Raw genomic sequence first — 60948 nt, forward strand, 5'->3', positions numbered from 1 at the left:
CTTGATATGTTTTAGATAAAATAAAGTGAAGAACACAAACATGCATTGTTCATGATTTTTCTCGAAAACTATTTATAACACTTTTCAAAAACTCTAATTTTGAATGAGAATTTTTTTGAACAAGATAACTCATGTCAAAGATAATTTTATGACCATTCCTTACATAAATGAAATTTGAGGTTTTTCCTCTTGAACACTTTAATAAAGAATTTGTTTGAAACGATTTTAAGAAATCATCCTTGAGCTTTTAAAAATAAATTCAAAAGTTTTTTTTTTTGTTGGATAATACTTATCTATTACAAAGCCATAAGACTTGTAGTTTTTGATAAGATTCCAAATAAATCTAAGAGAGTTTCTTTGAAAAGAGAATTACTCTTGACTTATTTTTCTAGAACACAAACTTCGCATATTTAGTTATTTTTATAACAAAATTTTGAGAGACTTTTTCTTAAATCAAATAGAATTATTTTGTACTTTGACATAGAAGTAATAAAGATCATAGAGATGATATTTGGATCAAAATTATATCCTAATCTTGCAAATTCTTTTGAATGAAATTTAAGTGTGCGGTGAGGGTTGTGCTTGTACTTACAATGTGCACAAACGAGTGTAGTTAAACTGCATGGTTAGTGATATAGATATACTTTTCTTGTACAAAAGAAATACAAAGATATCCTAATTACACAATTTCACACATAAGATTTGTTTTATGAAAAACTCTAGAGGGTGAGTGCATTGTCAATTAGTACTTAGTGGTTTAAAAAGTACACATACAATACAAAACCTATATCAAAAATTATTTTTAAAAGAATGACATAGATTTGAAAATACATAGGTTTTCACATGTGTAATTTGATTTTAAGATATTTTTTAGCTATCTCAAAATAAACTTGAATACATGACATAAAATAAGTAAATTCCATTATCCTTAAGAAAAGGTATATAGAATTTTATTTTTGTTTTTACGTTTTCTTTTTCACAAACAATTTAAGGCATGTTGTATATAAAAAAAAACTGACATATTCCTAACAACTCATGTCAATTACATTTTATAATATCACAACCAATTGTATGAAACTAAGACACTAATTTTTGTTGTTATATTTCAAACATGTATATAACAAATTTTATTTAATTTTTACTTAATTAAATTGCCATTAAGTTATAAGGTTAAAAAAAACAAAAATAAGGTAATAAGCAAATAAAATTATAAGTGAAAGAGCATAGGTGAAATTGTGAGTGTGTGTGCATCAGATATTTCAAACAACCAAGTTAGTGATCTTTGTCACTAGTATTTAGTTTGAGAACCATCATTATTTTGATCTCCAAACTAATTTCTTCAGCATCATTTTTCCAAGAATCAAAGCTTTCCCTAGAATTTTAGAAGACATTCCTGCATCACAAATTGGTAATAATTTTGGTACCCATAGTGATTTGGGTCCTTTGAGGTTAGTGTTTATTTTCTGAAGAGAATTTTTCATACAATCGCATTCTGATTTAAGATGATCAGATTTGTTGTAAGAGGAATATACTCTTCTACCAATCTCAACTTTTTGAGACCATTGTGGTTTAGTGAGAAAAGATGATTCAAAACTTTTATGAAAAGACTTTTCAAATATAATCTTTTCAAGTCTTTTCTTATGATAACAAAATGATTTAAGATGACCATATTTGTTACAATGAAAACATTTTGTTCTAACCTTCCCAACTTTTTCTTTACAAGAACGTTCTAATCTAGGATGGTTAAATTTATTATAAGAAGAACCTTCTTTTTTAACTTTCTCAAAAAAATTCTTATGATAACAATTTGAGTGGAGGTGTCCATATTTATTACAGTATGAACATCTTTTTCTAATTTTATCATCCTTCCTTTTTGATGTAAAAAAGTTTTCATAAAGCTTTTGTTTTGGAGAAGTTTTGAAATTTAAATCAACTTTGTTAAATATCCCCATTTCAGATCCAATGATCTTTTGAGAGGCTTTAGTGGATTTTACAAACTTGGTTAAACTATTTTTCAATTTATCAACTTCTATCTTTAAAATGACATTTTCGTCCTTAATTTCAGAACGTTCTGAAGAAAGATTTTCGAGATTTTTCTCATTGATAATCTTTTGTTGTTCAGACATTCTAAAATGAGATTTCTGCAATTCTTGAATAGTTTGAAGATATTTATTATTCAAGATTTTTAGTTTCTCTTTTTCTTTGTTTATCTCAAAAATTTGTTCTTCTAATAAAATACATTTCTTAGATAAAATGTTTGAATCATATAGAAGATTATCAAAATCATCTTCCATTTTTATGCATAAATGACAAGGTTCAAAAGTTGTTACCTTTTCATTTTCTTTGTGTGCTATTAGACACATGTTGGTTTCTTCTTTTATTTTTGAGTTATTAAACTTAGCTGGAGTTGCCATCATAGATTTCTTTTTACAAAAGAATCTTCTTTGTTCTTTAGTTTTGAAATGGACAGGCTTGTTCCATCTATGACATGAACTTTGATTTGAAATTTTTGACATCACTTCTTCCCGAATCTTTTCCTCTTACACTGTGAAGTGCTCACTCATTAGAGGCAGGCTCTGATACCAATTGAAGTGAAAGAAATTGTCACAAGAAAGGGGGGGTTTGAATTGTGACCCTTTTAAAATTTAGTCCTGCAACTTAAACAAGTATATATACTCAAGAAGTTTCTTGGTAAATGTTAGTCAAACAAGATTAGAGTATTAGATATATAACAATTGATTTATACACGACCAAAATGTTCTGTATTAAATAAACCTTAAATGATTAAATAGTTTTGTCAAGAACCAGAATGTTCTGGAGAATGATTATATGAGAAAAATGATATTAAGCTAAAATGTGAAAACTGTTTTATCAAGGACCAGAATGTTCTGGAGAATGATTAATATAAAAGCAGAATGATAAAACAATATTAAGTTAAAATATAAAATTATTTTAACACGGACCAGAATGTTCTGGAGATTAATAAATATTCATATGAGTGTGATAGTGTGTGTATATTGTGTAGCTTTAAATAAAAGAGAAAGAGAAGAAGAATAACACAGGAGAATTATTCTGGTTCACCAAACCCGGCTACTTCCAGTCCCCACACCTCGTGTGAGATTATCCACTATAGTTGTCTTGCTAACAGAAACTTCTGACTAGCACTACAATTTCTTGATCACACCAGATCAGTCTGTAACCTCTGTATTATCAACCTCAGCAGGCTTATACAATTCTTTGCACACTAGCAAAAGAAAGGTTGGAATTTTCTATCTCAAAACTATTAAGCCCAATAGACTTTGAGAAATACAACACTCTTTGTATGAAGAGATTTGTTTGGATCGAATAAATACTCAAATCTTTGTTTGAGTTTTACAAGAGGCAAATTCAAGAGAGATGATCCAAGAGATATAGTGAGAGAGCTTGGAATTTGCTTTGTATGTGAAGAGCTTTGTTTGTAGTGATGATTTTCACTTTGACAGATATTAGCTTACAAAACTCTTGCTTATGACCTTCAAAGGCCCTTGTATTTATAGGTGAGGAGTGTCTTGGTGACCAAGGGAGAAAATAGAGCTGTTGGACACGTTTTTGATAGCTGTCCAAAGTATCTTTTGATTTCTCTTTTCTTCTTTAAAATAGCCAGAACGTTCTCAGAATGTTCTTTCTGATTTGCCTGACTTTGAAAGCACTGTTGCTTTGCTTGCGCATGAGATAACCAGCTGTAATGAGCTGTATAACTTGCAGCCCACTTCTGATGATGTCATGTCCTTTTGCTCTTGTGATGTCATGCTTAAGTAAGCCATGTGATCTTATCCATTTAATGGGCTTTTCTTTTCCAAATGGGCTTAAAACTTTTCTTATGGCCCAATAAACATAATCTGCCAAGCTTTCTTGCTGTGCAGACTTGTTCGCTTTTGATGTACTGTTCCATTTTCATCGTTTTCGCCAGAACGTTCTCATTTCATTCTCATGAAACAAATTCTCACAAAACGAATTAGTAGATAACAAGATTAAATAAATATAATGTTTGTAATCTTTAAAACATCAATTAAGGATTTTGTCTCAACACCTCCATCTCTCAGCCGCGCACCACCACATAAACCGCTAACCACCACCAATCCAACATACATCTATCCTTTATACTGTAGTTCTCCTTTGTGGACAAAAATTTTATTCTATCAAACCATCCAATTTGTATAATTATACATAAAAAAATCTTATTTGTATAATCACTTAGTGAATTAATTTAAAAAATTATTTCAAAGAATCACAATAATCCTTTGTTTTTTTTTTTTTTTTTGTAGAATTGTGTATATAAGGACGACCGACCCTCGGTATAGATAAACACTAGCAAGCAAGAAAAGCTAAAGAAACAAATAGCCTAATTAATCAATAGAGTTAAGACCGAAATATCACTTGATCCACTAGTTAAAATCAAAACATAAAATTACAAGATGGTGGCCAAGGACTAAAGTCATAAATAAAGGGAGTAAATAATACCACCACCAACCCTATATATTTATAGGTCATAAATAAAGGCACCAAACTAACACCTAAACTCTATCTAACACAAGCAGAGCACAGAATACAGAAGAAGCCCAAGCTATATTATTGTTAACTCTACTCCTATATCTCCTATCCTGCAGCAGCTCTCCATATATGGAAAAGGCTGATCCAGATGATTCTATTTCATTGTCACATGCAATGTGCTTTGTTGGATTGACTGTGATTTCCATGATTAATGAGGTAATTTTTCTCTTTGTATTTGTAGTGGACATTTTGTATCATAGAGAAGGTACCATTTTATAATCCCAATGGATGATGGGTGGGCAATCATAAACCCTTAAATGAAGAAGCTCTTGATGATCATGGTGTGATTCATTGCAATGGTTATGGCCATTTGGTATGTCTTAATGGGAGAGGAATCATGGATCTATGGAACCAAATTAGCACCAATCTTGGAGCAAGGTACATTGCAGTTGAAGATGCTTCAAGGAAAAGGTCAGTGTATCTTCGCTTATTTCATTGAGTTGCTTATGGTCACTCTTGTTTTGGTAGGTGGGGTTATGGTTTTTGCCGTGGAAGCTTTGGTGTGACAGAACAAAACTATAATGAAGCTATTGAAACTCTTGGTTCATTAGTTCTTGATGATATTGCAAGAGATCTGAGTAAGACAAAGTAAAAGATGTCAAGCAAATGATTCGTCTCAATACAAATGTTAACTTGTGCCCTTAAGAGTACATGTTAAAAAAAACTCATTATAGAAATATATGTATCAAAAGTCGTGCATTCAACTTCTTAAACATTAAAATGTTATGTTTTCCAATGTAAAATTACTCATTTTAGGTTCTTTAACATCTGCCTTAAACATTAAAATCAGTTTAGACCCCGTTTGGATTGGCTTATTTTGAGTTTATGTGAGTTTATCTACTCCCATAAGTCTTTTTAAAGGTGTTTGGGTAAATAAATAAAAATAGATTATCATAGTTTCATAAGCTGCTTATGTCATATTTCAATAAGCTTAAACTTTCAGCTTACCCTCCGGCTTAACAAGGAGCTTATGAATTTATGTAACCTCCTTCGATTCTCTCTGGATCCACTTTTTCAAAACATATATTTTAGACTTAAATGCTCTTTTGGTCCCTTAACTATTTAATTGGTCTCGCTTTGGTCCCTTAACTAATAAAAAAAGATTGTTTGAGGATTTTAAGTTTTTTTTTAGCCTCGTTTTGGTCCCTTCTATTAGGTTTCCGTTAGTTTTATTAAAAAAACGTTAAGGGTGGACACGTCTCACCGTGTCATTGGCTCTGAGATTATTATTTCTTTTACAAAAAAAAATATATTTTAAAAAAAAAATTCCTAGAACTAATGACAAGGTGACACGTGTCACGTTGTCATTGGCTTTGGGATTTTTTTTTTAAATAATAATTTTTTTTTTGTAAAAAAAAAAAAAAAAAACTCAGAGCCAATGGCAAGGTGACACGTGTTCAGAAGTTAACTTTTTTTTTAAAACCCTAACGGAAACCTAACATAAGGGACCAAAACGAGACTAAAAAAAAACTTTAAATCCTCAAATAATCTTTTTTTTAGTTAAGAGACCAAAAGAACATTTAAGTCTATACTTTAATTATAATGTTAGTTATCTTTGACGGTGCATGAGTAATAAAATTGTTATACACTTATCTTACTAAAGCAAAACACGTAACAATAAAAAAAAAAAAAAAAAAAAAAACAACAACACACATAACTAAGATTTTACTATTTTTTTTTTTGTTACGTAACAAAATGAAACTGAATAAAAAAAATAAACTTAACTTAATATTTTTTTTACGGACGAATATTGATTATAATATATATATATATAATTAATATATTATAATATTATTTTTTACATCTTAATTAATTTTATCAAATTTTTTTTTCATAATTGTGGTTTGATTCTCTGAATTTTTTTTTTTTAACACTTTTAATATCTAAGACACGTTTAATATCGAATGATCTATTTCAATCTTCATTTGTCTTGTTAACAAATTTAAAATAATAACCAAAAGTGATTGCCACAACATATACAATTTTTTTTGCTTGCTTGTTCGATGACTGATTTTCTTCATTAATAAAGTAAGGTCACAAAGGTCTAGAAGTCCTAGCTCAACTGGCAAATGCCGAAATTGCAAGGCTGGACGTTGTGACTCGGGTTCGAACCCGGGATCTCACAGTTGTGTGTGAGTTTATTTTCAGTGGATTACTACTTCATCTAAGACCAAAAAAAAAAAAAAGTAAGGTTATAAAGTTTATATCTTTTTTTTTTGTCAAGTAATCCAGTGGCTAGAACTCACAATTAAATTGTGAAGAAGTGGAGAGTCCGGGGTTCTATCTTAATTAGTGGTATATATCATGATTATTATTTAATTTAGTGTTTTTTTATGTATTTGTCTTTTTAATGAGAAATTCGGGCTAATAATTTTGTCACCTACTTCATGACTATAGCTAAGTGGAAATTAGTTAACCATTGACCTTAATTTGAAAGTGAAAATTTTGACTATTGGTGTATCATCATAATTCATAAGATAAGGAATATAGGAGTATAGATAAAAATGTGTGAACAGGGCCGTCCATTAGGGTGGAAACAGCTCTATGAAGCTGAATCTCTAAAATTTGAGGCTTAAAATATATATATATTTTAATATATAATGCAAGTTAAATGGATTACATACAAGTGATGTGGTTTACGGTGGTCGTGGGTATGTGACTTGGTTGTACTGTTTTTGGACTGCAGTATCCTTAGTCTTGAGTTCAACTCCCAACATTCTAGTTTTTCTTCTTTAATTCATTATTTGGTAAATAATTAATATAATTTTTTCCGTATATGTTGTATAAAATAACATTGCTCTAAGTTTTTTTTAGGTAAAGCAGGAGAAACGCACCGCCAAACTCAAAAATAACATAAATAAAAAAGGGGAAAAAAATTACAAGAGGGGGGACTAGGCCAAAACCCTCAGAGAAAAACAAAAAACAACAGCCACCTACGGATATCTAATCCTAGGCATACCACAGCGGTCCTCATAAAAAACTTGGTGAAAATCGGACGGTAAAGTAGACAACCAAACCTCCCCAACAACAGAGTGACCGAGGTTCGCTAATCGATCGACACAAACATTTCCTTCTCTGAATATATGCGAGGAAATAACCTGAACATTAAGAGTACGAGCATTATGCCAACGGTTCCGAAGAAGAATAGGAACCAATGAAGGATTTTTAAACACCATGAGAGCACTAGAAGCATCGCTTTCCAACCAAATGTTATACCAACCATGAAGTGCAGCATGCTCCATAACAAGGATGAAACCAGACACCTCTGTGTCAAAAACCGAGCACCTTCCTAAATTACCAACAAAGGCGCCTAGGAAAGTGCCCAAATGATCACGAAACAAACCACCACAAGCGCCAGAATTGTTAAGAACGGATCCGTCCGTGTTAACCTTAACCCAAGGAGCGGAAGGCGGCTTCCAACAGACAGACACAATCTCGCGCATAGACCGACGATGAGGAGGAATCCGAAAGGCATCCAGAATAGCAGCATCTGCAGCAATACACTTACCGGTGGAGACAGCGCCACTCAAGCCAATGAAAGCATGTACTCTAACCTGGACCGCATGAGAGGAAACCTTAGCCGAAGAAAATCTGACGTTATTACGAGCCCACCAAATAGAATGAACCATATGCACAACCGCAGCAACATACAAGTCCCGCACTTGAGAAGAACAATGGCGAGGGAGAGAGGACATCAGCGCCTTAATGGAGGAGAAATCCAGCCCAACGTGCAGCTGAGAACAAAGCCAACTCCAAAGCGTCACCACAAACTTACAGCGAAGGAACAAATGATCCGAAGTTTCGACTTGCTCCAAACAAAAGCTACACATCGAAACCAAAGCACACCCACGTGAAGAGAGGTTATCATCCGTGGGTAATCTATCATGAGCCAGCCTCCAACAAATAAAAGAATGAGAAGGAGGGATGCAAGAATTCCAAATAGTTGACGCCCACGGAACACAAGGAGTATGCGACGTGAGAAAAGAGTAGGCCAGCTTGACAGTTAACTTTCCATCTTGGGCAAGCGGCCAAGAAAGGAAGTCCGGTAGCTCCGAAGAAGGAAGCACAACAGAGGGCAGCCGAGAAGCAACACCAGGGATTGAGGTCAGTTCATCCGGCAAATTTCAGCCACCATTAATAATAACATCAGACAGTAAACCAGAGAAACACATTGCTCTAAGTTCTAACAACAAACATTATATAATTTATTTAAAAAACAACAAACATTATAATTATTCTAAAAAAACATAAACTTCTGATTTGCCTCTATACTACCTAAGAAAAATAACAACCTAAAATGTGATAAGAATATTCTTTTGAAGTTGTATTTTTATATTATTAATTAGAATATGATTTTTTTTGTCAGTTACAAGACTTTTTTTTATATTTACAAATGTTATTTTTAATTTCCCTAAAAAAAATGTTATTTTTAATTAAATAAAAAATTATTCTTTAAAAAGATAATTTATTTTATTAAGGACTTGTTTTTGTCATGAGAGTCAGACACCTAATTTTATAGGACGGTCATGGGTGTGAAAGTGATACATGGGAGAATATATAACTATAAAGTAGTGTTATATGAACATCAATTTGCTTGACAAATGACAACTAAATTGACAACTACATTTACAAAGAAAAGTATGCATTGACACAAATATCAAAGTAATAGAAAGAGAAAGTAAAAATATAATGTAAGTATAAGAGAGAAAATTGTCACAAAAGTTGTTAAAAAATAGTTCTATAAATATCATTTCTCATAACTATATATGGTTAACACTCAAAACCACAAACAATGTTGTGTAGCCTACGCGTATACCTAAAAAAAAAAAAGGGAAAAGGAGCGTAGCTAAAATAAGCAAAGTGTAGTTTTAAAAGAGAAAAGGAGCGTAGCTAAGATAAGCAAAGTGATTATTATTATTTTATTTTTTTTATAAAAGTGATTATTACTTTTTGATAACGAAATCACCTTTCAAAAAAAAGATAACGAAATCAGGAAATTAAAGTGGTTGAGTTTGGGGCACCTTAAAAGGATTGAATTATTGGTAAGGCTATATGCAAATAAGTTCAAATAATTATCAAATTGATATCAAATTGAACGACAATTTCTCTCGAGATGATAAACTTATTATTTTATTATTTAGGCTTAATATATGCTTTAGTTCCTTAAATTATTTTTGATTTTCATTTTGGTCCTCTAATTATAAAACGTCTCAATTTGGTTCCGTAAGTCTTCCTCCGTTTCTTAATATGGTCCTCTCCGTTAGTTTTTTAATGTCTAAATTTTTTTATGTGATTTTAACCATTTGATTGTATGTCCATTGTATCTAAACTTCTTCTTCTTCCTAATGTCTTCATTAACTTTTTCAGATTTTTTTTCTTTTTCAAAAACCTAAATCCATTCTCTGTAATTGAAACTAAAATTCACAAAAAATCACAACCTCAGATTTACAACATCACAAAAAATCAGTAATCAAAATAACTCAAAAATGAAATCTGAGTTCCATCAACAGTCACCATAACAGAGAAGAAAGAACAATTCATCCTAATTTCTTTAATCCCTTTAAACCCCCCATTTTTGGTTCTGAATCAATCAGACAATAGACATTTCTTCTTCTTCTAATGAATTTGATTCGAAATCCAAAAATTCAATGATCTAGAACCTATAAATTCAATGATTCAAAAACAAGAATTAATTAAATGAATTCAAAACCCAAAAAAGGAAAGAAAAAGGGAAAGAAGAAGAAAAGGAAAGAAAAAGAAATGAAAACGTTGCGTTAATGAAGAAAATTAAGGAAAAGGAAAGGGAAAACCAGAAAAGGAAAGAAGAAGAAAAATGGGAAAGAAAGATAACGAGGGGAAGAGGAAAAAAAGAAAGAAAAAGAAAAGGAAAAAATGAGGAGAAAGTTTGACCAAAAAAAAAAAATGAAATGAGGAGAAAGAAGAAAAAATTATGGGTTGGTATGAAAAATGGAGGAAAAATTAAGTTGAAGATGATTAATCGGAGGATGAAGAATGGAGGAAAAATTAGTTAATAAATGGTACACTATAAGATAGAATAGACATGCACAATCCAACGATCCTCTTTTTAACTAAAATATCAAATGGTTAAAATTAAAAAACTTAGTAAGGTCTATGGAGGACCACCTATAATGTTGGTCCACCTTAGACATTTAGTGTTAAAAACAGACGAAAATGACCAAAATGATAACGGCAGAAGAGTTATGAGACCAAATTGAGACACTTTATAATTAGATGATCAAAATAAAAATAAAAAATAAGTTAAGGAACCAAAGCATATATTAAATCTATTATTTACTACAATTTTATGCACTTATCAGTATTTGCCCTTTCATCCATCAAATACCCAATTCACTCAAAGATAATGTAAATAAACTCTATCACAATTTTGTAATAATTAAACATTTGACCAACACTTATAGTCAAAATTCCCTATAAAAAAAAAAACTTATAGTCAAAATAAGCATTAATTAATTTACTATATCAATCCCCGTAAGCTTAGCTCAGTTGGTAGGGATATTGAATATTATATGCAGGAGCCGGGGTTCGAACCCCGGACACTCCACTTCTCCACAATTAAATTGTATGAGCTATAGCCACTAGGCTACTTGACAAAAAAAAAAAAATTACTATATCACGTTACACAAAATAATATTATTTTATCATATCTTTTTTATATAGTATAGTATATTTGTCATAAAAATTAATATATATTGAAAATAATTGCAATCAATTTGTTATGGTAATCATGAATTAGATGGTTCATGGTATGTAACCAAAAAAAAAAGATGGTTCATGGTCAAACATAAATATCCTTTTTTTTTTTTTTTTTTGAAGGAAAGTATATTTAATTCTTGTGATATCCTCCTATATAAACCCCTTGCCATTGTAAAGATAAAAAAATGTCTCAATTGTAAAACGTATCGATCCCCAATGTCTACTGAAGGAGATTGTGCAAACATGGAGGAAGTAGAGATAAAAAAGTGGAAGGAGACAATGAACAAGAAGAGCCTCAAAGAAAGAACGACATCAATGGCTAACTCACTCACTATTAAGGCTGGAATAGTTTCCAACATCACTAATCACTCTTCAAAGGTTTCTCTACCAATTGTTTTTTCATCTTCTCTTTTTTCTCTCATTGAATTATCTCTTTCCACACACATATACAATGAAATTAATCTTTATAGTTACGTACATAAATGATACTATGAATCGTTGAATTTGTCAAAATCTATTCCATGATCTCTCAACTTACATATACTTTGAATCAGTGAATTTGTCTAAATATTTTTCCATGATCTCTTACTGATGATCCATTCTTGTGTAACCAAGGTGGAGAAGAAAATTCTTCCATGATATCTTTTTTCCAATTCCCGTAAGTGATTTGTATTGAATTAGTGATACGGTGGTATTCGAGTGATTATGCTTCCATATACTAAACAAATTCCATAAGCCATTTAAAAAGGGTTGAAGGGTGTTTTTGTTAAATTGGAGTGTAACCGAAATTTCATGGGTGTAATTAGAATAAATCTTAAATTAATTAGTTCACGTTGCCATTTTCTTTTTATTGAAAATAATAAATTATGTTGTAAATTAGATGCATTTTTGTCCATTTGGATTAAATTTATAATTATAATTACTTGTTTCTTGAATGTTGATTATTAATTAATAGTTGGGTTGGATGGCTACTCTTGCTTTGGCATTTCAAAGTTTGGGAGTTGTATATGGTGATATTGGAACATCTCCACTTTATGTTCTTGCAAGCACCTTTCCAAAGGGTATTGATCACACTGATGACATTCTTGGGGTCTTATCTGTCATATATTACACCATTTTGGCACTCCCATTGCTCAAATATGTCTTTATTGTACTTAAGGCTAACGACAATGGCAATGGTAAGATATCATGTTTACTACACATAACTAAATAATACTTTTGGTTAAAAAAAAAAATAGCAAAATAATAGTACATAAGTAAAATATTTAATGAGATTGTTTTGGCTTTTTATTTAGGTGGGGCATTTGCACTATATTCATTGCTATGTAGGCATGCCAATGTGAGTTTGATTCCAAATCAACAACCAGAGGACATGGAGCTTTCTAACTACAAATTAGAAACACCATCTAGCAACCAACAATTGAAGAAGAAGCTTGAAAATAGTCATTTTGCACGTGTTCTTCTTTTATTTATGACTATATTGGGAACTACCATGGTTATAGGTGATGGGGTTTTCACTCCACCAATGTCAGGTTAATTATTAACTTTCACCTTTACAGTTTTGTCTACTAAATTTTACTCATCACCACAAGTAAGTAAACATATGTATTGAGAAAAAAACAAAATAATACAAATTGGTAATTATTACACCATGTGCACAATGCATCAAAAGAGAGTGAAACATAGCTTTAAGTGATACTACAATTAGCTTAAGTGTAGTACAGTTACATCTTGTATATATATGTATGATTGTATGTATTGAAAAAAAAACAAAATAATACAAATTGGTAATTATTACACCATGTGCACAATGCATCAAAAGAGAGTGAAACATAACTTTAAGTGATACTACAATTAGCTTAAGTGTAGTACAGTTACATCTTGTATATATATGTATGATTGTATGTATTGAGAAAAAAACAAAATAATACAAATTGGTAATTATTACACCATGTGCACAATGCATCAAAAGAGAGTGAAACATAACTTTAAGTGATACTACAATTAGCTTAAGTGTAGTACAGTTACATCTTGTATATATATGTATGATTGTACTCACTTCATTCACAAGCAATAAGAATCATTTTCACATTTTCTCTAGTTTCATAATAGTAATCAAATTGACCGCTCTAGTAATTATTAGTAAAGCACAACGTGTCTTACCAAAATGTCTGATGGAAAAAAGATTAAAATCTTGGTCAAACATTGACATGTTCACAAAAACTATAAAGAAAATAATACTTCTATATGCAATGTTTTTTTTAGAGATATTATATGCAATGTTATTGACCATTTTTTAACATTGGATGGACTTGACAAAAATATTTTGCTCAATTGTACATGCAGTTATTTCAGCAGTAAACGGAATCAGTTCTAAATTGGGTCAAGGTATTTAATTTAAGAAGACTTCAAATTTTTATTTACTTATTTATTCTTTTTTTGTGTGTTTTTTTCCTAATGATTTATTTTGTGTTGTAATTATTATAATATTTTGCTTATTTTTCACTTTCAGATTATGTTGTGAGTATCACTATAGCAATATTGGTGATCCTTTTTTGTGCACAAAGATTTGGTACTAGCAAAGTAGGATTTTCATTTGCTCCAATTTTAACCATATGGTTTATATTAATTGGAGCAACTGGTATTTACAACGTGTTCAAATATGATGTCAGAGTATTACTTGCTATCAATCCAAAATATATTGTTGATTACTTCCAACGCAATGGAAAAAATGCGTGGATGTCAGAGTATTTTTATGCATCTCAGGTATAATTCACATTGTTATTTTCCTATGCAATGGTAGAGTGCATCGAATATGAATCTTAATATTTTTAGTACATTTTGATGAAATATTACATTTTTCCCAATTATTATTATAAAATTTATTTTTTGTCCAAAAATTGTAAGGGTTTAGCATTGAACATTTTTGGGAGGTCCATATTTTACAAGCCTGTAATTTTTAAATTTTTTATTTGAGTTCTCTTTTATTTTAATATTCAAATATATGTATTTATGCTTAATTTTAGGTTGTGAGGCCATGTTTGCTGACTTGGGTCACTTCAACGTTCGAGCCATCCAAGTAAGTATTATTAAATTGGAATTAACTTTTGTGCTAAAATGAAAAATCGCAATGATTTAATTATGTGAAAAAATTGTGATATGTTATTACGTAAAAAGTAGTACAAAATTAATGCAAATGACAAAAGAAAAAAGTGTGGTGATTTTCTATATAAAAAATAATATAGAACTTTGTATTTGAAAATTAGATCTTTATTATAATTACACACTTGCACTATTGATGTATATATACATTTTGCAGATGAGCTTCTCTTTTATTACACTTCCAGCAATATTGGCAGCATATAGTGGACAAGCAGCATATCTTAGAAAGTTTCCCCACACTGTGTCAAATATTTTCTATGAATGCATACCCGGTACAATATTAATTAATTTTTAAAGATATATTTATACACGTAGGTTTAAACATTTTTTATTTAATTATCAAAGGTTTTATCAATGTTAATTATCTTGTAATATCCATGTAGGTCCTTTGTATTGGCCAACATTTGTTGTTGCGGTTGTTGCTTCCATCATAGCTAGCCAAGCAATAGTTTCCGCAGCATTTTCCATTATATCTCAAGCTTTAAGTATGGGTTGTTTCCCAAGGGTTAAGGTTGTGCACACTTCTACCAAACATCAAGGCCAAGTTTATATTCCTGAAATCAATTATATGCTTATGGTTGCATGTATTGTGGTTACTGCTCTCTTTAGAAGCTCGGAAAAACTGAGCAACGCATATGGTAATTATGCTTCAACATATCTCTCTCCCTCTCTCTATTTGTATATATATGTGTGTGTGTGTCACGTATATTCTTTAGAATATATAGATAGATATATGTGATATATATATATACCATATCCCCTCTTATATATTTACTGGTATATGTAAAATTTACAATATCATGACAATGTCGAGCGTTATGTTTTATGCAGGGGTTGCAATAGTTTGTGATATGGTCATCACAACATTCTTGGTTTCCGTTGTAATGTTGATTGTATGGAAGAAAAGCATATGGAAAGTATCTCTCTTTTGTATACCATTTGGTTGCATTGAGTTAGTTTATTTATCGGCACAAATGGTAAAGTTCAAAGAAGGTGGTTTTCTTCCTTTAGTATCTGCAGTCATCTTCACTGTGGTAATGGCAATATGGTTTTATGCACAAAAAGAAAGGTACATGTTTGAACTCAAGAATAAAGTCTCTTCCGAGTATTTGTTAAAATTGGTGAATGATCTAAACACAAATCGCATGCCTGGAATTGGAGTTTTGTATTGTGAGCTAGTACAAGGAATTCCTCCAATATTCCTTCACTTCATTGCCAACATACCAACTATTCATTCAGTTGTTGTATTTGTTTCCATTAAGGCAATTCCAATTACTAGTGTTGCATTGGAAGAGAAGTTTCTATTTCAACATGTGGAGCCAAGAGAATGGAAAATATTTCGTTGCATTGTAAGGCATGGTTACAACGATGTAATTGGAGATTCTATGGAGTTTGAGTCTCAATTGGTGCAACATCTAAAGAATTTATTACACAAGAAAGTAAGTATATGTTTGATCTTGAAAAAACAACAAAATGTGAAGAAGATGGTGATGATGAAGAAAAATCTATATCTTTGTCATGTGCATCTTTGAATTCAATTCAATCACTGGATATGGTTGAAGGAATTGAAAATGAGATAAAGGTTATAGATAAGGCATTGGAAAAAGGTGTAGTGTATATGCTAGGGGAAACAGAGGTAGTGGCAGATCCAAAATCATCATTCTTAAATAAGATTGTTGTCAGCGCATATAACTTTTTAGGAAGGAACTTTCAACAAAGAGATGAGTTGATGGCTATCCCTCGCAAGAAGCTTATAAAGGTTGGAATGACATATGAAATATGATGCTCAGGAAATTAAGATATATATGAAACTGGTATTTTATTAAAGAAATAATTAGAGTTGTACTTTACATTTTGTTTACTTGTCGTTAAGCTTATTTTAATATGTAAACTTTGTTTTTTGTTTCTCATTTTCACAAACACAATGAACCTCTATATTTGACTATGTATATCCGGTTGCCTCTTGTTGGTTTTTTTTATTTGGTCAGAGCCTCTTTTTGGTTTTATATCGTTAAAAAAATCACTCTCTCCTCCATCGAAGCCATTCTCATCCTCAACCATTGTTTTTTGAAAGATTCTCATCCTCAACCATGGTTTGGTGCTTAATAAGTAAGGACTTTTTTAAATTTCTAATAACCTTGCCATCTGTGATTAACTATGAACAATTGAACACTTGAAATGAGTGCCTTTTTATTTCAAAGTTTAGCTGAAAAAGACATGGTTATTGAAGGCATGGGTGGGCGAACAAGAAAGTGAAAACTCCAACGAACCCTTTTGGAGGAACTAAAAAACAAAGAACACCAATTTGATGATTAAATTGTTCATTTATGCTTTAAGTTTTAAGAAGACATGTTTAAGAATGCATTTAACATGAATTAGTGTGTTCTAAATTCAATAAGGTGCACATTCATTCCTTCTAAGATATCTTTATGAATGATAAATGATTCAACATCATTTCGACAAATTCATCTGTCGACATTCTTAATGAAATCATTCTAATATTCTTAAAATGCATTTCTAAATAAGTTCTTGTTGTAAAATGCAACTTGAATCATTCTTACTTTTAATGATTCATCTAAACTTTATTCCCAAGATGACATATCATGATATGCCTTAGAATTGGATCATAAAAATACCTTAATTATAAAGATCAATTAAAATGTGCATGTATAAGCCTAATGAATTAACACTTGTGTAAGTTCATATTTTTTAGGCAAAACTTTAAATGTATATTGATTGCATTATTAATCAATATCTTGTTATGTAAATGTCTTTCTATATCTTTTATAGAAAACATATCCCTTATCATTAATACGCTAAAACTCCATGAGTTAGTCTCTTAATCATAATGGATGATAGACATGAGATTTAGAACAAGAAAAATGTCAAAATATCATGATTTCGATAATACAATATATGTCATATGTATTTTCATGAATTGATTTTCGATGACTTATCTAAAAATCATATTCAATGTCTTTCAATATGAATATTTTAATGGAGTTTTATCGTTGATAAGATTTCAACAAAATAAAATAAAATAAAATAAAAATCATATTTAATAAGAGAATAATTGTGTGAATTGTTAATAAATCCCTTACTCTTAATGCTTGTCAAGTCTGGCTATCATTAACCATATGATTTTCCCTCTAATTACGTACCTTGCATTATTTACTGATTAGGTTAACCCCAAATATTTTCCCTCCCAAATGTTCTGATTTTGAATTTCTTTGGCAAATGTTGTGGTCATTTTTTGTTTGCCGTGTTGTTTGTAACCCTTTAGTGTTCCATGCATGCGTTTTCCAAGCATAAAAAAATACAACATTAGTAAGGGCCTTTTGACTTCCATCTAGAAAACCAGAACAACCATCAACTCTTATTCATACTCTATTTCCCATGCCTATTGGCACATTCATCCAACCTAATTCACTCAATATAAATGCATGCGCTATGATGTCCTTTGGTGCTTCACTCTTCTTTTTTGAAACTCAATTCAATCTTTTCAAACTGTTCCGTGGCTGGCCGAAATAATGTGGAAACCATTCTGATCTATGCATGTCATTTAATTTTGAGAGGCCCTTATACTCTTTATACTTTTTTGAGAGGACCTTTTTTCACGTCATTTAATTTTTTTTCCTTTTTCGTTTGTAATTTTGGTAGCTCCGTTGGTTTCCAACCCTGTTTCTGACCTGGAAAAAGCTATGAATAAGTTGAAGATGAAGTACCTGTATATTGTTGAATACGACATGGAAGAGGTGGGTGATTAATTTGTTATTGCTTTCCTTATATATTAATGTACACATGGTTAGATACTACAACTAAACCGTAAAAATTTGTTTCTCATTTTGCCAGCTGTTAGTTTTTTGTTGATATATATAAATTTTTTGCAAGTTGTTAGTTTAATGTTTTGGCAGTAACATACCAGGTTAAATACTTATGACTTAAATTTTTTTGGCTATTGTTTATATTGTATATGGACCCACACTTAACAAAAATCATAACTTAAAATTGGGGGATAGCTAAGCTAACCGTTGTGCTTCCTCTGGCTTTTTATTATTTTATAAACATACAAAAATAATTTACTTGGTTGTTCACGTTTCCTAGGCCTTATAAATGATATTTCCTACATTGGATTAATTGTACTTTGTTAGATGGCAAAATAACTATTGTTTCCTGACCAAAAAAAATAAAAATAATTATTGTTATACTTTGGTTTACTATATACTTAAAAACTCGGTTCTGGACTGTTAATTAGCTGCTTCTTTTTTCCAACATTCTTCCCACATTGTTCCTTTTTGGTGCGTTGCAAACCAAACATCGTTGCTATGGCCTCCGTTTTCACTTCGATCTCAATGGTGTCTGTTGGCAAGAAGGACCTCAAGCTGAAGATTCAGGTTTCAAGTACATATTTGGTGCATTCATGACAAACAAAAGCCTAACGAGATAACATGTATGAACCTCATGTTGGTGGATGAGAAAGTGGGACTTTAATCATTGTCATATTGAGTTTTTTGCTTTATGTTATAATTTATATCGTATTCTGCTATTTATAAGATGCATTGGATGAAAATTATGAACGGTGCCAACATACCATTAAACAGCTCTGATTTTGCTTCTTTTGCATTAATATTGAAGTCCTCAATAGAAGAGAAGATAATTGGTCGTATTCATATTCTGGAAGTTATGATTTTGATGCATTTCGTACATGTGATTGGTCACGTTGTAGAAAATGATGCTATGTGGGACATCAAGAAGAATGGAAAGAAGTTCAGGGTCATCGATCTAACATTATTTTGCAAGTAATTTGTGAGGAAGTTTTTCATAATTCGTATTCTAAAAAAGTATCACTTATGTTATGTCAATATCAGACTTCAACTTTTTTTGGTGTTGCATTTTAATGAAATTGACATTGCTATATTTTGACCAAACATTATTATTAAATTTATGTCGACTAGATTATCAACATTTTTTTTTTAGATATGTTTTCAAGTATTAGCAACTTGGGTCTTAGTTTTAAGAACACTATTGTTTATATGAATTTGTAACATTACACTATTGACAAATATATTCCAGCAAAACAAACCCGTGCGGCGCACGGGTCGACAATCTAGTTAACTATAAATTCAAAATTGATCTAAAAAGGGATTTACATATTTTGTTCCTAAACTAATACTCCCTCCGGTCCTATTTATAAGAGAATTTTGGGTCAGCAAAAGTTGATGTATCTAGTTAAAAATTCAGTCCAAATACATTCACTTTTGTTGACCTAAATTTCTCTTATAAATAGGACCGGAGGTAGTATTGAACATGTTCTTGGCATGAATATTTTGTTTAATTATTGTTGAATGTCTACCTTGTTGCACTTCCAAAATTTGGAGACAAAAATAGAGAATTTGGTGACAAAAATAGAAAAATCTTCAACATGAAAATCTTTGAAGAGAGAAATATTTTTAACATTGTGTCAAATGACTCTGATTTCATCGCTTCAACTAATGAGTTATTTTCTCTGGTTTTAAAAAATTGTTGAAAATGATCAATTGATCATAATTGTCATTATTCAAATGATAAACTGAAATGCATATTAATCATGATACATGCTTGATTATGTTTGATAAGAGAATATGACTTCTCAAGAAAACGCGATTCTTATGTGCAATATATTTTTGTTGTTTCTTCCCACATCTATACTTAATTTTTTATATATATCATACTCAATATTTTTTTATAGATGTCAACAGGGGGAGAGAGATATGTGATGAGATAGTAACATATGATGGGGAGAAAAATCCAAGATGGATTTGATCAAAATGAAGAATGTAAAGAATTAACCTCTTGCATATGTTTAGTGGGAGTTTAATTAGAATGATAAGAATTCAACTCTTGCACGTGTTTAAGGGAGCTTAATTTCATATCTATGAACATTCTTACATTTTTTATTATACACATCTGTAAAACTTAAGACTTATTCAAAAGGTTTGTCATCATAAAAAAGGGAAGGATTGTTGAAACAAAAATCTTTTTTATCAATGATTTATTGATAACAACTCTTATGAAATAAACACTAAGTTCTATGAATGGTGATCTACTCATGTTTGCACTTAAGTCTTTTAAAATAAGTTGACAAGAAAGAAGTCTCTTACAAGTGCATATATATACTCATTGGAAGAATACCAAAACAGTACTATCACAAACTCAAAGAAGATATAAAAAGTATTGTTTGAATTAAATGAGTGTTGATTGAAGATTCAACAAGAAGATAAATTTTATGATCAATTGACACATCCTTGTCACCACATGGTTTTCATCAAAGCCTTAAATATTTGAGGAATCAATGATTAAAATTTGAAATGAATTATCTTCAAATAGCTTCTAAAAAAGAGTTTAAGGAAAAGGTACAAAAGTTTCATTCAAAAGAATGACTAAATGTACCTTCATGATTACATGCATGCCTAAACTAAAACATCTCAAAGATACTCAATGGAAAGAAATATTGTGTGCAATCACCAACATGAACTATGAGATAATTTGCATCATCAACAAAATAATTAAAGGTTAATTAACCGAGAATATATTGTCATCCTATATAGAAGAGAACATTATCAACTCCGATGAAAGAATGTTCTCACGATGAGAATGCATATTACACTAGAAATTATTCTCATCGTTTCATCAAAATGATTAGAATCAGCTTTAAAGAGAAATCAATTCATGAATGAATTATTTATTAAGTCATTCATTTATGATATTGATCGGAGAATGATCAAAGAAAAAAAAAATCATGATCATATGCTTTGAGATTCTATCATAAAATACTCATGATGGTCTAAGAATCCTCTATCACTATTCAATATATGATTTGGAGAACAACAATCAATCAAAGGAATTTTGACTTTGAGAAAGGTTTCTCATGTTCCAACAAATATCATTTTGGTCATACAAAGTGAAGAAGACATCCTCATTTGATGTTTTAAAAGATAACAAAAATATTACAATTATTATTTTGTTATCTACTAGTGTGTTTTGTGAAAATGTTTCATGAGAATGTTCTTGTTAAAGAGAAGAACATTCTAAGATTACAACTGAAGTTGAAAACGTCCTTATCAAAGCAAATAAACAAAAGGACATAAATGAACTTTGTGGTACAAATTCAAGAACAAAATATTCTCTATGTCTCACCAAAAGAAGATACTTTGATATATGACAAAAATGAAAAGAATATCACATTATTACATAAAGGCTTTGCATTTAAAGAAATATTGAAAAAGCACGTGCCTTAAAGAAAGAAGAAAAATAGTTTTACAAAGAAAAAATGTTCTTGAGAACATTCTCGTAAAACTACAAACGGATAAGGATGACGTCATTATGTCTCATCCATTTAACACAAGATCACAGTTGGATTATTACATCATGTGTTCTTAAAGAAAGAAGAAAAAATTGTTTTTACAAAGAAAGAATAAGAACATTCTGGTGAACCTACAAAGAGATAAGGATGACATCATTATGTTCAATCAATTTACAATTAATCATAGATGTATTATTACAACCTCACGTGAGTTGTCTCAAAAGGCTTGGAAAGAAGAGAATGTTCTACAAAACATTCTTCACTTGGAATAGCATATTTTTTTGCAACCTTGCGCATCAATCAACAAAGCAAATGCACATGGGTTGTTTTGAAACGTACAAACAACAACTATATGTTTATGTATATTTCAAGTGAGCTTCAAAGACTCCAGCCATCTATAAATATAGCAACATATCAAGGCAATTGGCAAGAATTTACAATACAAAAGAATTCAATCTCTCTCACGTGAATATTTTTCATAATTCATATTCAATGTCTTTCAATATAAACATTTTTTCTGATCCCTTTATTACTTTATTTATTTCAGTTATATATTCCAGAATTAACTGGTCCTTTTATTTACTTTATTTTAAATATACAATCCAGAGTTTTCTGGTCCTTTTATTTATTAATTAACAAATATTTTTATCTGTTTAACTCTTACAAAAAACTTTTTTTTTTGTTACAAAGCTAAAAAAGTAAAGAAAAAGAAACAAAAAACCAAAGAAAAGAAACCTAAGCTCTAGGGAACACAATTCCCATGGCATCAAAGAAACTGTTTTTCCATTTAACCACTTTGTGTGAATTAGCTATACATCATTCGCTATATATAGCATGACTTTATTGACAACTTCAATTATAACGTGTTTGATTGCAAAATTGTTAGAGGGGCAAGACAAATTAGGGGGCAATGGACAAGACAATAATTGAATTTGTGTGCTTTACTAAATCAAATCACAATTTTTTATCTCAAGTAAAAGTTGTATAAATAACAAAATAGCTTTTTGTCCACCAAACATCATATAATTTGTGAAGAAACAATTAAGTATGATATTCCCAAACAACCCGATTCCTCGACAAGGTCTTGTGGTATGATAAGATACAAGCACAACAGAACTATCATGACATCACCCTGTTCGCCACCCTTTCCATGGATTGTGATTTATGACTCGGGTATTTGAAACATTAGTATGAATTAATTATATTTATGAATTTAATTTCTTTAGAAAAATATAAATTTTTTAATTAGAAATCAAATTATTATTTTTTACTAACAATTCTTAAAGTACTTGATCACATTTTAGAAATTACCTTTTTTATGGGTCACGTATTCATCCTAAAGAATCAAAATGAACAATGAATATAACTATAATTGAAGTTTATCAAAAAAGTACTGTACTGTAAAATAAAATAACACCATAAAAAAAACTATAACTAGTGAGGGGTAAAAGCTATAACTTGGAGTTTTTATTGTGATAAGTATATAAAGTTCAGATTTTTAAATGATAGGAACATAATATTCCTAAAATTCCAATATCTATAAGTCAAAAAAATAAACTTAGAACTATAAAGGATTTAGAGATATATTTTTAGGTATATATTCTTTCAAGTTAATAATTTCAAATTAAGTGAGATTTTCTAAATCTTTCAAAAAATAAAAGTGAGATTTACTAATGAATATTTTCTATTTATTTTTAATTAATTTTTTATATAAGATAAATATCATGATAAAACAATGATTTTAAAAAATATATCTCCAAATCCTATAAATATCATGATAAAATTCCAATTATTTTTAATATATATCATAATAATTATCTCTTTTTAGCCCACTAATTATTAATATTTTATTTTAAAAAATAATTTTTAACGAACTTTATGTTGATAGAAAGATAATTATTATCATTATTAAAAAATTATAGTATTTTTTTTTTCCACAAAAACTTAAATTAAAGTTAAGGGAGAAGTGACCGTCAATGAACTGAATGAGAATTAATGTGAAGGGGAGGTTTGGAAGAACTCAATAAGTGCTCTCAAATGCTTTTTTTTCTCTCTCTCTTTTTTCTTTCATGGATTTATGATTTGCAGGTGGGAGACAGTGTATTATATATAGGTCATTTGTTTTGTGAGTCTCACTAACTTCCATTTTTATCACTCAAATTTTTCAAAAAATTTCACATTTTTATTTTGATTCTTTTACTAATTTAAGCAAATTAAAGATGACATTACTTGTATAATTAATATTGGTGATATTAGAGTGGATTCATACGAATTTATTCACCGTGCATTTGTTTGTTTATGCAAACAAAGTCTTGTCTAAAGATTGAGTCAATCAAGATAACAATTATACGTTCCAAATTAAGATACAATTTCTGATGTTACAAAATTACCACAATCTTTACACTTATTTTCTTTCTCTTCATAAAATGATTTTTATTTTTTGTTCCAAAAAACACACAAAGGTAAAAAAGAAGTCCATGTATAAAATGATTAGAATGAAACCTAATTTTATTTTTGTTGGTAATTAAGTTTTCTATCAAAAGAGATGAGATTTCATTAAATAAAGATGGTAGAGTCAATAAAACGACTAAAACCAAATATTAAGTAAAAAAAAATAAAAAATCAAAGCAATTAGCCCTTTTTTCACACTCTCAGCAAGCATGTTCTTGGAGGTGTGCAAAGAGCTCAACTGAGTTGGGCCACTAAATGTGACAGGCCTCAAAGAAGTAGCAAAGGGAAAAAAAACATGTTTTGTTTCTTCTTTGCTACTTCTTTCTTCTTCTCAACCTCTCTTGCGTTCCCTCCCAACCTCCATCTCTAAGCCGCGCACCACCACATAAACCGCTAACCACCACCAATCCAACATACATCTATCCTTTATACTGTAGTTCTCCTTTGTGGACAAAAATTTTATTCTATCAAACCATCCAATTTGTATAATTATACATAAAAAAATCTTATTTGTATAATCACTTAGTGAATTAATTTAAAAAATTATTTCAAAGAATCACAATAATCCTTTGTTTTTTTTTTTTTTTTGTAGAATTGTGTATATAAGGACGACCGACCCTCGGTATAGATAAACACTAGCAAGCAAGAAAAGCTAAAGAAACAAATAGCCTAATTAATCAATAGAGTTAAGACCGAAATATCACTTGATCCACTAGTTAAAATCAAAACATAAAATTACAAGATGGTGGCCAAGGACTAAAGTCATAAATAAAGGGAGTAAATAATACCACCACCAACCCTATATATTTACAGGTCATAAATAAAGGCACCAAACTAACACCTAAACTCTATCTAACACAAGCAGAGCACAGAATACAGAAGAAGCTCAAGCTATATTATTGTTAACTCTACTCCTATATCTCCTATCCTGCAGTAGCTCTCCATATATGGGAAAGGCTGATCCAGATGATTCTATTTCATTGTCACATGCAATGTGCTTTGTTGGATTGACTGTGATTTCCATGATTAATGAGGTAATTTTTCTCTTTGTATTTGTAGTGGACATTTTGTATCATAGAGAAGGTACCATTTTATAATCCCAATGGATGATGGGTGGGCAATCATAAACCCTTAAATGAAGAAGCTCTTGATGATCATGGTGTGATTCATTGCAATGGTTATGGCCATTTGGTATGTCTTAATGGGAGAGGAATCATGGATCTATGGAACCAAATTAGCACCAATCTTAGAGCAAGGTACATTGCAGTTGAAGATGCTTCAAGGAAAAGGTCAGTGTATCTTCGCTTATTTCATTGAGTTGCTTATGGTCACTCTTGTTTTGGTAGGTGGGGTTATGGTTTTTGCCGTGGAAGCTTTGGTGTGACAGAACAAAACTATAATGAAGCTATTGAAACTCTTGGTTCATTAGTTCTTGATGATATTGCAAGAGATCTGAGTAAGACAAAGTAAAAGATGTCAAGCAAATGATTCGTCTCAATACAAATGTTAACTTGTGCCCTTAAGAGTACATGTTAAAAAAACTCATTATAGAAATATATGTATCAAAAGTCGTGCATTCAACTTCTTAAACATTAAAATGTTATGTTTTCCAATGTAAAATTACTCATTTTAGGTTCTTTAACATCTGCCTTAAACATTAAAATCAGTTTAGGCCCCGTTTTGATTGGCTTATTTTGAGTTTATGTGAGTTTATCTACTTCCATTAGTCTTTTTAAAGGTGTTTGGGTAAATAAATAAAAATAGATTATCATAGTTTCATAAGCTGCTTATGTCATATTTCAATAAGCTTAAATTTTCAGCTTACTCTCCGGCTTAACAAGGAGCTTATGAATTTATGTAACCTCATTCGATTCTCTCTGGATCCACTTTTTCAAAACATATATTTTAGACTTAAATGCTCTTTTGGTCCCTTAACTATTTAATTGGTCTCGCTTTGGTCCCTTAACTAAAAAAAAAAAAGATTGTTTGAGGATTTTAAGTTTTTTTTTAGCCTCGTTTTGGTCCCTTCTATTAGGTTTCCGTTAGTTTTATTAAAAAAACGTTAAGGGTGGACACGTCTCACCTTTGTCATTGGCTCTGAGATTATTATTTTTTTTACAGAAAAAAATATATTTTAAAAAAAAAAATTCCTAGAACTAATGACAAGGTGACACGTGTTAACTTTGGGACACGTTGTCATTGGCTTTGGGATTTTTTTTTTTTAAAAAAAAAAAATTTGTAAAAAAAAAAAAAAAACTCAGAGCCAATGGCAATGTGACACGTGTTCAGAAGTTAACTTTTTTTTTAAAACCCTAACGGAAACCTAACAGAAGGGACCAAAACGAGACTAAAAAAAAACTTAAAATCCTCAAATAATCTTTTTTTTAGTTAAGAGACCAAAAGAACATTTAAGCCTATACTTTAATTATAATTTTAGTTATCTTTGACGGTGCATGAGTAATAAAATTGTTATACACTTATCTTACTAAAGCAACACACGTAACAAAAAAAAAAAAAAAAAGCAACACACATAACTAAGATTTTACTATTATTTTTTTTAAGGAAGTTTTTTATTATCTTTTTGTTACGTAACAAAATGAAACTGAATAAAAAAAATAAACTTAACTTAATATTTTTTTTACGGACGAATATTGATTATACTATATATATATATATATTATATATATTATATATATATAATTAATATATTATAATATTATTTTTTACATCTTAATTAATTTTATCAAAAACTTTTTTGATAATTGTGGTTTGATTTTTTTTTTTTTTTAACACTTTTAATATCTAAGACACGTTTAATATCGAATGATCTATTTCAATCTTCATTTGTCTTGTTAACAAATTTAAAATAATAACCAAAAGTGATTGCCACAACATATACAATTTTTTTTGCTTGCTTGTTCGATGACTGATTTTCTTCATTAATAAAGTAAGGTTACAAAGGTCTAGAAGTCCTAGCTCAACCGGCAAATGCTGAAATTGCAAGGCCGGATGTTGTGACTCGGGTTCGAACCCGGGACCTCACAGTTGTGTGTGAGTTTATTTTCAGTGGATTACCACTTCATCTAAAACCAAAAAAAAAAAAAAAGTAAGGTTACAAAGTTTCTATCTTTTTTTTTTGTCAAGTAGTCCAGTGGCTAGAGCTCACACAATTAAATTGTGAAGAAGTGGAGTGTCCCGGGTTCTATCTTAATCAGTGGTATATATCATGATTATTATTTAATTTAGTGTTTTTTTTATGTATTTGTCTTTTTAATGAGAAATTCGGGCTAATAATTTTGTCACCTACTTCATGGCTATAGCTAAGTGGAAATTAGTTAACCATTGACCTTAATTTGAAAGTGAAAATTTTGACTATTGGTGTATCATCATAAGAAAAGGAATATAGGAGTATAGATAAAAATGTGTGAACAGGGCCGTCCATTAGGGTGGAAACAGCTCTATGAAGCTGAATCTCTAAAATTTGAGGCTTAAAATATATATATATTTTAATATATAATGCAAGTTAAATGGATTACATACAAGTGATGTGGATTATAGTGGTCGTGGGTATGTGACTTGGTTGTAGTGTTTTTGGACTGCAGTATCCTTAGTCTTGAGTTCAACTCCCAATATTCTAGTTTTTCTTCTTTAATTCATTATTTTCTAAATAATTAATATAATTTTTTTTTCCGTATATGTTGTATAAAATAACATTGCTCTAAGTTCTAACAACAAACATTATATAATTTATTTAAAAAACAACAAACATTATAATTATTCTAAAAAAACATAAACTTCTGATTTGCCTCTATACTACCTAAGAAAAATAACAACCTAAAATGTGATAAGAATATTCTTTTGAAGTTGTATTTTTATATTATTAATTAGAATATGATTTTTTTTTGTCAGTTACAAGACTTTTTTTTTATATTTACAAATGTTATTTTTAATTTCCCTAAAAAAAATGTTATTTTTAATTAAATGAAAAATTATTCTTTAAAAAGATAATTTATTTTATTAAGGACTTGTTTTTGTCATGAGAGTCAGACACCTAATTTTATAGGACGGTCATGGGTGTGAAAGTGATACATGGGAGAGTATATAACTATAAAGTAGTGTTATTTGAACATCAATTTGCTTGACAAATGACAACTAAATTGACAACCACATTTACAAAGAAAAGTATGCATTGACATAAATATCAAAGTAATAGAGAGAGAAAGTAAAAATATAATATGAGTATAAGAGAGAAAGTTGTCACAAAATTGTTAAAAAATGGTTCTAAAAATATCATTTCTCATAACTATATATGGTTAACACTCAAAACCACAAACAATGTTGTGTAGCGTACGCGTATACCTCAAAAAAAAAAAGGGAAAAGGAGCGTAGCTAAAATAAGCAAAGTGTAGTTTTAAAAGAGAAAAGGAGCGTAGCTAAAATAAGCAAAGTGATTATTATTATTATTATTTTTTTATAAAAGTGATTATTACTTTTTGACAACGAAATCACCTTTCAAAAAAAAAGATAACGAAATCAGGAAATTAAAGTGGTTGAGTTTGGGGCACCTTAAAAGGATTGAATTATTGGTTAGGCTATATGCAAATAAGTTCAAATAATTATCAAATTGAACGACAATTTCTCTCGAGATGATAAACTTACTATTTTATTATTTAGGCTTAATACATGCTTTAGTTCCTTAAATTATTTTTGATTTTCATTTTGGTCCTCTAATTATAAAATGTCTCAATTTGGTTCTATAAGTCTTCCTCCGTTTCTTAATATGGTCCTCTCCGTTAGTTTTTTAATGTCTAAATTTTTTTTATGTGATTTTAACCATTTGATTCTATGTCCATTGTATCTAATCTTCTTCTTCTTCCTCATGTCTTCGTTAACTTTTTCAGATTTTTTTTCTTTTCAAAAACCTAAATCCATTCTTTGTAATTGAAACTAAAATTCACAAAAGATCACAACCTCAGATTTACAACATCACAAAAAATCAGTAATCAAAATAACTCAAAAATGAAATCTGAGTTCCATCAACAGTCACCATAACAGAGAAGAAAGAACAATTCATCCTAATTTCTTTAATCCCTTTAAACCCCCCATTTTTGGTTCTGAATCAATCAGGCAAAAGCCATTTCTTCTTCTTCTAATGAATTTTATTCGAAATCCAAAAATTCAATGATCTAGAACCTATAAATTCAATGATTCAAAAACAAGAATTAATTAAATGAATTCAAAACCCAGAAAAGGAAAGAAAAAGGGGAAAAAGAAGAAGAAAATGAAAGAAAAAGAAATGAAAACGTTACGTTAATGAAGAAAATTAAAGAAAAGGAAAAGGAAAGAAAAGGAAAATCAGAAAAGGAAAGAAGAAGAAAAATGGGAAAGAAAGATAACAAGAGGAAGAGGAAAAAAAGAAAGAAAAAGAAAAGGAAAAAATGAGGAGAAAGTTTGACCAAAAAAAAAATGAGGAGAAAGAAGAAAAAATTATGAGTTGGTATGAAAAATGGAGGAAAAATTAAGTTGAAGATGATTAATCGAAGGATGAAGAATGGAGGAAAAATTAGTTAATAAATGGTACACTATAAGATAGAATAGACATGCACAATCCAACGATCCTCTTTTTAACTAAAATATCAAATGGTTAAAATTAAAAAACTTAGTAAGGTCTATGGAGGACCACCTATAATGTTGGTCCACCTTAGACATTTAGTGTTAAAAACAGACGAAAATGACCAAAATGATAACGGCAGAAGAATTATGAGACCAAATTGAGACACTTTATAGTTAGATGATCAAAATAAAAATAAAAAATAAGTTAAGGAATCAAAGCATGTATTAAATCTATTATTTACTACGATTTTATGCACTTATCAGTATTTGCCCTTTCATCCATCAAATACCCAATTCACTCAATGTAAATAAACTCTATCACAATTTTGTAATAATTAAACATTTGACCAACACTTATAGTCAAAATTCCCTATAAAAAAAAACTAATAGTCAAAATAAGCATTAATTAATTTACTATATCAATCCCCGTAAGCTTAGCTCAGTTGGTAGGGATATTGAATATTATATGCAGGAGCCGGGGTTCGAACCTCGGACACTCCACTTCTCCACAATTAAATTGTGTGAGCTCTAGCCACTAGGCTACTTGACAAAAAAAAAATTTACTATATCACGTTACACAAAATAATATTATTTTATCATATCTTTTTTATATAGTATAGTATATTTGTCATAAAAATTAATATATATTGAAAATAATTGCAATCAATTTGTTATGGTAATCATGAATTAGATGGTTCATGGTATGTAACCAAAAAAAAAGATGGTTCATGGTCAAACATAAATATCCTTTTTTTTTTTTTTTGAAGGAAAGTATATTTAATTCTTGTGATATCCTCCTATATAAACCCCTTGCCATTGTAAAGATAAAAAAAAATGTCTCAATTGTAAAACGTATCGATCCCCAATGTCTACTGAAGGAGATTGTACAAACATGGAGGAAGTAGAGATAAAAAAGTGGAAGGAGACAATGAACAAGAAGAGCCTCAAAGAAAGAAAGACATCAATGGCTAACTCACTCACTATTGAGGCTGGAATAGTTTCCAACATCACTAATCACTCTTCAAAGGTTTCTCTACCAATTGTTTTTTCATCTTCTCTTTTTTCTCTCATTGAATTATCTCTTTCCACACACATATACAATGAAATTAATCTTTATAGTTACGTACATAAATGATACTATGAATCGTTGAATTTGTCAAAATCTATTCCATGATCTCTCAACTTACATATACTTTGAATCAGTGAATTTGTCTAAATATTTTTCCATGATCTCTTACTGATGATCCATTCTTGTGTAACCAAGGTGGAGAAGAAAATTCTTCCATGATATCTTTTTTCCAATTCCCGTAAGTGATTTGTATTGAATTAGTGATACGGTGGTATTCGAGTGATTATGCTTCCATATACTAAACAAATTCCATAAGCCATTTAAAAAGGGTTGAAGGGTGTTTTTGTTAAATTGGAGTGTAACCGAAATTTCATGGGTGTAATTAGAATAAATCTTAAATTAATTAGTTCACGTTGCCATTTTCTTTTTATTGAAAATAATAAATTATGTTGTAAATTAGATGCATTTTTGTCCATTTGGATTAAATTTATAATTATAATTACTTGTTTCTTGAATGTTGATTATTAATTAATAGTTGGGTTGGATGGCTACTCTTGCTTTGGCATTTCAAAGTTTGGGAGTTGTATATGGTGATATTGGAACATCTCCACTTTATGTTCTTGCAAGCACCTTTCCAAAGGGTATTGATCACACTGATGACATTCTTGGGGTCTTATCTCTCATATATTACACCATTTTGGCACTCCCATTGCTCAAATATGTCTTTATTGTACTTAAGGCTAACGACAATGGCAACGGTAAGATATCATGTTTACTACACATAACTAAATAATACTTTTGGTTAAAAAAAAAAAATAGCAAAATAATAGTACATAAGTAAAATATTTAATGAGATTGTTTTGGCTTTTTATTTAGGTGGGGCATTTGCACTATATTCATTGCTATGTAGGCATGCCAATGTGAGTTTGATTCCAAATCAACAACCAGAGGACATGGAGCTTTCTAACTACAAATTAGAAACACCATCTAGCAACCAACAATTGAAGAAGAAGCTTGAAAATAGTCATTTTGCACGTGTTCTTCTTTTATTTATGACTATATTGGGAACTACCATGGTTATAGGTGATGGGGTTTTCACTCCACCAATGTCAGGTTAATTATTAACTTTCACCTTTACAGTTTTGTCTACTAAATTTTACTCATCACCACAAGTAAGTAAACATATGTATTGAGAAAAAAACAAAATAATACAAATTGGTAATTATTACACCATGTGCACAATGCATCAAAAGAGAGTGAAACATAGCTTAAGTGATACTACAATTAGCTTAAGTGTAGTACAGTTACATCTTGTATATATCTGTATGATTGTATGTATTGAGAAAAAAACAAAATAATACAAATTGGTAATTATTACACAATGTGCACAATGCATCAAAAGAGAGTGAAACATAGCTTTAAGTGGGTGGCATTTCACATGGGAAAGGTTAATCCTTTCCCACCATGGGAAAGTTGGATTCAATGATTAGATTAAGTGAAGAACATATTCTTATCATGCTCTCTCAACACTAGATTTTTCTTCACACTATCTTCCAACAATTTAAAAATTTTGAAAATTAATTTTCAGAAATTAAAAAAATCGAAAAAAATTCAGATAATTTTTTTTTAAATTCTATAATTCATTTATTGAATGTTAGAATTTTTTTTTTTGAAAAAATGAAAAAAAAATTCCAGAATTTTATTTCAAAAACCTTATTTTCCAGAATTTTATTTTCTTAGAAAAATAAAAAACTTTAATTTCAAAATATTTTTTTAGGATTTTTATTTTATTTTTCAGAATATCTTATTTTATTATGAAATTAAAAAATATATTCTTTTTAGAAAAATAAAAACTTATCTTAGTTTCCAAAATTTTATTTTTATTGAAATAAAAAAAAATTCTAACATTCAATAAATGAATTATAGAATTTAAAAAAAAATTATATGAATTTTTTTATATTTTTTTAATTTCTGAAATTAATTTTGGAGAATTTTTAAATTGTTGGTAGTTAGTGTGAAGAAAAATCTAGTGTTGAGAGAACATGTTAAGAATATGTTCTTCACTTAATCTAATCATTGAATCTAACTTTCGCATGGTGGGAAAAGATTAATCTTTCCCATGTGAACACACACCCTTTAAGTGATACTACAATTAGCTTAAGTGTAGTACAGTTACATCTTGTATATATCTGTATGATTGTATGTATTGAGAAAAAAAACAAAATAATACAAATTGGTAATTATTACACCATGTGCACAATGCATCAAAAGAGAATGAAACATAGTTTTAAGTGATACTACAATTAGCTTAAGTGTAGTACAGTTACATCTTGTATATATCTGTATTATTGTACTCACTTCATTCACAAGCAATAAGAATCATTTTCACATTTTCTCTAGTTTCATAATAGTAATCAAATTGACCGCTCTAGTAATTATTAGTAAAGCACAACGTGTCTTACCAAAATGTCTGATGGAAAAAAGATTAAAATCTTGGTTAAACATTGACATGTTCACAAAAACTATAAAGAAAATAATACTTCTATATGCAATGTTTTTTTTAGAGATATTATATGCAATGTTATTGACCATTTTTTAACATTGGATGGACTTGACAAAAATATTTTGCTCAATTGTACATGCAGTTATTTCAGCAGTAAACGGAATCAGTTCTAAATTGGGTCAAGGTATTTAATTTAAGAAGACTTCAAATTTTTATTTACTTATTTATTTTTTTTTGTGTGTTTTTTTCCTAATGATTTATTTTGTGTTGTAATTATTATAATATTTTGCTTATTTTTCACTTTCATATAACTTTTTAAGAAGGAACTTTCAACAAAGAGATGAGTTGATGGCTATCCCTCGCAAGAAGCTTGTAAAGGTTGGAATGACATATGAAATATGATGCTCAGGAAATGAAGATATATATGAAACTGGTATTTTATTAAAGAAATAATTAGAGTTGTACTTTACATTTTGTTTGCTTGTCGTGAAGCTTATTTTAATATGTAAACTTTGTTTTTTGTTTCTCGTTTTCACAAACACAATGCAAAGTTTTTTTTTTTTTTTTTAAAAGGGAAGCCCCTAATATGGTCTCTAATTATAAGGGTCCGAACCTCTATATTTGACTATGCATATTCGGTTGCCTCTTGTTGGTTTTTTTTTTTATTTGGTCAGAGCCTCTTTTTGGTTTTATATCGTTAAAAAAATCACTCTCTCCTCCATCGAAGCCATTCTCATCCTCAACCATTATTTTTTGAAAGATTCTCATCCTCAACCATGGTTTGGTGCTTAATAAAGGCTTTTTTAAATTTCTAATAACCTTGCCATATGTGATTAACTATGAACAATTGAACACTTGAAATGAGTACCTTTTTATTTCAAAGTTTAGCTGAAAAAGACATGGTTATTGAAGGCATGGGTGGGCGAACAAGAAAGTGAAAACTCCAACGAACCCTTTTGGAGGAACTAAAAAACAAAGAACATCAATTTGATGATTAAAATTGTTGAATTATGCTTTAAGTTTTAAGAAGACATGTTTAAGAATGCATTTAATATGAACTAGTACACTGACCCGTGCCAGCACGGGGAAATAAATTTTTTTTTTGATCAAATGTGTAGATTTTAAATTCGATATGAATATCATCTTAATTTTGTATATATTTTGAAATATCTAAACATTGCATATAACGATAAAAATATTTGGATTATTATACTTTTACTAATTATTTGTAGTATAAGATGCACTCATTGTTAAACTTAGTATATGTAATTTTCTTGCAAAAATACGCCGACGTACTGTGTAATAATATTTATTGACAAAATGTATTTTATTAATCATAAAAACTAAAAAATATGTTTTTTTTTTTATATATAATAGTCATTGTCACATGCATACACGTAGTCGGTAAATGCAAATGTTTATTTTTTTACGGGTGTGTATAAATAAAGTTTGGGCTACAGAAACGTCGATTGTTATTTGTTTTTAATTTTTACAAAACAAATGGTCTAATGTAAATATTGTATTTTAGGGTAACAACGATGTAAAAAAAAAAAAAGGTTTCGCGGATTGTTAAACCTGAAAAGTGCATGAATTAATAGTCAATGACAGGAGGATCTGCTTATATAGAAATTGCATGTCTATAATGACCAGTACGCCTTACAAAGAAATTAAAAATAAAACGACTTCCAAACAATAGGCAACTTTAGTTTTATAAATTATAGCGACAACAATTCTAAAACTTAACCAATGATCATACTTTTTGAAAAACTTCACGATACACAACATTTGTGGTCTCCTTATAAACATTATTATCTTCATCCAGGATGAGCAGCTTTAGACCTTTTCTTGAAGTTACTCGAGAGACAGCGACATAAAGTTGTCCATGCGTGAACACAGACTTAGGAAGATAAACCCCCACTCGAGATAAAGATTGACCCTAGCTTTTATTTATTGTCATTGCAAAACAAAGCGTCAATGGAAATTGCCTGCGCCTGAATTTGAAGGGTAGTCCTGGATCACTCGGAATAAGATACATCCTGGGAATGAATACCCTAATACCTGCCCTTTTCCTGTAATTACGGTAGCAGCTATCGTGCTCTTCCCTAGATGTGTAACTATCAGCCTAGTACCATTACACAGTCCATTGGCCTGATCGATGTTTCTCATCAGCATAACTGGAAATTCCACCTTTAGTTTCAACATGTGATTTGGAATTCCAGAGCTCTTAATACAATTAAGAAATTCTGGTGTGAACCACTCGCTTTGGACATCAGAATTTTCACCCGATCTAAAAATAGAATCAGAGCTTAAATACTCTTTCTCTTCACCTGAAATCAGCGACATCATAAATTCGTTAACATGCTCAACTGAATCAAGCGTTGGTGCGAGTATTCCCCTTTCTTGGAAAAATAGTTGGTCACCAAGGTTATCATTCAGATCGGAATACACAAAGTCTATAAGTGACATCAACGGATTTGTTGTGTTTGATATCAGCAAATCTTCAGGAATTTCTACCTTCATTTCACCATTGTCACCCGAAGCATCGTTGTCGTCTCCAATTGAGAGTATCCACTTACAAAAATTCGCAATTTCTTCCTGCTCTACAGGTACCGAAGATGCACTCAATCTCATATTAACAGTAAGCCTCAACACATTACAATAAGCTCATATCTTTGACGAATTGACCGAGGCATCAACAATAATCGGCCTCGTTCCTCCTCGGACAATAGGCAATATCTGCCTAAAATCACCACCTAAAACTACTGTCATTCCACCAAAAGGTTTAAGTGTGTTTAGGGGATCATTTTTGGACATGATATCATGCAATGATCGGTCAACTGCCTCAAAACACCATCGGTGCATCATTGGAGCCTCATCCCAAATTATCAACTTTGCAGCACGCACCAGGTCTGCCCTAGGACTATCCTCTTTCATCGCAAGCGATGACGCCTCATTAATCTCAATAGGGACTGTCAGCGTCGTGGTTCTTCCACCTGGTAATAGAAGAGCCGTTATACTGCTGGATGCAGCATTCAATACAATTAACCCATTCGATCTAACAGCAACCGACAATGTTTTCCGTATAAAGGTTTTTCCCGTACCACCGTAACCATATAAGAAAAAAACCCACCGTCATCAGAACCAACGGACTCCATGATCTTGTCATGCACACATCTTTGTTCATCAGTCAGCATCAGTAACATATCGGCGTGTGTCTTTTCCAGTTCAACTTTGTTGTAATTTAGCTCATCAATGATAAGCTTGTTTGTGAAAGTTGGCATGTCTTCCGCGTTTGGCCTGGGCATAGATTTGAAGTCAGTAAGCGACGTCCGTTTTCCTGAAGCAGCATTTCAATTTCAATCAAACACATGTTCTTCAAGTCATCGCCACCGATACGCATATCTACATATTAAATGTAAAGTCACGAAATTAATATGAACACCTAAAGAAAAACGATAGTAAGAGAATATATGCAATGCAACAGAAAAAATGATATTAAAGTCACGACTCAATTCTTAATCGAAAAAGCTTCTTTCAGCTTAACTCAAACTAAAAAAATAAGCTTATTTGTAAAGGATTTCCCAAGCCATTATTTATTTAAAGCGAAAATAAATAGATATAGGAACTGCTACAAAATGATGTCATGAATGCTCACTAATCTAGATAACGTGAAAAAGTAATCAATTAAAAAACAGAAAATGTGAACAAATTAATCAAGATATACATAGTGGAAAGCTATATATGACAGTTTTGTGGCGTTGACAGTAGATAAATATATTTATTTAATAGTGTATAATCAAATTAATAGTGTATTTGTTTATTTATTTTTTTGAAAGAATATTGTATTTGTTTATTATCACTACTTAAATAGATAAATATATTTATTGAGATAGGCATACAATACTTTGAACAGGACTATGTTAACCAATTTTCTAAGATGTGCCTTTTAGACAGAAAAAAAAATGCAAAAATTAGATCGTAAACAAAACAAAAAATGGTGCATAGATTTCGTAATAAGTACAATAAACATTACCCAGAATATTCAGACGCTTCCTACGTTCAAATAAGATATCATCGGACAGTAACTGCCATGCCACATCCCATACTATATCAGGGCTCGTCATTGTTCTAATGGTTAAGAGATGCACAAACAACCAACGCAATTGATGGCCCGAACCTAACTCACCATTTTCCGTGATACCATCTATAAACTCTCTGTCGTCATCAAATAATCCTAAAGTAGAGCGTGCTTCTTGGAACGCGTCATAGGTATGTCCATTAATCGTTTGTATGCATCTATATCTCATGCAGCCCTTCTCAACGGTCAATAGTATCCTCATGTAGTACAACTCCCATATACCAGGCGGCGTGTAATGAACCCTTCCAATTTGATATCCTAGTTTACGTGGCTGCCACTTATCACGATTGTCACCGTCAAGGCGTCAACAGACAACTGCATCAATGCCTTATCAGGGACTTTGTTCACGTATTTGAAAAGGTACTTGATGGAGTTGGATTTGTTACAACATTCCACATTTACATGACCTTCGTATCTAATGAGAAGATGTGGATTGTATGGGATGACATATCGATTATCCAATAGGACCCTCTGCTTGTCAACATGTATCCCAAAATCGCGACGTTTGTACCTCGGATAACCCTCGTCAAACGTCATAGTTCCTTTATAATCCTTCGGATAATATTTCGTACATATGCCCCTGTCCATGCAAGGCGAGAAGGGACGGGCACCACCACATGGCACGTGGCGCTGACGTGGCATGCCACATAATTATTTTTTGTTTATTTTTTTTCAAAATTCTAAAAATTCATTTTTTAAATTGAAAAATCGGAAAATAAATATAAAAAATTTAAAAATCGGAAAAAAAAACTGAAAATTAAAATTTTTCGATTTTTTTCTTCTTCAAAATTCTGAAAGTTCATTTTTTTTTTAAATTAAAAAAATCAGAAAATTGAATTTTCGATTTTTAATTAAATTTTTTTTTTTCAAAATTCTAAAAATTAATTTTTTTAAAATTTTATAAATCTGAAAATTAAATTTTCGAAAATTCATTTTTTTTTAATTCTGAAAATTAAATTATATTTTCAAAAGTTATAAATTTTGAGATTATATAATTTTCAATTTTTTTTTCTTAAATTTATTTCTAAAGTTTAAAAACACTAATTTCCAATTTTTTTCTTCATATTTCAAAAAAAAAAATGGAATGGACTGCCACGCGGCAAAAGTCGCACAGTCAGCAACTGCCTCGTGGCCAAAGCCATCCCATGTCAGCAAAAAAGTGGGGTCAGAGACCTTTTTAAAACTTTTTTTTTTACAGGGATGTTTTTAATTTTTTTTTTTATAAGGACGAAAATCAAAACGCGTCCAAATTACTGGGACAGATTGGATATTCAAGCCTAAAATACTACTAATATTACAGTGTATACCTGCATCAATTTTGCCAAACATTCTTCTTTCTTAAAATCATCCATCAATTTATCCAACTTCATTTTGAACACTCGATAAACAATATCAGGTCTATCAGATGCCTTTAAGTTTCGTTCTTTAAGAAAATCTTGAATTTCTCGCCAGTTTGTATTGCACGCGATTGTTACGAACAGATCGGGATATCCATATTTCTTACAAATTGACATTGCATCCTGACAATTATTAAACATGTAATGTCTGCCACCCGCAAAGGACGGCTATAACACTATCTTTCGTCCAACATTAGACGCATCAATTTCACCCATATCCATTGCCTCGTGCAAACCATTCAGAATGCCGCACCTTATGGTCTTTTGATTTTTTTCTAATGTACCTCAACCGTTGTGATTCGATCATAGTATAGCAATCAAGAGATTTCCTCGAGTTAACAACATTGCCATAATCAACGATCTTGTCTTGCATTCTATATGCAATCTATTCGTGTATGATGCAATCCATTTTCGCATGTCTTAAGTGTTTTCAATGAAGATGTTGGATTTCTCTAACCCAAATATGATGATCCAACAAATTGTAGACTCCCTCAGAACTCCAAACGTTATGATGAAATATTTTGTTATTTTTAGGTGTTATTTTCTTACTTTTTTATATTAAATATAAAAAAATATTTAAAATTTTTGTATTATTTTAAATTCCTTCACTTTCGATCTTTGGTGAAAACTAATCATAGGAAAACATGAATGTGTTATGCTCAGTTGACAAAATGCATGTCTATTAAACTTTTTTATGATTGATGATTTAGGAGAATATTTTGATACGTGATAAGTGAGTCATATATGTATGAAGAAAGAAAAGCACAAACTTTGGTCTGCAATAGATGAAATATGTGAGAATGCAAATAAAGGAACTAATAGTTAAGGTTTCAAATTAGAAGAAGGCAAGAAAGTTTGCATCGTTATTTATTTTTCAATACATGTTGACATATGTATATCTCTGTATTGAAATCATTTGATTGTCGTTGTTTTTGATATAAATACAATAATGGATGGTTAATTGGTAATATAATTTCTATTAAAAATATTATACTGTAAAATTTATATTTATGGGTTAATGCAGTGATTGAGGGTAGATTTGAATTTTAAGTTAAGACAAATTTTAGATTCGTATAAAAACTGAGACTCAATTAATTGCTAAGAAAAAAAAACCTTAAAGTTCAAAAAAATTAATTTGAAAATTTAATCTCTATCTCAATGTCCTATTTTTTACTTATTATTTTTAATGAAGTAATTATACATTTTTAATTATTATCAAGATATAATTGTATCTTTAATTATTGTGAATGATCAAAGTTTGGTTGTAGAATCCATTAACAACACTAAGGCGAGCTAAGGGAAAACGGAAAACTTGTTTTATATTCTCAAATGATTTAAAGAACTCTGTGAGTTTCTTTTTTAAGATAACCTTGATTGGAGCATTTCAAAGTTTCAACAAATCATTTATAATTAAGACAATTAAAGTATGTGTTTAATTTTTGAAAGAACAAAATATAATTTTTTTTTTTTATGCTTATTTAAAGGTACTTAATTAATAACAATTTTTTATATCGTATTCACGCGAAAGTCACGATCCTTTACTATAAGCATACCCAAGTCTTTGGAATCAAATGTCGTGAAACAAAGAAAAAAATAGATAGCCTATTTAGAACGTTTGTACCAAATTAATTTCATTCAAAATATTACAACGTTTATTTCAAATATTACAATGTGATCACTTATTTAAAAAGTTGTATAAAATTAATTACATCCAAAATATTATTGATCTCCTCAGAGATATTTGTCTTGAACTCAACCATCATATAATCGGTTTCATCTATAAAATAATATCTTCATATTCTTATTTTTTGTGTTTGTTCGTGATTTCTTGATTCAATACCTTGTATGCATAGGAACCACAAAAGTAAAAAAAAAAAAAAAAAAAAAAAAAAAAAACTATAGTATTCATTTATAAACCATCCCTAAATAATAGAACAATAACGAAAGCATAACAATGTCATAAAAGCGAATTTTTTTTTTCTAACCCTTTTTGCCAAAAAAAATCCAGATATGACCCCCTTTGAAAAAAAAATACCGAAATGACCCACTTTTGAATTTTTTTTTTTTTTGTCTTCTAGCGCGTTCCCGCCATCTGAAATGGCGGGACTGGCCGCCGGTCAGACTGCAGTCGCGTCAGCCGTCGCGTCATGACGGCAGGTGGCTTTTTTTTTTAATTTTTTTTTTCGTTCCCGCCGTTTGATCTGGCGGGACTGATTATTTTATTTTTTTTTTTCGTTTTTTTTTTTAAATTAAATAATGATGATAATAATAATGATAAATAATAATAATAATAATAATAATGATAAATATTTAATAAAAAAACTACTTTCTCCGCGGAAACCAATTACGCCAATGTAAACTATGACCTCCCGTAGCACATAATTTATTTTTTTTCGTTTTTTCTTTTTATTTTTTTGGCAGCATTGTTTTACATTTTTTTTTTTTGAACAAATAGCATTTTTTTACATAAAATAAAACACAACAAATAATAATGATAGAAAAAAATATATTAATTTATTTGAACACATAATACATAACATTATTAACTACCGATTATTTAAACTCGGACAATTTCTCCTAATATGACCGGTATGCCGACACAACCCACACCGTCTCGGTGTCGGAGTCCTCTCCACCACCTCCTCGTCCATTTCAGTCCTTATGCGGGTACTATTGGGTCGACCTTTCTTTAGTCTTCACATGTTTGGATTATGGCAAAGCACGGGACCGTCGTATGGAAGCCAATAACTCTTGTCGTGGACTACTTTGAAGGCTGTGTTGTAGATGGAGTAAACACTCTCGTTTTTGAACACAGGTGGAATAAGGGTTGTGTAGTCATGGCGAAATGAAGAACACGCGGCTATGACATGAGAACATGGCAAATGTAAAGCTTGAAATTTCCCACAATCACACCACCCTGCTCGTAGGTCCACCTTGAAAGTTCCCATTGGCCTTCCTTCCCTGTAGTTGACGGTCTCACGGACTGAGAAGGTATACCTTTCTCGGTCAAACTGTTCGACATGATGGGTGTTGGACTTAACAATGTCATCCTGAATCGCATTTTGGCAATATTCACTGAACAAATCTCCGGAACCTACCCTTGCAAACGCTTTTTGAGCCCTATCAGCAAAGAGACATGCCAGCCTATAGTAGGTTGATTGAACTATAGGTGTAACAGGTAGGTTGCGTGTTCCCTTAAACACAGAGTTCCACGACTCAACGATGTTGCTTGTCATTTGGCCCCATCGTCGACCCTCATCATATGCTTGAGTCCACTTTTCTTTCGGAATATTGTCCACCCAATCTAATGCACGCTGATTTGCCTCCTGGATTACACCACGATAGTAATTGAACAAGGGTACGTTTAGGGCATATCCTGCATGTTAAGAAAAAACAATTAGTTAGCAAATATGTAAGTAAAATAAATGTTATTTTTTTATTAATTTTTACATAAATTTATCCAGACTTTACTAATTATAACATTTTCAAAATTAACTAGATGGCTAGAACATGGTAATAAATTCGTGGAAAATCCTCGGAATAATCTCGTATGTACGCGTTTAAAAATCGACACCATGACATATGATCAGGTATTACACTTTCTTTTAGTCATTGCTTTTTAGTCAACAATTGAAGACTAATATTCATTCTTTTTAAACAGTTCTCCTGGAGGCCTTATGTCAACTTCAATTACAACAACGAAGAAGAAAGCCAGATATGGTCTGCAAACACATATCTCATCTGTTTTCAGATTGTCGAGAGACATCAGACAGACAGAGTAAGGCTTCAATTTGGCTTACCGCAACACCCACCTTCCTTACCAGAAAATTTGAAAGATTTCCACAAAATTAATTTGTCAAAAGATAGAATTAAAGGCTCGTGGGGAGATAAACATCATCGTCAAGTCCAAAACTAGAACCAACGTCATCAATTAGCACTTCACGGCGTTCGGTATAACCATGAGGTTTATCCAAATCGTCAATATTTTGCATGGTATTGGGAATTTTTCGGAGATTATCTGTGGCTTTCTAGACAAGTATTATTGTCAAACCCAAGGCAAGCATGTGCATCAATTTTACCAGGATTGCCGCGTGACTATCCTGCAGTCCCACAAACTTATACGGTGCCAGATGAAAATATGTGGTCAAATACACCTCCACCCTATAACCAATTCATGACACCTCCACCCACTAACTTTGACCAAACCTTTAACCCATCCACCAACTACAACTACAACCAAACTTACCAATCACCGCCACATCCCACAAACCAAATCTTACATAACACCCCAATCCCATATCCAAGCTATTCTCAACAAAGTCATCATGGAGAAAGCTCTCGAACATCAAACTATTCATTTGATGACTACAATCCAACTCAATACACCACACAAACCGGTTATCCAGACCAATCACAATACTCCTCGTTCAACCTACCAACCCCTCCACACTTTGTCAACTATCCCCAAACAAGCTATGCACCTCAATGGCCAAATTCACAAACAAATACCATAGAAAATCTGGCAGCAGGGTTTAATGACGATGACTTCGTCAATGATATCTAGACCAATTCAGCTTCCCAAATGCAAAATGAAGTCGCTATGGAAACTAACGATGATGCTGAAATTCTTGACGAGGATGTGGAAGAGGAAGAGGAAGAGGAAGCGGAAGAGCAACACCAACGACCCGTACGGAACAAAAAAGATAAATTATGTGCTACGGGAGGTCATAGTTTACATTGGCGTAATTGATTTCCGCGGAGAAAGTAGTTTTTTTATTAAATATTTATCATTATTATTATTTATCATTATTATTATTATTATTTATCATTATTATTATTATTATTTATCATTATTATTTAATTGTAAAATAGAAAAAACGAAAAAAATAATAAAATAATCAGTCCCGCCAGATGAAACGGCGGGAACGAAAAAAAAAAAAAAAAAAAAAAAGCTGCGCCAGGCTGACGCGACGGATGTCAGCTCCGGCGGCCAGTCCCGCCATTTCAGGTGGCGGGAACGCCACTAAAAGACAAAAAAAAAAAAAAAATTCAAAAGTGGGTCATTTTGGTATTTTTTTTGGCAAATAGGGTCAGAAAAAAAAAATTCTCATAAAAGCATAAGGAAAAAATAAAATAAGTCACATGAAAAATAAAATAAAGGAGAGATGAATAATTTTTTTATAGGAGAGACGAAGAAACTACTTTTTATGTGAACATTTGATTCATCAAAATTGCAGCATGAAGGAAATATTACTCTTGGAACATTGATATCAATGAAAAAAAATATGAAGAAAAAAGAATAAAAAAACTAAACAATCTTTGTCTGAACATTTGATTCATCAAAGTCACAACATAAAGGAAATTTAAATATTTGAGCATTGATATCAAAGTTAAAAAAGAAGAAGAAGAACAAAGAATAAAAAACGGGGGATAAGAGTTGTGAATTGTGATGTGAAATTATGTCAATCCATATTTCTAATTTATAGACTTGTTTCACACCGTAATTTGGTATAATAACCATTATTTTTTTAACATTCCTAAAAAACAATTGTTCTATGCAGGGTATTCATTTACAAAATTATTTGGTCATGAATCAATTTTAATGTCCATAAATTGTTTTAATAGCCATTAAAAGTGTATCATAAAAAAGTCTCATATTCTAAGTTTTTTTTTTTTTTTTAGGAAATCTCCTATGCTAAGTTAGAGGTGATTTTGACATATATATGTAACATAATCATTTAAAATAGAGGTCATTTTTTTTCTTCTGATTATGTGTTTTTTTTATTATTATAATATATGTAATGATCCAAGCATAAACAATTAAAATTTTGGTCAATGATAATAGTGAATATTTTCTCACTAAATGTTTCATTAAAAAAAAAAATTATTAATAGTTTGTTTTCATTATTGTTTTCAGAATATAGTAATATTTATAGTCAACATGTATGAAGCAATCAAAAAACTTATTCCCTTAATTTATGGATAGAGTAATTGAAAATAAAATGGTACATTAATTTTCAAAAATTTATATGATTAAAATTAGAAAGAAAAATAAAACAAATACTCATGATACATAGATATAGAAAAAAAATGATTCTTAGATATAGATTAATCCATTAATTTCGAAAATATTTGAATTTTTTTATTATAATTTTTAACTCGGTTCTAAAAAAAAAATAGAGGTCTATGTTTTTTTAGTTATAATTTTTAACCCGATTTTTAAATAAAAAATAAAAAGAGGTCATGTAAAAAAAAAATCGTATCATTTTAAGATTGTTTCGATGCATGTTTCTTTGACCAAATCATATCAATAATATTCTTAATCAATTTGGAACAACTATTACCATTTTCGGTTCCTATCATATTAATAATATTATTATTTTAGAAAATCAATTTAGAATATTTTCATAAAATAAAAGAATAAACATAAAAGAAAAAATCTTCTTTTTTTTAATGAATATTTCTTTGACCAAATCATATCAATAAATTACTGATCAATTTGGAGTAGCTATTGCCAATTTCGGTTCATGTCATATTATATTAATAGTATTTTTGAATATCATTGCATCAATTTATTATGAATAAAAATAAAATAATAACATTAAATGTCAAATGCATGAGAATGATTGGATTACTCCAAATGCATGAGAATGCTTGGCTCTAGTTCCGATTTTTTCTCTTTCCTCACAAAAAATTATTTGATTCAAATTTGTACTTTTTGAATTCGAAATGTTTGATTTCTAATATAAATTCAAGTAATATAATTTGATATTGTAAAACTTCCTTTTATACATGAACATTAAATACAAATATGTGAGGATGATTGTGGTGAGGGCATTTTGTGAGGATCAATATGGTGAGAGCATTTGTAAAAAAAAAAAGGGACATGTGGCAAGACCAAAACAATAGTAATTCATTTCCATAAAAGTCTATGAGATGGGTCCTAAATTTATATTATATAGATTAGTGTGTTCTAAATTCAATAAGAAGCACGTTCATTCCTTCTAAGATATCTTTATGAATGATAAATGATTCAACATCATTTCGACAAATTCATCTGTCGACATTTTTAATGAAATCATTCTAATATTCTTAAAATGCCTTTCTAAATAAGTTCTTGTTGTAAAATGCAACTTGAATCATTCTTACTTTTAATGATTCATCTAAACTTTATTCCTAAGATGACATATCATGATATGCTTTAGAATTGGATCATAAAAATACCTTAATTATAAAATTTCATAATTGTATGAAATTTGATGATGTTCATAAAATTTGTTCTAGTTTACTCATTAACATATTCATTTCCTGATTCTTAAGTGATATATTTTGAAAATTGTTTTTGCAAATATGTTAATATGGATTATGAAAATTTCATTCTCCAAACATGTTTTTAAATTGATCCTAATTTAGGATTTATCTTTGAAAGATTTTCAAAAGAAACACATCATTTGTTCTTGAACTTTTTATGATGTTGAGAATGTTCTCATCACAAAGATCAATTAAAATTTGCATGTATAAGCATAATGAATTAACACTTGTGTAAGTTCATATTTTTTAGGCAAAAGTTTATTGTATATTGATTGCATTATTAATCAATATCTTGTTATGTAAATGTTTTTCTATATCCCTTATCATTGATACGCTAAAACTCCATGAGTTAGTCTCTTAATCATAATGGATGATAGACATGAGATTTAGAACAAGAAAAATGTCAAAATATCATGATTTCGATAATACAATATATGTCATATGTTATTCTTACATATGTATTTTCATGAATTGATTTTTGATGACTTATCTAAAAATCATATTTAATGTCTTTCAATATGAATATTTTAATTGAGTTTTATCGTTGATAAGATTTCAACAAAATAAAATAAAATAAAAATCATATTTAATAAGAGAATAATTATGTGAATTGTTAATAAATCCCTTACTCTTAATGCTTGTCAAGTCTGGCTATCATTAACCATATAATTTTCCCTCTAATTACGTACCTTGCATTAATTACTGATTAGATTAACCCTAAATATTTTCCCTCCCAAATGTTCTAATTTTGAATTTCTTTGGCAAATGTTGTGGTCATTTTTTGTTTACCGTGTTGTTTGTAACCCTTTACTGTTCCACGCATGCGTTTTCCAAGCTTAAAAAAATACAACATTAATAATGGCCTTTTGACTTCCATCTAGAAAACCAGAACCATCAACTCTGATTCATACTCTATTTCCCATGCCTATTGGCGCATTCATCCAACCTAATTCACTCAATATAAATGCATGCACTATTATTTCCTTTGGTTCTTCACTCTTCTTTTTTGAAACTCAATTCAATCTTTTCAAACTGTTCCGTGGCTGGCCGAAATAATGTGGAAACCATTCTGACCTATGCATGTCATTTAATTTTGAGAGGCCCTTATACTCTTTATACTTTTTTGAGAGGACCTTTTTTCACGTCATTTAATTTTTTTTCCTTTTTCGTTTGTAATTTTGGTAGCTCCGTTGGTTTCCAACCCTGTTTCTGACCTGGAAAAAGCTATGAATAAGTTGAAGATGAAGTACCTGTATATTGTTGAATACGACATGGAAGAGGTGGGTGATTAATTTGTTATTGCTTTCCTTATATATTAATGTACACATGGTTAGATACTACAACTAAACCGTAAAAATTTGTCTCTCATTTTCCCAGCTGTTAGTTTTTTGTTGATATATATATAAATTTTTTGCAAGTTGTTAGTTTAATGTTTTGGCAGTAACATACCAGGTTAAATACTTATGACTTAAAAATTTCTGGCTATTGTTTATATTGTATATGGACCTACACTTAACAAAAATCATAACTTAAAATTGGGGTATAGCTAAGCTAACCGTTGTGCTTCCTCTGGCTTTTTATTATTTTATAAACATACAAAAATAAATTTGCTTGCCTGTTCACGTTTCCTAGGCATTATAAATGATATTTCCTACATTGGATTAATTGTACTTTGTTAGATGGCAAAATAACTATTGTTTCCTGACCAAAAAATAAATAAAAATAATTATTGTTATACTTTGGTTTACTATATACTTAAAAACTTTGTTCTGGACTTTAAGCTGCTTCTTTTTTCCAACATTCTTCCCACATTGTTCTTTTTTGGTGCGTTGCAAACCAAACATCGTTGCTATGGCCTCCGTTTTCACTTCGATCTCAATGGTGTCTGGTGGCAAGAAGGACCTCAAGCTGAAGATTCAGGTTTCAAGTACATATTTGGTGCATTCATGACAAACAAAAGCCTAACGAGATAACATGTATGAACCTCCTGTTGGTGGATGAGAAAGTGGGTCTTTAATCATTGTCATATTGAGTTTTTTTGCTTTATGTTATAATTTATATCGTATTTTGCTATTTATGAGATGCTTTTGATATAATTTGTAGTCGGAAAAGATCCATGCAACGGTTAGAAAGGCTTTAGTGAAAAGTTTCAAGCAGAAGATTCAAGAGGGAGTGTCCTATGAGCTTGAGCAGGTGATGGTGGGTTTTAACGAGGGGCCTTTAAAGTTGGACGAAAATTCAAAGTGGACGAAAATTATGAACGGTGCCAACATACCATTAAACAGCTCCGATTTTGCTTCTTTTGCATTAATATTGAAGTCCTCAATAGAAGAGAAGATAATTGGTCGTATTCATATTCTGAAGTTGTGATTTTGATGCATTTCGTACATGTGATTGGTCACGTTGTAGAAAATGATGCTATGCGGGACATCGAGAAGAATGGAAAGAAGTTCAGGGTCATCGATCTAACATTATTTTGCAAGTAATTTGTGAGGAAGTTTTTCATAATTCGTATTCTAAAAAAGTATCACTTATGTTATGTCAATATCAGACTTCAACTTCTTTTAGGGTTGCATTTTAATTAAATTGACATTGCTATATTTTGACCAAACATTATTATTAAATTTATGTCGACTAGATTATCAACATTTTTTTTTTAGATATGTTTTCAAGTATTAGCAACTTGGGTCTTAGTTTTAAGAACACTACTGTTTATATGAATTTGTAACATTACACTATTGACAAATATATTCCGGCAAAACAAACCCGTACGGCGCATGGATCGACAATTTAGTTAACTATAAATTCAAAATTGATCTAAAAAGGAATTTACATATTTTGTTCCTAAACTAATATTGAACATGTTCTTGGCATGAATATTTTGTTTAATCATTGTTGAATGTCTACCTTGTTGCACTTGCAAAATTTGGAGACAAAAATAGAGAATTTGGTGACAAAAATAGAAAAATCTTCAACATGAAAATCTGTGAAGAGAGAAATATTTTTAACATTGTGTCAAATGACTCTGATTTTATCGCTTCAACTAATGAGTTATTTTCTCTGGTTTTAAAAAATTGTTGAAAATGATCAATTGATCATAATTGTCATTATTCAAATGATAAACTGAAATGCATATTAATCATGATACATGCTTGATTATGTTTGATAAGAGAATATGACTTCGCAAGAAAACATGATTCTTATGTGCAATATATTTTTGTTGTTTCTTCCCACATCTATACTTCATTTTTTATATATATCATACTCAATATTTTTTATAGATGCCAAAAGGGGGAGAGATATATGTGATGAGAGAGTAACATATGATGGGGAGAAAAATCCAAGATGGATTTGATCAAAATGAAGAATGTAAAGAATTAACCTCTTGCATATGTTTAGTGGGAGTTTAATTAGAATGATAAGAATTAAACTCTTGCACGTGTTTAAGGGAGCTTAATTTCATATCTATGAACATTCTTACATTTTTTATTATACACATCTGTAAAACTTAAGACTTATTCAAAAGGTTTTTCATCATAAAAAAGGGAAAGATTGTTGAAACAAAAATCTTTTTTATGAATGATTTAATGATAACAACCCTTATGGAATAAACACTAAGTTCTATGAATGGTGATCTACTCATGTTTGCACTTAAGTCTTTTCAAAGAAGTTGACAAGAAAGAAGTCTCTTACAAGTGCATATATATACTCATTGGAAGAATACCAAAACAGTACCATCACAAACTCAAAGAAGATATAAAAAGAATATTGCTTGAATTAAATGAGTGTTGATTGAAGATTCAACAAGAAGATAAATTTTATGATCAATTGACACATCCTTGTCACCACATGGTTTTCATCAAAGCCTTAAATATTCGAGGAATAAATGATTAAAATTTGAAAGGAATTATCTTCAAATAGCTTCTAAAAAAGAGTTTAAGGAAAAGGTACAAAAGTGTCATTCAAAAGAATGACTAAATGTACCTTCATGATTACATGCATGCCTAAACTAAAACATCTCAAAGATACTCAATGGAAAGAAATATTGTGTGCAATCACCAACATGAACTATGAGATAATTTGCATCATCAACAAAATAATTAAAGGTTAATTAACCGAGAATATATTGTCATCCCATATAGAAGAGAACATTATCAACTCCGATGAAAGAATGTTCTCATGATGAGGATGCATATTACACTGGAAATTATTATCATCGTTTCATCAAAATGATTAGAATCAGCTTTAAAGAGAAATCAATTCATGAATGAATTATTTATTAAGTCATTCATTTATGATATTGATCGGAGAATGATCAAAGAAAAAAAATCATGATCATATGCTTTGAGATTCTATCATAAAATACTCATGATGGTCCAAGAATCCTCTATCACTATTCAATATATGATTTGGAGAACAACAATCAATCAAAGGAATTTTGACTTTGAGAAAGGTTTCTCATGTTCCAACAAATATCATTTTGGTCATACAAAGTGAAGAAGACATCCTCATTTGATGTTTTAAAAGATAACAAAAATATTACAATTATTATTTTGTTATCTACTGGTGTGTTTTGTGAGAAATGTTTCATGAGAATGTTCTTGTTAAAGAGAAGAACATTCTAAGATTACAACTGAAGTTGAAAACATCTTTATCAAAGCAAATAAGCAAAAGGACATAAATGAACTTTGTGGTACAAATTCAAGAACAAAATATTCTCTATGTCTCACCAAAAGAAGATACTTTGATATATGACAAAAATGAAAAGAATATCACATGATTACATAAAGACTTTGCATTTAAAGAAATATTGAAAAAACACGTGCCTTAAAGAAAGAAGAAAAATAGTTTTACAAAGAAAAAATGTTCTTGAGAACATTCTGGTAAAACTACAAAGGGATAAGGATGACGTCATTATGTCTCATCCATTTAACACAAGATCACAGTTGGATTATTACATCACGTGTTCTTAAAGAAAGAAGAAAAAATTGTTTTTACAAAGAAAGAATGTTCTCAAGAACATTCTGGTGAAACTACAAAGAGATAAGGATGACATCATTATGTTCAATGAATTTACAACTAATCATAGATGTATTATTACAACCTCACGTGAGTTGTCTCAAAAGGCTTGGAAAGAAGAGAATGTTCTACAAAACATTCTTCACTTGGAATAGCATTTTTTTTTGCAACCTTGCACATCAATCAATAAAGCAAATGCACATGGGTTGTTTTGGAACGTACAAACAACAACTATATGTTTATGTATATTTCAAGTGAGCTTCAAAGACTCCAGCCATCTATAAATATAGCAACATATCAAGGCAATTGGCAAGAGCTTACAATACAAAAGAATTCAATCTCTCTCACGTGTATATTTTTCATAATTCATATTCAATGTCTTTCAATATGAACATTTTTTCTGATCCCTTTATTACTTTATTTATTTCAGTTATATATTCCAGAATTAACTGGTCCTTTTATTTACTTTATTTTAAATATACAATCCAGAGTTTTCTGATCCTTTTATTTATTAATTAACAAATATTTTTATATGTTTAACTCTTACCAAAAACTTTTTTTTTGTTACAAAGCTAAAAAAGTAAAGAAAAAGAAACAAAAACCAAAGAAAAGAAACCTAAGCTCTAGGGAACACACAGTTCCCATGGCATCAGTTCTGATTAGGGGAAGAAGATCATAAGGAGGAGAGGTATGCCTCGCAAACTCTTCAGTCGAAGTTGCTCCAAGCTTTGCCATGAAGTCAGCACATTGACTTCCTTATCTGAGGTAACAATGGATTGAGAAGTTCCTTGAGGAAAGCAGGTCTTTAATATCTTGGAGTAAAACATCATAAGCATGGTAGGGAGAGTTACTATAAGTGAGAAGCTTAACAGATAGCATCGAGTCAGAATAACAAATCATATCAGCAATGTCCATCTCAACTGCCAGAAGCAGACCTCTATGAATTGTCGTAAGCTCGACCAACAAAACGTTCGTTGATGCTGCGATATAACCGGAGAAGCCTGCTAGGAAGAAACCTGCATAATTACGGATTATACCTCCATAATCAGCTCGAATTGGAGAACCCAAGCAACTACCATCTAAATTCAACACAGTACCACGGTAATTATTATTATTCCAACAAATCAGACGTTCTGGCCGAAGGACAGACACAAATTGAAAGGCAGCCTCAATAACATCAACCATATTGTGAATGTGCAGATTAATCCGATGAATAGACCAAGTTTATTGACTAAGACACATTGATTTGTTTAACTCTTACCAATAACTTTCTAGAGTATATAAACTTATTTAAGTTTCATAAATAATTTTTAAAAGGGTCACAATTCAAACCCCCTTTCTTGTGATTATTTCTTCCACTTCAGGTAGAACGACATGCAGGATCATGACTTCCAGTATCACCTTCATCATTCTTATTTCCACTTCCTCCAAAGACATAATCAAACAATCCAAAACTTCTTGGTGGTTCTATTTGTTGGTAGTCATATGAAGAATTTGTTAATGAGTCATGGTGGTAATTCACCAACAAAATCACAATCACAACAACATATACAATGAAAGTTCAAAGTTCTAACATCAAAGTCCCAATTTTTTTCTCTAAAATTTCATCTAGTTTTTGTTACCTAAATACTCAAATTAAGAGTGTTAATTTAAAATTACCTTGAACTTAATAAATAAGAGATTATTTTTTGTGGTGTTCGGGATTCGAACCCCATACCTTGCATATATTATGCATTATCCCTGAGTTGAGCTAAACTCACGTGCATACTTAATAAATAAAAGATGAATGCACATTTCTTTTTGTTTTTTTTTTGTATAACCCGGGTATCCTCCGCGCGCAACTGCGGAGACTAATCCCTCGAGCATTGTGGGACCCAAATGGGCGGCATGCTCTCCCTAAGAGTTTTAAAGCTGCTGCATGCCCAACACTTTTTTTTTTTGTTTGAGTTTAATAAATAAATATATGAATAAACAAAAAATCATCTAAAATTAACTACTCTCTCTGTTTTAAAATGAGTGTCGTTTTAGCAAAAAAAAATTGTTTCAAAATGAATGTCACTTTCAATTTCCAATGCAATAATAACCTTTTCTTTTCAATTTTACCTTTCAATTAATATTATGTTACACTACTTCCAAAATATTATTTTTTCTTTAATGAAAAATAAACCAATAGTTGATTAAGATAATTCGGTAAAATTGTCATGATATTTGACTACTTTATTTCATTCCTTAATGTGTGTAATTGTTAAAACGACACTCATTTTAAAACGAAGAGTGTATTAATTTATTATTATTGAATGAAGAGTGAAGCTGTGTGTTATTCACTCAAAAAAAAAAAAAAAACACAACAAAATCGCAATTCGCAAATCGCAAACGGCAAGCAGGAACAAATCGCAAATCTGAACAAAGAGAAGAAACGGCAACACCAGAGTCGCAAATCGCAAGCAGGAACAGAAGTAAGTAATTGGTTTGTGTAAAAAAGATAAGATTCAGATTCCTTCTTCTCCTGTTCTTGTATTCTTGTGCTTTTTTTTAATATGAGATTCGTTTCCTTTTCTCCTGTTCAAATTTCTGAATTTTCCTGTGATTTTTGTTCTCGACCTGAAAAGGTCCAAAAACGGTCACGGTGGCTGCTGATACCGTTTTGTAACGGCCGCAATCCCGGTACCGGTCCGTTTTTTGAAACCCTTGATCACATGTGTCAGTGTCATGTCGATGTTAGACATTGGATACACCTTCGATCAGAAGTGTTGGTGCTATAGAACTGAATGTATGAGGCATTGTCATTATCGAAATTGCAAACACACCCTCTAGTGTCTCTCTAGTTGGTCATTTTGGTCCTCAAATTTGTTTTTCTTTTGTAAATTTAGTCCATAAAACTACAAACAAAAGAGACAGTTGGGGATGAATTTGTAATTTTAATACATTCAGGGACTATGACGACAGTGCCTCATATATTCACACATGCAGGGATCAAAATGATTTTGTAAAATAACAACCCTTGATTTTCTACTTTACACTTAACTCACTTTAGAGGAGCCAAATTCATGGTATGGAGGCTGTTTGATGGTAGTGTATATGAGGAATTTTGTCATTAAAATTGAGTATGTTTTTACTTCATCTGTTAATAACTTGAATGAAAAAAAGTAAAGGAAAATAATTTGGTTTTTGCCTTTTATATTTTGTCTGGGTTTTAACTCTCTGGTCAGCTTTGATTTTTGATTGTATTTTGGATTGGTAATGTAGTCTGTGTTTTGGTTTAGTTGCAAAATTCAAGATTCTGAAAGGGAGATTGTGTTCCGAGAAAGATGGTTAAGTTGACTATGATTGCCCGTGTTACTGATGGTCTTCCATTGGCTGAAGGAATGGATGATGCTCGCGATCTTAAAGATGGTGAACTTTACAAACAGCAAGTCAAGTCTTTGTTTAAGAATCTATCAAGAGGGCATAATGAGGCATCAAGGATGTCAGTTGAAAGTGGTCCTTATGTTTTTCAGTATCCTTCTCATATATTATGCTTATATATACTCTGTATAGAATAGCCTAATTATTCTGCTGTTATACTATGAGACACATCCAGATCCTTATGTTTTCAATAATGAGGCATTGTTCTTCAGTTGAAAGTAGTCATGTAAGAATAGTCCCATTGTTCTGCTGTTATACTATGAGACATACCAAGTGTCTGAGTGCAGCAATTATAATGAGTGGGCAATATTTTGTTTGAGAATTGATAACAATATCATATGCAGTATTGAATGATAGGCGATTTTTTAGAATTGTAGAGAATATAGATGTCTACAGTCTGTTGTTACTTTGGGTGATGTTATCTTCCACTAAATGCCGGGCATCAGATTGAAATGCTTGACTGGGAATTACTTTATTTATCGACATGTATATTTTCGTTGCTAGTTCTGCAAATCTTAGTGTTTTGAACATTAGAGGAAGCTATGGCCTGTATTCTTTGTTTTGATTGATATCTCCTTTCTCTTTTGAATCACAATTATATTGGTGCTTTTGTATATGGTATCCATGTGAAAAATAGAATACTACATTGTTTTTCAAAAACCTAGCTTCCCAAGCAAGTTGATATTGTTTTCATTATCTTGAAATTTTGTGGTCTTATTATATTACAAATTAGTTAGATTTTGTTGCGTTAGTTTTATTTGAAAGAGTTTCATAGCCCAAAATGACCTTAACACAAACAAGTTATATTATAGAAGGACGGGTCTGTTACTTGACAATGTGTGATCGGGCATACCCCAAGAAACTAGCATTTCAGTATCTTGAAGAGCTCAGGAATGAATTTGAGCGTGTTAATGGGTCTCAAATTGAAACTGCTGCCAGACCTTATGCCTTCATTAAGTTTGGTAGATATCAGTTTCTGTATTGTCACATACCATTTAGCACTCTTCTCTTTTTCCAATGGTGTTTAATTTACCTTTTTTCTTTTGTTTAATAGACGCATTTATACAGAAGACAAAGAAACTTTACCAGGATACCCAGACACAGCGTAATATTGCAAAGTTGAATGATGAACTTTATGAAGTCCACCAGATTATGACTCGTAATGTGCAGGAAGTTCTTGGTGTTGGTGAACAGTTGGATCGTAAGTTATTCTCTGTATTTTCGGAATAATTCTAGTTTATGCAATTTAGCTGCTGATTGCTTGATAATTTTGAATATAGTATAGGTCTGTATTGTATATGCATCCACTGCAGTTGGGTTTTCATGATTACTATATTTCTAATAAATTCATTCATAAGAAATGAAGCATGGGTTAGGATCTGTAAAAGGTTCTTTTTTTTTTTTGCTTATAACATACAACAAAGTCTTGATCTTTATTATACTTTTATGTGTATAACAACATGCTATATTTCATCTAACCATTCATGGTCCTGGTCAACTATGCCTTGAGTTTCAAATTAGAGGGAGCTAATGCTCAATGGGGAAAAGGGTGTCTTTGCAAAACAGAGGATGGACAATTCTGCCCTAGGCGCCTCAAACTTCTGCCGGCACACCTGAGGCATTAGCCTCACCTGCAATTTTTCTCAACAAAATTTTATCACGTTTAACTTAAACCATAACTGAATTTATCAACAATGATACGTCATAACACTTCTAACTCATGGTTTAACCAAGACTTTACTACTAATTTCTCAATCCTAAGGTATCAATTTCATTAATTTCATTTCTACTAGAATTGAGATATTTTAATTCTACATGCATTGCAGTTTCTATTGCTCTACTAATTTCATCAACATTCATCCCTTAACTAAATATCAGCTTACTAAGCAAGGTAGTCAAAATTGCGATTCAACTCGTAGGATCGTACGATCTTGACACCCTTTGGCATGCTAGAGTATGGTCGGAATCGGGATTTGGTGGGTGCGATCAGGATCGCTGCGGAAAATCGTAGGAACGGCAGAAACTGCGATTCATTCTGTTGGTTTATCGTCCTTGAAGTTTCGGGTCCCGCGACCCGGTATCAACAAAAACACTTTTTTTGTTCAGAAACCCGAAAAAAATATCCTGTGATTCCTCCCCAAACTTGCCTAGGATCTCGAGTCTGACTACCTTGTTACCAAGAACTCACCTTAACCACAATAGGGTGAACCTTACCTGGATAAGAACTCACCTTAACCACAATAAGGTGATCCTTGCCTGGATTGAAGATGAAGATGAAAATAGGATTCTTCAAGCCTTGTGGGTTTCAAACTCTATTTTCTTCTAATAGCTCAAATTTAGTCTTTACTCTCTAATTCTCTTCCGATAAGCCTTCTTCTATTAACGGAGGTGAAGTCAAATCTTCAAGAGCATCTTACATGCAACTCTGTCTTTGAAGGAATTGGAGAAAATTGCAACTATGAAGGCGAGGGAGTTTGGGTTCGGTGGAGGGTAGGGGAAGAAGAAAAGAAAAACTGATTTTCTTCCTTCCGAAATGCTACAATTGCCTAGGAAATTTACTGAATTGCCTCTCCTTCACTTAGAAAAATTTGTTAACTACTCTTGAATTTCTAACTAATTACTTCTATGCTACCAAGGCATTGTGACCGAATTTAGATTAATAATGTGGTAATTAATCAATACTTCCCAATACAAATTATTAGGATATCACACTAACAAAGCCTTGGACCTTCTAATAATTTGAAAAGGCTGCGGCAGTAAAACAGCAATATAAGTCTGTCCTGCCTAATGTTAAATAGAAGGAACATAAGATGATTCTCCAATAGGGTGTTGATTCTATCTTGAGAAGCGACAACATCATCTTCCAATGCATGTGATCTCCCATTCCTATTTTCTTAACCTGGATACATTGTTCAATGTAGATTTTTATCAGAAACTTGTGCTAAAATTTCTTAGTTCCACATTTTCACCTGCATGATCTTGATAGATGGTTTCTTCTTATTTCTACTTCTCATATGGCTTTTATTTCTGTTTGTATGTTGTTATATTTACTGCTTTTAATTCCTTTGTGAAAGTTATCTTATACATATGATTTAAAATCAAATATGCAGAGGTCAGTCAATTGTCCAGTCGCTTATCATCTGAATCCCGCATATATGCTGACAAGGCTAGAGATTTAAATAGACAGGTTAGTCATTTTCAGTTTCGCTGTAGCATGCACATGATATCTACGCCTTCCATTTTCATATGAACATTGATGCATGTTCATTTAGTTCTGACCTCTGAAGCTATCCTGCTGCAGTTGTAAATTGGTTCGTGCTATATGCTTTTACAAATTAGATAGAAGCATGCAGTGTGTGGAGTGTTTCATAGAGCTTTTATGATTTATGCATTTTTTTATTGCCTTTTACCTAATCAATGCTTCACAAATTTGAAACATGACACTTTCTTTACCTTTTGGTTATAGCTCTCAGTAGCTGTGGAATATAAGAGTCTGTTTTTTCAAAATATTATTCATTTGCATTCCCTTTGATTTTTTTATGTGCCAGTTTCAGTTTGTGTCGTGTGGTTATTTTTAGCATATGATTGTCAGTTAGAACTATAACCCAATGGGCTATCATCGAAAGACATTCATTCGATATTTTACGGTCTTTTAATTTATAAAAGTCCTTTAACATTGCATGGACTGCCAATGCTTGCAGATAATATGTAGGTTAATATAGTAGGTTTTCTCAAGGTTTCTAAATGCAGGTCAAAGATTTTTGTTATCACTGTTACTTAAGTTGAATAATTCCATGACGTTCCACTTTAGTAAAACGGCAACCTGGTTGTATAAGTTCCAGTCACAATGGTGCCCAAGGAAGGGTTCCATTTTTGATATATTTTAGGTTAAATTAATCCAATGGTCCCTTAACTAATTACCAGTTTTCATTTTGGTCCCATAAGTCTTAAAATCATCATTTTGGTCCCTCAACTTCTGAAACAAATTTCAAAAATGTCATTTCCGTCAAATAAGTAACTGCCGTTTTTTTATTTGATTTTAACCATTCGATTGAATATCCATTGTATCTATAGTGAACCGTCAGCACCTAATTTTTTTCACCATCTTCTCTCTTCTTCTTCTTCTTCCTCGTATCATCATTATCCTTTTCTTTCAGCGAGGAACTGTTGCAGGGTGGGCTGAGCTGCTGATATGGCTGCATATATGCAGCTGCTGCTGGTCTCTCTCATTAGGACCTGTGGTTGGTTTTTGTTTTGGGGTGGTTTTTAAGGGGATTGTTCGAGCCGGTGTTAATGTTGCAACCGATTTCCCCTTGCACGGGCTTGTTGGTTAATAATATTTTGCCGTTTCAAAAAAAAAAAAATCATTATCCTTTTCCAGAATTTTTTTCTTCTTCCAACAAACTAAATCCCTTCTCTATAATTGAAACTTAAATTTACAAATCCAAACTCAGATTCACAAAATCTCAAAAGCAAAATCTAGGTTCGGATTTGTGGTGTTTCCGATTCGTCATTCCAGCAAAACTTGAAGAAGTTGGAAAATGGCTTATCCGGTCTATTGTTGAAATCGAAGAAGTTGAAATAAGAATGAATTAGGGGACCAAAAAAAAAAAACAGACCTGAAAATGAAAACGGTGAAGAGCGTCATAAAAAAAACCTTCTCTCTTCTCTTGCTCCTTCATTTTCACGACAACAACACAGAACCCCAACAACAACAACCTTAACATAACCTCCAAACCACAGCATTAAAAAACCGCAATTTATAGGGATTTATTAGTTTTCAATATGTTGAATTAACGTTAAATTAACAAATCCAGGATGAAACTAACTATGTTGAATTAACGGTTTGTTGATTCCTTTATAACTGTTCATGAAGAATTGTTTTCTGCATGAAATCACCTCAATACACACCAACTGCCTCACCTCACCTCACCTCACCTCACCTCAATCCTTTGTCCTGTTTACCATTTTTCTAATTCCAAGGGTATGGGTTTTCAATACAAGCATGTTAGGATTCTATATTAATGGTAAGGTAAGCCAATAGAAATGATATAACTCTGCCTAGTGTTGGAATGCGATGCATTCTTTTGAAACTTATGTGTTCTGCCTTATATATTTGGGTTGTAGTTGTTGTCAGCATTGTGGATATATAACTTAAAATGAAATATTTGCTGCAGGCTCTGATTCGGAAATGGGCCCCTGTTGCTATTGTTTTTGGAGTTGTCTTTGTACTTTTCTGGCTCAAGAACAAAATTTGGTGATCAAGCTTAGCATTTGACTTCCTGAACCTAGACTGTGTGGCCATGGCTTCTTGTCTTCCTCATATACGACTATCAAGATTTATCTGCTCAGTTTTGTGGGAACCAAACCCTACATAAACTAGGTGATGTCTACTTTTTGTGGACAAATTATGAAGAAATATCCTGTGTTACTTCTGAGAAAGGCTGGATCCGACTTTCTGGAATAGAAACATTTTACCTCTATATTTAGGTGACAAGACATGAAAAAACTGGATTCCCTTGGGGATGCATATAGACATTTCTTCTTGCTACCCAATTATTTTCAGGATTACTGTGTTAATGAGTTATATATTGGCTCCTCGATATTTTGTTTTTCGGCCTTAATTTTGAACACCTGAAATAGAACTGCATTTTGTATGGTTAGTATAACGAGTTAGTGTGATATGTTTGTTCTTAGACTGGTAAACCCTTTTCACTTTCGTTTATACAAGTTTACTTGCACTTAATGCAATGATCAAGATCTACTGGATCCAATATCTAGCTTTTTCCTTTTCTTTTCTTACATGTTGACATATTGTTGTTATTTAAACCGGTCATTGTGCATGTATAGTTTGAACCATGCATTCATTATCACTAATCATTGAAGATACACATACACCAACAAAACAAGCCGTTAAGGGAGGAACACATCTTCAAGGATGAAAGTTGTAAGCTTATCTTGCTTAGGAGAGGTTGAAAAGCTATCCCAGTTTTGTGGTATACCTAAACAAGGAGGTAATTTGCAGATATGACAATCTTCAGTATGTAGAGGAGCAATGTCAGCTGGGAGAAACATGGCTGTTTGATATTGCAGTGGGAGAACAAAATATGGAGAAAACTTGGACACAATTCTAATGTTGACCAGTTATAATATAACAACTTCAAAGAATGACCGTGTAAACGTTGCTGTTTGTTCTTGTTAACCTTCGTTTTC

General features: G+C 30.9%; 3 protein-coding genes, 1 long non-coding RNA gene and 1 pseudogene across 5 annotated transcripts; 4 read left to right on the forward strand and 1 right to left on the reverse strand.

Annotated features, from left to right (window-relative positions):
- Nucleotides 1-4545: 4545 nt before the first annotated feature.
- Nucleotides 4546-5355, forward strand: LOC120577698 (uncharacterized). Its single transcript, XR_005643664.1, has 2 exons — nt 4546-4968; nt 5059-5355. It is a non-coding gene; the product is annotated as an uncharacterized lncRNA (long non-coding RNA).
- A 5987-nt stretch (nt 5356-11342) lies between these two features.
- On the forward strand, nt 11343-16460 carry LOC120577368 (potassium transporter 5-like; annotated as a pseudogene).
- A 14268-nt stretch (nt 16461-30728) lies between these two features.
- LOC11434057 (potassium transporter 5) lies at nt 30729-33979 on the forward strand. The gene is made up of 5 exons (XM_024772843.2): nt 30729-30920; nt 31498-31720; nt 31839-32075; nt 33608-33649; nt 33786-33979. Exons 1-5 carry the CDS (start codon nt 30759-30761, stop codon nt 33812-33814), a joined length of 693 nt encoding a protein of 230 aa, XP_024628611.2. The 5' UTR covers nt 30729-30758; the 3' UTR covers nt 33815-33979.
- Nucleotides 33980-52086: 18107 nt separating this feature from the next.
- LOC112417299 (uncharacterized) lies at nt 52087-52515 on the reverse strand. Its single transcript, XM_024772844.1, has one exon. The coding sequence runs from the start codon at nt 52513-52515 to the stop codon at nt 52087-52089; it is 429 nt and encodes a 142-aa protein (XP_024628612.1).
- Nucleotides 52516-53641: 1126 nt separating this feature from the next.
- On the forward strand, nt 53642-60493 carry LOC11420702 (25.3 kDa vesicle transport protein). 2 transcript variants are annotated; one of them, XM_003627317.4, is made up of 6 exons: nt 53642-53786; nt 54594-54826; nt 55537-55697; nt 55790-55936; nt 57846-57922; nt 59913-60493. In XM_003627317.4, exons 2-6 carry the CDS (start codon nt 54639-54641, stop codon nt 59994-59996), a joined length of 657 nt encoding a protein of 218 aa, XP_003627365.1. In that variant the 5' UTR covers nt 53642-53786; nt 54594-54638; the 3' UTR covers nt 59997-60493. The 2 variants fall into 2 exon arrangements, with proteins under 2 accessions (XP_003627365.1, XP_024629448.1); XM_024773680.2 differs by having other exon boundaries at nt 53656-53786; nt 54577-54826.
- The last annotated feature ends 455 nt before the right edge of the window (nt 60494-60948 follow it).

This window comes from Medicago truncatula, chromosome 8 (genome assembly GCF_003473485.1).
Source record: "Medicago truncatula cultivar Jemalong A17 chromosome 8, MtrunA17r5.0-ANR, whole genome shotgun sequence".
Taxonomy (NCBI): Eukaryota; Viridiplantae; Streptophyta; class Magnoliopsida; order Fabales; family Fabaceae; genus Medicago; species Medicago truncatula.

Bases quoted from the DNA above. Each gene is read 5' to 3' on its own strand.
- LOC112417299 (XM_024772844.1), bottom strand. From the start codon at position 52,515: ATGGTTGATGTTATTGAGGCTGCCTTTCAATTTGTGTCTGTCCTTCGG.
- LOC11434057 (XM_024772843.2), top strand. From the start codon at position 30,759: ATGTCTACTGAAGGAGATTGTACAAACATGGAGGAAGTAGAGATAAAA. The intron at 30,921-31,497 runs GTTTCTCTACCA...ATTAATTAATAG, and splicing joins TCACTAATCACTCTTCAAAG to TTGGGTTGGATGGCTACTCT. The intron at 31,721-31,838 runs GTAAGATATCAT...CTTTTTATTTAG, and splicing joins GGCTAACGACAATGGCAACG to GTGGGGCATTTGCACTATAT.
- LOC11420702 (XM_003627317.4), top strand. From the start codon at position 54,639: ATGGTTAAGTTGACTATGATTGCCCGTGTTACTGATGGTCTTCCATTG. The intron at 54,827-55,536 runs GTATCCTTCTCA...AACACAAACAAG, and splicing joins AGTGGTCCTTATGTTTTTCA to TTATATTATAGAAGGACGGG. The intron at 55,698-55,789 runs GTAGATATCAGT...TTTGTTTAATAG, and splicing joins TTATGCCTTCATTAAGTTTG to ACGCATTTATACAGAAGACA.